This window comes from Nycticebus coucang, chromosome 4 (assembly GCF_027406575.1).
Source record: "Nycticebus coucang isolate mNycCou1 chromosome 4, mNycCou1.pri, whole genome shotgun sequence".
NCBI classification, from domain to species: domain Eukaryota; kingdom Metazoa; phylum Chordata; class Mammalia; order Primates; family Lorisidae; genus Nycticebus; species Nycticebus coucang.
This window is the reverse complement of record NC_069783.1, coordinates 98,500,817-98,572,905: the sequence shown is the minus strand read 5'-3', so window position 1 is coordinate 98,572,905 and position 72,089 is coordinate 98,500,817. Positions and strand designations below refer to the sequence as shown.

General features: G+C 37.0%; 1 pseudogene; it reads right to left on the bottom strand.

Annotated features, from left to right (window-relative positions):
* Positions 1 to 24,702: 24,702 nt before the first annotated feature.
* On the bottom strand, positions 24,703 to 50,078 carry LOC128584371 (thioredoxin reductase 1, cytoplasmic-like; annotated as a pseudogene).
* Positions 50,079 to 72,089: the final 22,011 nt, after the last annotated feature.

The following is a 72,089-nucleotide window of genomic DNA, read 5'->3' as shown; positions in this document are numbered from 1 at the left end:
CATGAGATTGCAGCAATTCAATCACATCTTTTGACTCTGCTTCTAATTCTAGCTTTTGCACTATTTTTACTACACCTGTAGTTACTTTCTACAGTGAAGTCTTCAAACTTCTCAAAGGAGGATTGGAATCAACTTCTTCCCAACTCCTGTTAATGTTGGTATTTTGACTTTTTCCCATGTATTATGTATGTCCTTAATAGCATCTGGACTGATGGATACTTTCCAGAAGGTTTTCAGTTTATTATGCTCAGATGCATCAGAGGAATCATTATCTATAAAAGCTTTGTCCCTATGTACTTATTAAATAACATTTGAAAGTTGAAATCACTCCTTGATCCATGCATTGCAGAATGTATTCATGAGCATAAAAACATTTATAGAATACTCATCTCCATCAGAAATCTTGTGTGACAACGTATATTGCCAACGAGCAGTGATATTTTGAAAATAATCTTTCTTTTCTGAGCAGTAGGTCTCAATGGTGGGTTTAAACTATTCAGTAAACCATGCTATACACAGATGCACTGTCATCCAGGCTTTTGTAGCTGCATTTAATAGAGTACAAGCAGAATAGATTAGCATAATTCCAAAGGCCCTAGGAATTCTGGAATGCTAAAGAAGCATTGACTTCAAATGAAGATCACCAACTGCATTACACCCTAACAAGAGAGTCAGCCTGCCCTTTGAAGCTTTAAAGCCAGGCATTGATTGACTTCTCCTCTCTAGCTATAAAGTCCTAAGTGGTATCTTCTTCCCATAGAAAGCTTTTTTGGCTACATTGAAATCTGTTGTTTTGTGTAGGCACCTTCATCAACTATGTTAGCCAGATCTTCTGGATAACTTTCTGCTTCACCTTGTGCTTTTATGTTGTGCAGACATATTCTTTCTGTAAACCTCATGAACCAACCTCTACTGGGGTAAAACTTTTCTTAATCTAATTCCTCACTTCTCTAAACCTTCATAGAATTAAAAAGAGTTAAGGGCTTGCTCTGGATTAGGCTTTGGCTTAAGTGCAACTTGTGGCTGGTTTGATCTTCTGTCCAAACTACTGACACTTTCTCCATCTCAGCAGTAAGGCTATTCTGCTTTCTAATCATTCATGTGTTTAATTTCCTTCAAGAATTTTTTTCTGTATTCACGACTTGACTAACTGTTTTGTGCAAGAGGTCTAGCTTTCAACTTAGCTTTCAATATGCCTTCCTCACTAAGGTTAGTGATTTCTAGCTTTTGATTTAAAAAGAGAGAAATGGGACTCTTCCTTTCACTTGAACACTTAAGAGACCATTGTAGGGTTATAAATTGGTCTAATTTCAATACTGTTGTGTCTATGTAGAAGGCCTGAGGAGAAGAAGAGTGATAGGAGAATGGCCAATTTGTGGAGCAGTCAGAACACACACATCGTTTATCAATTCAGTATGTTGTCTCCTATGGGTTCCCCCCACAAAAATAATAGGCACACCTGGCTTTATTGTGCCTCACTTTACGGATTTTGCCTTTTTTACAAATTGACGGTTTGCGGTAACCCTAGGTTGAGCAAGCCTGATGGCCCCATTTTTTCCACCAGCATGTGCTCATCTTGTGTCTCTATATCAGCATTATTAGCAGTGAAGTACTTTATAAATAAGTATTAGTATGTACTGGCTTGGCGCCTGTAGCTCAGCGACTAGAGCGCCACGTACACAGGAGCTGGCAGGTTCGAATTCAGCCTGGGCCTGCCAAACAACAATATCAACTACAACCAAAAAAAAAAAAAAAAAAAAAAACCCAGCTGTTGTGGCAGGCTCCTGTAGTCCCAGATCTTTGGGAGGCTGAGGCAAGAGAATTGCTGAAGCCCAAGAGTTTGAGGTTGCTGTGAGCTGTGTCGCCATAGCACTCTACCCAGGGTGACAGCTTGAGACTCCGTCTCAAAAAAAGAAAAAAGAAATAAATAAGGTATGTACTTTTATTAAATATAATGCAATTTCACATTTAATAGACTACACTATAGTGTAAGCATAACTTTTATGTGGCCTAGAAAACCGAAACATGTTTGTGACTTCCTTTAAAAACAATATTCACTTTATTGTGATTGTCTGGAACTGGTCTGCAGTGTCTTCAAGGTATGACGGTACAATGATACTATCAAAGATGAATGATAGGTCACTATGACAGATATGAAAATATTGAAAGGGGGTGGCGCCTGTAGCTCAGTGAGTAGGGCGCCGGCCCCATATACTGAGGGTGGCAGGTTCAAACCCAGCCCTGGCTGAACTGCAACCAAAAAATAGCCAGGCATTGTGGCGGGCGCCTGTAGTCCCAGCTGCTTGGGAGGCTGAGGCAGGAGAATCGTGGAAGCCCAAGAGCTGGAGGTTGCTGTGAGTCCTGTGACATCATGGCACTCTACCAAGGGCGGTACCGTGAGACTCTGTCTCTACAAAAAAAAAAAAAAAAAGAAAGAAAGAAAATACTGAAAGGCTTGAAATATTTCAAGAATTCTCAAAATGTGACGCAGAGATTCAAAGTGAACCACATGCTGGTAGAAAAATGGCACTGATAGACTTGCTCTATGCAAGGTTGCCAAAACCAATTTATAAAAAACATAGTATCTGGAAAGTTAAATAAAGCAAAGCACAATAAAACAAGACATGTTTGCTCTTTTTCTTTAAATGGATACGCACACACACAGCTATATCTGTTTTTCTTTAAACATAAGATTGTATAAAGGAATAATTATCACATTATGACGTTGGCTGTAACCTGTATTTATTATATAAGAATCTCACAAAAGACAGGTATAAAAAAACAGTATTATATTGCAACAAATTTGCTATATTTTATCAGTATTAAGCCAATATCAAGCTGAAGTCGATTTGGGAAATGTAAGATAGGTAAAGTAATCCTAAGAGTAATCACTAAGAAAATAAATTTATGAAATTGTTAAAAATAAAATAAAATAAATTTAAAATCAAAACGAGGCTGTCAAAGAGAAATAGAACAGCACAGAGATGAGGCAAATAGCAAACAATTAGCAAAAAGGCAGATGTCGATCCAAACTTATCAATGCTTATGTTAAATGTAAGTGGAATAAATGCTCTGATTAAAAAGCAGAGTTTAAACTGGCCACAAAGTAAAATGCAATTATATGCTGTATACAAGACAGGTTTTAGCTTCAAAGCAATGTGACATTCTCCAGGGAAACTTGTCTCATAAAACCACGGATTCTGAATTTATTTGCCATAGTTTTCCTTAGCTAGAAATATCCTTCTAAGGTTATTCTGAATATAAGATCTTTTTGTCCTTGCAAATGTTATTATTCCAATTGTCAAGATCAGACCAGTTCACTTACCTTCCTTTTTTGCCCCAGGAGAGTCCTTCAGTGAAAGAAATGAATGGATCAGATCACAGCCCAACTACTTTAACTCCTTCCTCACCAAGGAAAACATTTTTCTTTGGTATATATAAATAGTTAAGAGTGTACTCTCTTGAAGAAGAGGTTAAATTTGAAATAATGATTTCTTTTCAAATATTTACTTATTGATATTTTTTCATTTTTATTATTATTGTTTTTATTTCAGATTAATACAAGGGTAAAAATGTTTAGGTTACATTGTTTTCAATTCTAAGGTAAAGTTCAAACAGTGATTGAGCCCTTCACCCAGGAGGCGTCTTGAACACTGTCACATTGTGCACAGTAGGTTATATTGCCCCCCCCATCACCCTCCCACCTCTCCCCTCCCCTTTCGCTGCTCTTGCCTCCCCCTTGCTAGACTATACTTGGTTTGTTTTCTTTCCTGTGGGCATGTAGTTGTTTCTATATTGTTTTCATACTAGTCTTGAGTACATTGGATACTTTACTATGAAAAATGTGTCTCAACCCCATACAAGTAAACACAAAAGATGTAGTTTTCATCTTTTCTTATGGCTGAATAGTACTCCATGGAGTACATAGTCTGTTAATCCATTCATAATCCAGATCGCATTAAATCTGAGTTGATGGGCACTTAGGTTGATTCCATGTCTTGGCAATTGTGAACTGAGCTGCAATAAATATTCTAGTGCAAATGTCTTTGTGGTAAAATGATTTTTTTCTTCTGGATAGGAACCTAGTAATGGGATTGCAGAATCAAATGGAAGGTCGACTTTTAGTTCTTTGAGAATTCTCCATATTTCTTTCCATAGAGGTTTGTATTAGTTTGCAATCCCACCAGCAGTGCAAAAGTGTTCCCTTCTCTCCACACCAGCATCAGCAGATTCAGAACTTGGTGACATGAGTTAATTTCAATAGGATTAGGTAATATCCCAGAGTGGAATATTTTATTTGTATTTCTCTGATAATTAGGTGCGATAAGTTCATTTATTTGTTGGCCATTCATTTGTCATCTTTAAAGAAGTTTCTGTTCAAGCCTCTTGCCCACCTATAAATGAGGTTGTTCATTCTTCTTATTGATTAATTTGAGTTCTATGTAGATTCTAGTTATCACCCCTTTGTCAGATTCATAACATGCAAATACTTTCTCCCATTCTGAAGACTGTTTGGTTTAGTTGTGATCCCCTTAGCTGTGCAGAAGCTTTTTGGCTTGATCATGTCCCATTTATTTATTTTGGTATTGCTGCAATTGCCAAGTGGGTCTTCTTCATAAAACTTTCCCGGGCCAATTTTGTCAAGTTTTTCCCCTACACTCTCTTCTATAATTTGTATCATTTCATGTCTTAAACTTAAGTCTTTTATCTAGCAAGAGTCAATTTTTGTTAATGGTGAGAGGTGCAGGTCCAATTCCAGTCTTCTACATGTGATTAACCACATGTTCTCCCAGAACCATTTATAAATAGGGATTTTTTTCCCCCAGTGCATGCTTTTGTTTGGTTTATCAAAGATCAGATAGCGCTATGTGGCTGGGTTCATCTCGAAGTTCTCTATTCTATTCCATAGATCTATATCTCTATTTTTGTGCTAGTACCTGCTGTTTTGATCACTATAGACTTGTAGTATAACCTGAGGTCTGGTGATACCTCCAGATTTGTTTTTGTTTCTTAAAATTGTATTGGCTATTCAGGATTTTTCTGGTTCCATAAAAAACAAGTACTATTTTTTCAAGTTCTTCAAAGTATGTTAGTGCTTTGATGAAGATTGCATTAAATCTGTAACAAATGACGTGATCTTATACTTGGAAAACCCCAGGGAATCAATTACAAAGCTCTTAGATGTGATCAAGAAATATAGGAACATCTCGGGATGTAAAATCAGTGTGCTTATTAATATTTGTAAACTTTAGCTATGTTTTTCTTCTTTTTCAGAAAATTAATCTTTGTTCCTCATTTTCCATATTGGTCATCTTCTCCTGAATGATCACTATCTGTATTATTTTTTTCTGTATAACCTCTAGCTATTTGAGTAGAAATTTTGTTTCCATATACTGATATTTTTCTGGCTCAATGTTGTGATTTATTATTTACAACTATAATTTCAATTATTCTATTAAGAAATAATTTTTGTGTGTTCTTCTTCATGAAGGCTAATTTGTCTATTTTATCTTTTCTTGCCTCTGGTTTTGGTATCACATTCAAGAAATTTCTGCTAAATCTATTGTTTTGATGATATTTACCCATATTTTATTCTAAGAGATTTATAATTTTAGCTCTTACACTTAGGTTTTTTTTAAATCTATTTTTAGTGAATTTTTGTGTATAGCATAAGGTAAAGGTCAAACTTCACCCTTTTGGTTCTGGATATGCAGACATTATTTGTTGCAAACATAGGCCTTTTTTCCATTGAATAGTCTTGGTGCCCTTGTCAAAAATCATTTGTTCAGGTAGGTAACGGTTTATTTCTGGACTCTTTACTCTATGCTGTCAGTCTATATATATTTCTTTATGGTAACTACCACAATTTTTGTTTTTATAATTCTACCTGCCCCCTCCTTTGTGGTTTGTACTGTAGACTTTTTAAAGGTCTTTGCAATTTTTATGTTTTTTTTCTTTTTGGGAAAAATAGTAGTCCATCAGGAGATGATCAATTTGAGATGCACATTTGTTCATTTATTTTTACTACATTAACCAATTTTCAATTGACACATAATAAGTATATGCATTTATGGGTACATGGGGATATATAATGTATAGTGATTAGATCAGGGTAATTAGCACTTGGTAAAGAACACGAAGTTACAGCTAGATAGGAGGAATGAGTTCTGATATTCTATAGCACTGTATGGTTAACAATAATATATGATCATCTCAAAAGTTGCTCCTAAAGTTACGATGCATAGGGAAAATGGGAAATTACAGCTAAATGTATCTTTATTTACAGAACATTTGTTACAAAATTTTACAAAATATTCTGTGTTGGCCACCCCTTTGTGAAATCTTCATCACATCTTTATCACTTTGATAAACTGATTTCAGATCTTCTGGGTATATACCCAGTGGGGTTGCTAGATCATAAGTAATTCTATTTTTTGTTTTTTGAGGAAATGTCATACTGTTTTCCTTAATGGCTGTACTAATTTATATTCTCACCAACTGTATGCAAGAGTTCTTGTTCCTACACTTCCTCTTCATCATTTATTATGGTCTTTTAGATAAAAGCCATTCTGACAGGCATGAAAATATTTCTTGTTGCTTTAATTTGCATTTCCCTAATAATTGGTAATGTTGAATATTTTTTCACCTATTGGCCATTTGTGTGCCTTCTTTGAGATGCCTATTCAGGTACTTTATTTATTTTTTAAAACTGGGGTTGTTTTCTGCTATTGATTTGTTTGAGCTTTTTAGTAACTATTTAAAAATTGCACATGAACTTTATGGACACCCTATATATTTGTGATATTAACTATTTATCAGATATATCCCTTGTAAATGTTTTTTCCCAATATTTAGGTTGTCTTCATTCAGGCAATTGTTTTCTTTCTGTACAGAAGCTTTTAGTCTGATGTAATCACATTTATGTATTTTTTCATTTGTTTTCTGCACTTTTGATAAAAACAAACAAACAAAAATATTTGCCCAGATTAGTATCATGTAGTTTTTCTTCTCTGCTTTCTTCAAGTAGATTTAGCGTTTCTGAACTTATGTTTAAGTTTTTAATCCATTTTGAATTGATTTTTGTATGTGGTGGGAGATAAGGGTCTAATTTTATTCATCTCTCTATGGAAATCCAATTTTCCCAGTACCATCTATTGAAGAGACTGTATTTTTTCCATTGTGTATTCTTGGAACCTTGATCAAAAAAATCCCTTGTTCATATTTGTTTGTATTTATTTCTGGGCTCAGAATTAAATAACAAGTCTATCTGTTGTTTAATATATCTATTTTCTTTCACCAACACCATGCTGATTTAAATACCATAGTTTTGTAGTATAATTTGAAATTCAGTTTTGTTTTTTAATTGAACCAAACTCAGTTATAGTGAGCTCACTATAATACAATGTTGAGTTATCTCCTTCTCTGCGCTATCATAATTCCCAGTCAATAAAGAAATGATTGCACTTTCCACATTGAAATGTAGATCAGGAATTTCTTAATACCTTAACCTTAGTCTTATTTTTGTAAATCAAAAGTATTTAATATGCAACAGATGAAAAACAAATGTACATTATTGGTAATTCAACTGTTTTCTATAAAACATGCATGGAGATAGATATATTTTGAAGACAAAATATATGGTATCTGTATTCCTCAAGCACATATTTTAAATGGGAGATATATTTTTTAAAATAATCACCAAATAAGAACAACACTGGAAGTCATACCATAGTGAAAAATAAGAAGATGCTTGAAGAGCAGATAATAAGGACTTAATTTTGTCTAAATGAAGAATGAGTGAATAAATAGAGTGAAACATTTGTAATGTAATTATAAAGATTCATATGGATCATTGGAAATAGCTTTTTTAAAAAAACAAAATATGAACCAGCCAGGATTAGTTCAATTGCTGAAAGTGAGAACACAGTAAATGAGAAAGAAGGCTTGTAAGCATGATTAATTGGCAAAAGGTGTAAAATTAATGGAAGTCATTTAAGCAAGTTGGACGATCTACTTAAGAGTTCTATTCTGCTAAATTGGTCACCCACTGCAGAGTGTGATTATTCTGGTTGTTCTTTGGTTGATTGGACACAGACCTCAGAGAGGTCTGTGATGAAGTACACTCTCCTAGGACGTTCTCAGTAATGAGCATGTATTATATACATGTATTTTACAGCGAGCTCTTGCTGTAACTTTGTTTTTCCCGGCAGGTGGAAATGTGCTTCATTAGGGCCAGCACAGATTTTTTTTTTTTTCTCAAAGCACTATAGATGGCTCTCCAGACCTTCTCAGATAGATATGAACAGCTCTAGGACCACATCTTTTTCATCTTTGCTTCTCTAATATTTATCAAGTGATCAAGATCAGTGGGTAGTCCACAAATGTTAATTTAACAAATGAATATTTACATTCCTTAATACACATGAATATTAATAAACAACTTGATAAATTATTATATTAAATATAGACTGCTTTTGTCAATAGTTTATATTTTAGTCTATGGTCATTTTCAATATTACCACATATAACTACAAAGCAAGTAATGGTAGGATATATGTTTGTATGCAGAAGTTTATGTGTCAAAGCAGAATTATGCTTATAACATGTGCAAACATTTCAACATTTTCCCCATATGTGTGTGTACACACGAACACACACTCACAGACGTGTATAGTGTCATTTTAAAATAAGGAAGCTTCTCCATAAGGCGTGCAGCATTGCCATGGACATATAGTACACGGATAATCTCTTGCTGGTAAACAGACACCCACGCCAGTCATTTCCTGGAAAATCATATTCAAAGAATTCTAAAAACTATTGAAGTTCACAATGTTTTTGCTAAAAAATGAAGAATAATTTGTCAGAGTAGAAAGTTTACATTTCTAAAATGGTTAATTTGATTAGAGCTTCTTGTGCTCCTATCGAGAGTTGATTATAAAAGTGACAAGGTTTTTTCTAATTTTTCCAATGTCATTATAAATAAATGATCTATTTAACATATATATTTATAGATACTACATATGTTATTTATGTTATAAAAATCTAAATATATGTACATAATGACATATATAATATAAAATAATTTTCAATGCTCATACACGCGCACACACACACACACTCTCTCTGTCTCTCTCTTTCTCTCTTTATAAAAACCCAGATGCCCTTCTTTTTATTTTACCATCATGTCTATCTGCCAGTAATTCTGGGCTGCTGCTAGGAACCTGTGCCATTTTATTCACCGATCTTAGTGTTGATGGCTTGGAATAAGATACACTGAGAAAGCAGACTAATTTCACTCATCACTACAATTTTTTTTTACTCCTCTTTCTATATATTCTATATATTTTTTTCTGTTTTCACAACTTCTATTTTCAAACTCCAAGACTCGTTTTGATATTTTAAAATGTATCAAATGTGAACATGATAATGAGATTTCACGAGAAAGCCAAGTAAACATTACAACATTTAATACAATCGAATATTTATCCACATACAGCACATAGCCTATAATTTATTTTCAAAACAATATGTTTTTAAAATAGATTTCAGCTTTCGTTTATACTTACTTTCTAATTTATATCCATGAGGATAGTTTCAAGATTGACTTAGAACTTAATATTTATGGCCAAACTATAACTTAGGTGAAACTTATTAGGAGGTGAAATTACATTAGGATATTTAATAAAACTAGTACCAGGTTCCATACTCCCCTATGGATAGCCCTTTCCAATATAAAGTAGGCATGAAAACACCATGCTTTAAATCAATGAAACTTTATTACCATCAAAAGTTATTTATCAGTGTCTGGTAGGGTTAGTTGATATGTGTGTATTATACAGAGAAATTATGTTAAGATCATTGCTCTTTAAAACAAATATTAGCAGATAGATGTAGCAGATAGATGAACTTGCCTCTGATAAAGCCCTTTTTGCTTCAGTTCTTGTTTTATGGATAATTAAATCTCCTTATGAGGTTAAGACCCAATCCTTTTGCTTGTTATCCTGTATTTCTAGTTATCTTTGTTCAGCCTGTATTCTGCACAGCATCCAGGAAGTTTTCTGAATCCTAGGTACTTAATCGCGGAAGCTGACTTATGCATTATTGACATGGAAAGGCCATAGAAAGAAAGGAAGCTCTTGTAGTGGATAGAAAGAATACAAATTGATTTTTAGGGCGGCACCTGTGGCTCAAAGGGGTAGGATGCTGGTCCCATATGCCAGAGGTGGCAGGTTCAAACCCAGCCCCGGGCAAAAACCACACACACACACAAAAATAAATTAATTAAAAAAAATTGATTTTTAAAGAGCTAAAATATTTAAGCGTACTATTTCCTCCTATGCTTCCTTCTTTTAGATTCTAAATTATCTGTTTGGGGATCTTTCTTTCACCATTGGGTATCTTCAGGGAGCAACCTGCCCTACTGCCTCAGAATACAAGAGGGGGAAATGAGAATTCTCTTGTAGACCCCGTGGTAGAGAACAATAAAACTTTATCATGTCCTCCCCAAATTCCCTCCTCTCCTTTTTTCAACTCAAACTTAAACAGTTAAGACTGGCACTTTTCTGCCCGGGGTAGAATCCCTGCTTACTTGTAAAGATGGGGGTGCAAAGACATTTAGTCTTCCATTTTAAAAGGCAGGTGCAAAAGCCAATTTCAGCAGCAAATTAGCATTTAGAGACAATAAGAAACCTATGAATGCTGCAAAAAGAGAAATGAAAAGCACTGTTGGGATAAAAACATGTAAAATTTCTTTGACTTTGGAAATGAAACCTTTAATGAAGATGTCTGTGAAGAGAGTGAAGAAGATAGCTGAGTAAGCCACCCCAGGTTGGAAATGTGGGTCCACCTGATAGATGGCCACAGAATAAATTCAGTCTTCACATCCTCCATCTCCATTATCTTTGAAATGATATTCTTTTCCTGGATTAGCCTTCTAAAGGCACTTTCATCTGCATTTTTCCACTCAACTTTGCAGTTGAATCGATTAAGCTGTTACTCAGTTATCGATAACCAAACTGTAATGAGATAGAAGTGTCACATTGTCCAGTCCCTTGTAGGCTAACAGGATTGCTAAATAGATTCCTTCTTTCTTTCTTTTTTTCCTTCCTTTCCAAAAGTAAGTTCTGACAACATACTTTACATTAGCTGCCCTCTAAGCTGTGGAGATAAGAATAGTGAATGAAACCCTGTAGTCCCAGCTACTCGGGAGGCTGAGGCAAGAGAATCACTTAAGCCCAGGAGTTGGAGGTTGCTGTGAGCTGTGTGATGCCATGGCACTCTACCGAGGGCCATAAAGTGAGACTCTGTCTCTCCAAAAAAAAAGAAACCCTTAATGTGCCTCCTCATGAAACTTCCATTCCAGGGGTGGAAGATAGTCAAAAAGAAAACTGGCAAGTGTGCATTGAATTTCTTCAATTCTAAAATGCATATTATTTTATGTTATAAATTTTTATATTGAAATGCATTTCACAATTGAGTGTATCTTAGATTCACCATTTGCTAGGCGTCGTTTGTGATATGTGAGCTTAATTATATGTTTTCGTATTTTCTGATACTTTAGTCATGTGAGCTATGTCCATTGCACTGCACATGTTGAGTTTATTTCCCATGTCAAAATGTCTTTTAATAAACTATGTTATGACATGCCATTAACATCAAAGTTATTTGTATGAAGAAAGGTGCACTTATAGAGCAAGTGTGCACAAATTTGGTATTTGTTAGACCAATATTCATCATTGGATGGATACCTGAGCTCAATACTTTCTTGCAGAGTGATAAGCTATAACACTCTTCGTGTGACTGGAAAAAGGAGGATACTTACATATAAATAAAGCTTATGATTTGTTTTTCCAACTGAGATGTGTGCCAAAGGCACTGGACAAATAACAGAACAAGTAATCCAACAGAAGGCAGTGTCAGGACTACAAGGCGAGGCCAGGCAAAGTTAAATCTGATTCAGCCACTTCTAGATTCAAACAGTTTTTTACTTACATCGACAGCAAATGGCACACGCATCCCAGGGTCCTTTCGTACATACCCAAAATGATACCATCAAAACCACAAGGGCCAGAAGACAATCCAATGTGATATGTGGGACACACTGAGCGCAAGCCAGACTTTAGCACAACACTTCTATGCTCTGCAACCATGCTTTGGGGTGCTGGAGCAGAACTCTGAGGGGCAATGAGAAACGCTCATGGCAGCTTCCCCGGGAGGTGGGGGGCCAATACAAGATGCATTAGCAGCAGCTCCTCATTGCCTCTCAACCTCTCTTTTTCCAGAGGGATTATAAGGTGCTCTGCTCAGACTCAGGTACGTGCAGTAAAAGCCTTTGGGTGTGTGGCCAGTGTGAGTTTCGCCACATCACCAGGGCACTATGGCACAGCAATGTCCCTACACGCAGAAACTATGGCGAAATCCATTGGAGAAGATACAAAGTTCCCAAAATAATAAGAGGCTGGTGTGACAGATTCATGTACTTGACTTTAGTCAAAAAAAAAAAATTATCAACACTTGTACAATAAATACTGATAGCAGAGAAAAAAAACAAAAGTCAATTATAGAGTATCATTTTGAGAAACACAGAATTATCTAACCTCTTGAATGTACAAAAGATGATTTCATGTAGAAAAACATGGATATGACAATTCACTGTTTCTTAATGTGAAGGAGTTTTAGGAACAACTTAACTTCTTTTATTTGACCTGTTCATTTTCTTGTACGTATAAAGGGGCTAGGTGATAGAAATCCTTGCTTAAGCGTCTTCAAGAGCTCTTTTAGTAAGATTAAAATAAAAATCCTAAGCAAGGAAAGTATTGTTTCATGGTTTAATTAGCAGCGTATTTTCTTTCTTAGTGATGCATAAAATAACCACACATCTTACAATCACTGCAACTTATATTCAATTAAATAGTTCATGTAAGGGAATAATAAATACTATGGAGAATAATAAAGTGGGGTAAGATAGCAGAGACTGTTTCATAAAGGCATCAGAGGAAACCTCTAAATCAAGGTGCTATTTGAATGAGCACCTGCAGGAAGATTCTAGACAAAGGTTATGATACTTACAAAGGTCTTAAGACCAGAACTGGCTTGATGCTTGTGAGGAAAGACAAGGAGCCCTGAGTGCCTCCAGGATTGTCAGAAGAGGAGCGCTGGGTGCTGAGCTCAAAGAATCATCAAGGGCCTAGGCTCATGGTCACTGTCAGTTCTTCAGCTCTTCCTTTGAGTGAGAGGGGGGGCTATCTGAGACCTTTGAGGATAAGAGTAATGTGCTCTGACTTGTGCCTCAAAAACATCATCATGGTTACTATTTTGAAAATAGACAGTAGTAGAAAAAGGTAGTCAGTGGAAAGGTCTGTTAGCAAGTCTGAACTTTGGTAAGAGTGAAGGCAGACAGAAACAGTTGGATGCCAATTATATTTAAAAAGTTAGAGCTAATCACATTTTCTGGGAGATTGCATGTGGGGTATGGAGAAAGAATTAATAACTGACACCTGCTTGTTTGACCAGAGCCACCGGGAGGACACGTGAGCCACTTGTTTAGGTCAGAAGGACTATGGGGAAAAGATGAGAAGGCAGGGATCAAGAATTCAATTTTACAATCAAAGTGTTAAGTTAGAAATGCCTTTGATTAGCTAGGCAAGGAGCAATGTCAAATTGAAAATTGGACATTCATATTTGGCAATCAAAGAAAGGGTCTGCAGGCACAATATTAATTTGGAGTTTATTAGTATATAAATTTTGCTAGGAAGGTCTCCTGTATCTCCATCTACTATAGATTCTGCCCATGAAATTCTTACCCATCTCTCCAAATGCAGAGAGAAGAGGTCTATGTGTCACCCAGCTAAGTAGTCACAGATCTTCAATTTTGAAGAATCTGTGCTTCTCAGGCAGAAGCCGTTCTCTGGGCCTGTTTTCTCTTCTTTCCCTGCCTCTAAGGCTCCCTGTTCTAAGATTGATTCAGTCCCTCAGTGCCTAGCTATCATCTGGCCCTTTGAGATTCACACCGGAACTGTAATTTTGAAAAATACTGCAAAAAAAAAAAAAAATCTGTTCCCTTCCCATTGATGATTCAAAATAGAACACCGAGAGAAACTCATTGTCTAGGTTTCTGAATAAGCAGCACCAAATAGCAGGTGCCAGCACTGCCAGTTCTGAGTTGTCTATGAAAATTCAAGATACTCATCAAACCTTAGATTTCTTATGAAATCTCAGAATGAAACATGGTGGCATGGCACGAGTGAAATAAACATGTGATTTTCATTATTGCCAGCAATGTCCATAATATAAAAGTGACTAGCAGAAATACTTCTTGTAAACATGATAGAAAATTTTCTTTCAGATTATGTATGAAGAACACCCTGGTGAAGGCGCAGTTATGCTTTTGGTTTTCATTTGTTTGGAATGAGTACTTGTGTTTCTAGTTAAAACCATACCTTAATTCAGCGTTTCTTAAAATTCCCTGGAGTAAGGATGAAAATATGAAAAGTCATTTCATTATGCAGTGTCCTCTACTTATATCATCAGGTAACATTGATACAAATGTTTGTTTGGAAGATTAGAGAACAAAAGCAACATATTCAAATGAATTCTTATAATATTAAAAACAGATACAAACTAATGTACCAGGAATTTTACTCTTGCTATTCATCTGAAGTTCTATTCTGCTCTCGTAAATTAAAAACTCACCCCAATGATATTTTCAGTATGTGCAAATGTGAATGTGAGTGCTGTTGCTTGTCAGCTGTGAAGATTTTTTAAGAACCCACTGCCACAATTGGTGCATTATTTTATGTTGGTAATAGAGTAGATGACTGGAAATCATGAAGTTTTTCTAGACATTAATTGTAACAGTTTTAATGAAAAAAATTATGAACTACAGGTCCCTTTTCTGCTTAGGTTTATTTATTTCAATAAGACAACCTGCAATCTCTTACTTTCCAGAAAATTTCAGGAAAATCATTAAGCTAGAGGCCTGGTTAAAAAAGTAAAAATTTTCATTTCCCTGAAACAAAAGAATTGGCAACACTTAATTTCTTAGGATTTGTGATGGTATGTGGAGATTTATTATATTGATCCCTGTACATTTTTGGAGGCTGGAATATTTCATAATTAGAAAAATATATACTAGTAGTTGAGCCATTCAAAGAAAAGTGAATACAAAAATAAATATAGTTTTTTACTTACGATCATGTCCACAAATTGTCCACATATAGCATGCTGCATCCACACTTACAACTTATTTTGTAATTCACTGTATTTTAGGTTATGACTGGCAAAACCAAGGAAAACCAACTATTGTACCATTGAAAGATGTTAGGTTTTCCAAAGTTGGTTGGGAATGCTTAAACCACTATTTTCCTGTATTGAATTGCCTTACTTTATCTACAATGAGTGAGTAATAGCAAAATAAAAGTTAGGGGAAATTTTGAAATGGTGCAGTAAAGACTTTTGTAAATCCGCACCTCCATTAAAGGGCTGAAAATGTTGGCAAAAATTGTCAAAATAAAACTTTTCCCTTCTCTGGAAATTAACCAAAGTTTTATAATGATCTGAAAAACATTAATTCAAGACAAGATACTGAATCATATTAAGACTATCAGAGGCCAGGTGCGGTGGCTCACCCCTGTAATCCCAGCCCTCTGGGATTCCCAGGCAGGTGGATTGCTTAAGCTCAAGAATTTGAGACCAGCCTGAGCAAGAGCGAGACCCCATCTCTTAAAAAAAACTAGCTGGGTGTTTGACGAGCACCTGCAGTAGGCGGAGGCAAGAGGGTCTCTATAGCCCAAGAGTTTGAGATTGCTATGACAATGCCAAGGCAGTCTTTTGAGGATGTTTGAGATTGCTGTGACAATGCCAAGGCAGTCTTTTGAGTCTCTGTCTCAAGAAAAAAAAAAAAAAAAAGGAATAACAGAGTCTCAGAGTCAGTGGCTTTTCATTTGGCCTATTCCTACCCTCCTCTCTCAGCCCTGCAACAACCTTGAAAACCAAAGGCCTCACAACAACAGTAGCTGTAAAAGGCAGAAGCTTTGAAGCTGCTGAACTGGAAAGGAAGTTTTCCTAAAAGACCCCACCTCCAAGAGCACTGTTGCTATTTGACCAGTCTTGTAGGTCCCTGGAAAAGCCCCATTTGGGGTCATTGTCGTATTTGACCTGATTCAGAGCTGGCTCTGCAAAAAAACAAAAACAAAAAACTATTTTCAGGGTGTTTCTCAACAAATCAATCATCAACAATTATTTAATATTGCAGCAGCCTGAGCTGCAATACCAGCTGGGACAAACAAGAATCTGACTCAGGAAAAAAATAGAAAATATTAATGGACTTGTAACAAGTAAAGAGATTAAATTAGTAATTCAAAAACTTAGCACAAAGAAAAGACCAGGCCCAGATGGCTTTACTGCCAATCATTTAGGAAATATTAATACAAACTCTTTGCAAAACTCTACTAAAAAATAGAATAGGAAGAAGTACTCCTCAATTCATTCCATGAAGCCACCATTACCCTAATACCAAAACCAGATACAGACATCAAAAGAAAACAAAACAAAACATAAAGACTAAATGCTTCATGATTATAAACACAAAAATTTTCAACAAAATTCTTGCCAACTGAGTCTATCACATTAAGAAAAATTATAGAGAAAAGAGAAAGAAAGGGAAAAATTGATGTATTGTGCTTCGTCAAAATTAAATTTTTTTTTCTTGGTTAAAGACCCTAATAAGAGGATGAAAAGGCAGTCTACAGAGTGGGCAAAAATATTTACAAATTACACATTCAGCAGAGGATTCATATGTACAACATATAAAGAACTCCAAAATTTTAACAATAAAATCCCCAAATCCCCAATTATAGTATGGATGAAAGACATGAAGAGACATTGTGTCAAAGAGGATATACAGATAGAAAATACAAAAGATGCCCCACATCCTTAGCTATTAGAGAAATGCAACTTAAAACCATAATTAGTTACCTTCCATGCCTACCAGAAAATTCAAATAAAAATAGTGACACTATCAAATGTAGAAAGAATTTCTGAGAAACTAGTTTATATATTGTTTATGATAATTTAAAATAGTAGGATCTGTACAAAAAAACATTTCGAAAGACTTTTTTTTTTTTTTATTGTTGGGGATTCATTGAGGGTACAATAAGCCAGGTTACACTGATTGCAATTGTTAGGTAAAGTCCCTCTTGCAATCATGTCTTGCCCCATAAAGTGTGACACACACCAAGGCCCCACCCCCCTCCCTCCTTCCCTCTTTCTGTTCCCCCCCATAACCATAATTGTCATTAATTGTCCTCATATCAAAATTGAGTACATAGGATTCATGCTTCTCCATTCTTGTGATGCTTTACTAAGAGTAATGTCTTCCACGTCCATACAGGTTAATACAAAGGTTGTAAAGTCTCCATTTTTTTTAATGGCTGAATAGTATTCCATGGTATACATATACCACAGCTTATTAATCCATTCCTGGGTCGGTGGGCATTTATGCTGTTTCCACATTTTGGCGATTGTAAATTGAGCTGCAATAAACAGTCTAGTACAAGTGTCCTTATGATAAAAGGATTTTTTCCCTTCTGGGTAGATGCCCAGTAATGGGATTGCAGGATCAAATGGGAGGTCTACCTTGAGTGCTTTGAGGTTTCTCCATACTTCCTTCCAGAAGGGTTGTACTAGTTTGCAGTCCCACCAGCAGTGTAAAAGTGTTCCCTTCTCTCCACATCCATGCCAGCATCTGCAGTTTTGAGATTTTGTGATGTGGGCCATTCTCACTGGGGTTAGATGATATCTCAGGGTTGTTTTGATTTGCATTTCTCTAATATATAGAGATGATGAACATTTTTTCATGTGTTTGTTAGCCATTCGTCTGTCGTCTTTAGAGAAAGTTCTATTCATGTCTCTTGCCCATTGATATATGGGATTGTTGGCTTTTTTCATGTGGATTAATTTGAGTTCTCTATAGATCCCAGTTATCAAGCTTTTGTCTGATTGAAAATATGCAAATATCCTTTCCCATTGTGTAGGTTGTCTCTTTGCTTTGGTTATTGTCTCCTTAGCTGTACAGAAGCTTTTCAGTTTAATGAAGTCCCATTTGTTTATTTTTGTTGTTGTTGCAATTGCCATGGCAGCCTTCTTCATGAAGTCTTTCCCCAGGCCAATATCTTCCAGTGTTTTTCCTATGCTTTCTTGGAGGATTTTTATTGTTTCATGCCTTAAATTTAAGTCCTTTATCCATCTTGAATCAATTTTTGTGAGTGGGGAAAGGTGTGGGTCCAGTTTCAGTCTTTTACATGTAGACAACCAGTTCTCCCAACACCATTTGTTGAATAGGGAGTCTTTCCCCCAAGGTATGTTCTTGTTTGGTTTATCAAAGATTAGGTGGTTGTAAAATGTTAGTTTCATTTCTTGGTTTTCAATTTGATTCCAAGTGTCTATGTCTCTGTTTTTGTGCCAGTACAATGCTGTCTTGAGCACTATGGCTTTGTAATACAGATTAAAATCTGGTATGCTGATGCCCCCAGCTTTATTTTTGTTACTAAGAATTGCCTTAGCTATACGGGGTTTTTTCCGGTTCCATACAAATCGCAGAATCATTTTCTCCAAACCTTGAAAGTACGATGTTGGTATTTTGATAGGAATGGCATTGAATAGGTAGATTGCTTTGGGAAGTATAGACATTTTAACAATGTTGATTCTTCCCATCCATGAGCATGGTATGTTCTTCCATTTGTTAATATCCTCTGCTATTTCCTTTCTGAGGAGTTCATAGTTTTCTTTGTAGAGGTCCTTCACCTCCTTCGTTAGGTATATTCCTAGGTATTTCATTTTCTTTGAGGCTATGGTGAAGGGAGTTGTGTCCTTAATTAGCTTCTCATCTTGACTGTTATTGGTGTATACAAAGGCTACTGACTTGTGGACATTGATTTTATATCCTGAAACATTACTGTATTTTTTGATGACTTCTAGGAGTCTTGTGGTTGAGTCTTTGGGGTTCTCTAAGTATAAGATCATGTCGTCAGCAAAGAGGGAGAGTTTGACCTCCTCTGTTTATTTCCTTGTCTTGCCTAATTGTATTGGCTAGAACTTCCAGCACTATGTTGAATAGTAAAGGTGACAGAGGACAACCTTGTCTGGTTCCAGTTCTAAGAGGAAAAGCTTTCAGTTTTACTCCATTCAGTAAAATATTGGCTGTGGGTTTGTCATAGATAGCTTCAATCAGTTTTAGAAATGTGCCACCTATGCCTATACTCTTCAGCGTTCCAATTAGAAAAGGATGCTGGGTTTTATCAAATGCTTTTTCTGCATCTATTGAGAAGATCATGTGATCTTTATTTTTGCCTCTGTTAATATGGTGGATAACGTTTATAGACTTGCATATGTTAAACCAGCCTTGCATCCCTGGGATGAAGCCTACTTGATCATGATGAATGACTTTTTTGATGATAAGCTGTAATCTATTGGCTAGAATTTTGTTGAGAATTTTCGCATCTATATTCATGAGTGAGATTGGTCTGAAATTCTCCTTTTTGTTTGGGTCTTTTCCTGGTTTTGGTATCAGGGTGATGTTTGCTTTATAGAATGTGTTGGGAAAGATTCCTTCTTCCTCAATTTTTTGGAATAATTTCTGCAGTACAGGAATAAGCTCTTCCTTGAAGGTTTGATACAATTATGGAGTGAAGCCATCTGGGCCAGGACATTTTTTGGTTGGAAGATTTTTTATTATTTCTTTGATCTCAGTGCTTGAAATTGGTCTGTTAAGGAGCTCTATTTCTTCCTGGCTGAGTCTAGGGAAAGGGTGTGATTCCAAATATTGATCTATTTCTTTCACATTGTCAAATTTCTGGGCATAGAGTTTCTGGTAGTATTCAGAGATGATCTCTTGTATCTCTGTGGGATCAGTTGTTATTTCCCCTTTATCATTTCTGATTGAGGTTACTAGAGATTTTACTTTTCTATTTCTAGTTAGTCTGGCCAATGGTTTATCTATTTTATTTATTTTTTCAAAAAACCAACTCCTTGTTTCATTAATTTTCTGAATGATTCTTTTGTTTTCAATTTCATTGATCTCTGATTTGATTTTGGATATTTCTTTTCTTCTACTGAGTTTAGGCTTAGATTGTTCTTCTTTTTCCAATTCCATAAGATCTCTTGTGAGATTGTTGATGTGCTCTCTTTCTGTTTTTCGAATGTAGGCATCTAAAGTGATGAATTTTCCTCTCAAAAGTGCTTTTGCAGTATCCCACAGGTTTTGGTAGCTTGTGTCTTCATTGTTGTTATGCTCAAGGAAGTTAATGATTTCCTGTTTTATTTCTTCCTGCGCCCATCTGTTATTCAACAGAAGATTGTTTAGTTTCCATGCCTTTGTGTGGGGTCGAGCATTTTTGTTAGAGTTGAGTTCCACCTTTAGTGCCTTATGGTCTGAGAAGATACAAGGTAAAATTTCAATTCTTTTGATTCTGTTGATATTTGTTTTGTTTCCCGGGTATGATAAATTTTGGAGAATGTTCCATGGGGTGATGAGAAGAATGTATATTCTTTGTCTTTGGGATGGAGTGTTCTATATGCGTCTATCAAGCACAGTTGTTCTAGGGTCTCATTTAAATCTCTTATATCCTTGTTTAATTTCTGTTTAGAGGATCTGTCCAGCTCTGTAAGAGGAGTGTTAAGGTCCCCTGTTATTATGGTATTATCAGATATCATATTGCTCAGACTGAGTAAGGTCTGTTTCAAGAATCTGGGAGCATTTAAATTGGGTGCATAAATATTTAGAATGGAAATGTCTTCTCGTTGTATTTTTCCCTTGACCAATATAAAGTGACCATCTTTGTCTTTTTTGACTTTAGTTGCTTTAAATCCACATGTATCTGAAAATAAGATTGCAACTCCTCATTTCTTCTGAATTCCATTTGCCTGAAAAATGGTCTTCCAACCCTTGACTCAGAGCTTTAATTTGTCTTTTGAAGCCAGGTGTGTTTCTTGCAGACAGCAAATGGATGGCTTGTGCTTTTTAATCCAGTCAACCAATCTATGTCTCTTCAGTGGGCAATTCAAGCCATTAACATTTATTGAGATAATTGATAAGTGTGGTAGTATTCTACTCGTCTTATTTTGTGAGAGTCCATTGCTTAGTTTTATCTTTTGCATCAGTGTGGAGGTTAGGTTCTGTCCTTTAATTTCTGAGTTCTTACTTTGCTGCTGATCCATTGTGGTGGTCAGTGTGCAGAACAGGTTGAAGTATTTCCTATAGAGCTTGTCTTGTTGTGGCGAATTTCCTCAATGTTTGTATATCCGTAAATGATTTGATTTCTCCGTCAATTTTGAAGCTTAGCTTAGCAGGGTACAGAATTCTGGGCTGAAAATTGTTCTGTTTAAGTAGATTAAAGGTAGATGACCATTGTCTTCTTGCTTGGAAAGTTTCATTAGAGAAGTCTGTGGTCACTCTGATGGATTTGCCCCTGTAGGTCAACTGGCGCTTACTCCTGGCAGCTTGCAGAATCTTTTCTTTTGTCTTGACTTTGGACAGGTTCATCACAATGTGTCTTGGAGAAGCTCGGTTAGAGTTGAGGCGACCTGGGGTCCGATAGCCCTCTGAAAGCAGTGTGTCAGAATCTTTGGTGATGTTTGGGAAATTTTCTTTTATAATATTCTCTAGTATGGCTTCCATTCCTCTGGGGCATTCTTTTTCCCCTTCTGGGATTCCTATAACTCGTACGTTGGAACGCTTCATAAAGTCCCATAATTCTGACAGTGAACGTTCTGCTTTCTCTCTCTTCTTTTCTGCCTCTTTTACTATCTGAGTTATCTCAAAAACTTTGTCTTCTACCTCTGAAATTCTTTCTTCTGCATGGTCTAACCTGTTGCTGATACTTTCCATTGCATCTTTAAGTTCCCTCATTGACTGTTTCAGATCCTTAAACTCTGCTTTATCCTTTTTATATTCTTCATATCGTTCATCTCTTATTTGATTCTGTTTTTGGATTTCCTTTTGGTTATTTTCCACTTTATTAGCAGTTTCCTTCATTGTTTCCATCATTTCTTTCATTGTTTTCAACATGTGTATTCTAAATTCCCTTTCTGTCATTCCTAACATTTCTTTATGGGTAGAATCCTCTGCAGTAGCTACCTCATGGTCCCTTGGCGGGGTTGTTCTGGACTGGTTCTTCATGTTGCCTGGAGTTTTCTGCTGATTCTTCCTCATGAGTGATTTCTTTTATCTGTTTCCTTGCCCTAATTTTCCTTTCACTTCCTCTTGCTCTTGTGCCTGTGGACTAAGGGTTACAGGACCTAAAGGGTGAGAAGGTTGAAGAGCAAAAAAGGGATGAAAGAAAGGAGGACCATGTGATAAGAAAAAAAAAAAAGAAAAATAGAGAAAGGAGAGAGGGTGGGTAAAAGGAATATTGACAAAAAGAAGAGAGGCACAGAAAGAGGGAGACAGAGCAATATAGGTGTACAGTAGAGTACTTTGATACAACCTTAAAAAAAAAAAAACTACTTTCTGGGGGTGCCCAGTTGGGTGGTTCCCTTGAGGTCAGCAGCTCTTTGCTAACCTGATCAGACACAGTACCCCACCTCCACCAAGTAGAGAGGAAAGACAAAAATTGTATAAATCAAACCAAAACAAGCATACAGAAAACTTTACAGGGATAAAATTGGGTCGAAAACCAAATAATAGCGGTAGAAACACTAACAAATATGAAGTTCTAAGTATTGAAATAGGCAGCAATGCAAAATTATAATTAAACTAGATAAATTGAGAAAGAATAAGGATCTGTATGGAAAAGGTTGAACTTAAAAAACAAAACAACAATCAACAACATCAAAATAAACAAAAAAAAACAACCAAACCAAAAAAAAAAAAAAAAAAACACAACCAAAAACAAAGCAGTATGTATATGTTATTGTATATTGTCTGGGCAACACGTCTTCTGGGGTATGAGATGTTAATCACAGTTCTGATATGACTGGAGGCTGCTAGTTTCTCATACCCCAGCAGGTAGACACCCTAAATCTCTCTTCAGCCCACTTAAAAGGCACTTTGAACTTGTTCACTGGCTGAGCAGAAGCTTTCCCAGAGAATTGCTTGTCGCTGGAATCACTGCTGAAGTGGCTATCCACTTACCCTGTGTGCCAAAACTGGTCTCCCTCTGCCCCCAAGGGTTAGGGCTGCAAGGCGGCTCAGACCCCGCCCTTAGGCTACTTGGTCACTGGGTTACTGGCTTCCACCCAATTCTAGCTCTGCGACCCTGAAGGCGGAGCTTGCCAGGGCAGATCGCTCACAATGGCTGCCTGTGACCCAGAGCCAAACACTCTTAGCTCCGTCTGTCTCAGCGGCTCAGACTGGGGCCCTAGACAAAGGCCAAAGATCTCCGCACTCCCGCTCAGGCTCTCCCCAAGGCAGTTCAACTGAGTGCCAAGTCCAAAGACACCAAAACAGTTCACAGGTAAGGCCTTTCTGGTTTGCAGTCTCCCACTGCTACTGAACTTACAGTTGTGGGCGGGTTTAGACGGATTGAACACACGCGACCACTTGCTGGTTTTCCACTGTTTTAGTCCTCCTCTTGGGGTCCAGAAGTCTCTTGCTGACTTCCTGTATCCTCTCAGGGCTGATGATAGGCAGATCCCACCAGCCAGAGATGCCTGGAGTCCTATCTCCCCAGACTCACGGTGCCCAGATGCAAGGAAGCTGTTACTCGGCTGCCATCTTGCTCCCGGCTGCTCGACTTTTTTTTTTTTTTAACTAAACATGCAACCATCTTACAACCCACTAATTCCAGTCCTGAGCATTTATCCCAGAGAAATGAAACTGATGTTCACATAAAAATCTGTACATGGGGCAGTGCCTGTTGCTCAGTGGGTAGGGCACTGGCCCCATATATCGAGGGTGGCTGGTTCGAACAGCAGTGGCAACTGCAACAAAAATAGCCAGTGTTGTGGCAGGCTCCTGTAGTCCCAGCTACTCCGGAGGCTGAGATAAGAGAATCGCTTAAGCCCAGGAGTTGGAAGTGGTTGTGAGCTGTGATGCCAGGGCACTCTACTGAAGGCAAAAGAGTAAGTAAGACTCTGTCTCCAAAACAAACAAACAAACAAAAAAATCAAAACCTGTACATGAATCTCTGTAGCAGTTTTATTTATAATAATACTCTTGAACTGGAAATACTCAGATGTTCCTCAAAAATCAAATGTGAAAACAAACTCATGATATCTCTATATTAGCTCCTACGTTCGTATTTGAATATGCAGTCATCTTGAAATTTAGAAAAAATGTTTAATTAAAAAATCTACAAATCACAAGCAAGTAATCCCAGGAACACAAAGCTTAACATTTAAAAATTACTCAATGTAATGCATCATGTATAGTAGGTAGGCAGAATAATGCTTCTCACAGATGTTTGGTTACCAAGAGGAAATCACGGTTGCAGATGAAATTAAATTTGCTAGTCAGCAGACATTGAGAAGAAGAGACTATTCTGAATTATCAGCAAGAGCCCACTGTAATTATAGTAGGACCTGTGTAATTTGACCACTCATGGGACTGTAATAATCTAGTATACAGAAGTGGTCAACATAAGGAACGAGGCCTACTGTTACTTACATGTGATGCATGTCTGGTCTATGAAAATGGAGGTCTTGATAAGAAATTTCAAAAGAAGAACAAACTTAGAAAACTTCCTGATTTCAAAACTACTACAATACTCAGGAAACAAGATAAAGTAATTCTGGGACAAAATGAGACAGGGTAAATACAGTTGTTAGAACATTTTCATAGCCTCACCTAATAGTGGAATTTGCCTTAAGCCTCTGAGCCAGAAGTTCTCCTGCCTGGATAGCTACTGGGGTGACTTCCGTCTTACCCTCCAATATGTTGCTAGTGGCATAGATGTAAGGTGCACTGTTCTGCTCTTCACCCATGACAGGTATTTTCCCACTTTTTTCATTTATCTTCACTCCCACAGTTTCTAAGCCAATTTCTTGTGCAAGCGTCTCTTCCTATTGCCAGCAACACCGTATTATATTCTCCTTTGATGATTTCCTCACTATAGGTGGACTGAGCTATCACCCCGAGTCTTCCTGGTCTTCCTGCTTCAATTTGGTCAACTTTGATTGGTACAAATAGTTTTATAAACTTGACACCATGTTCTTCCATGTGCTCCCCAATTTTGTTGGCCATGTCCTGATCAAATCCTCTAAGAAGAATGGACCATACCATAACAGGGACGTCTAAACCAACACCAGAAGAAATCCAGCACATTCCCAAGCAACATAGGATGCTCCAACCACCAGGTCATACCAGGGCAGTAAGGTCAGGAGAAAAGATCATCACTGCTGATACAGAATTCTTTGTCACCAAGATGCCCAAGTAACGAGTGGCAGTAAGAAATCTCTCTGCTGAATAAATGTTTTCTTTGCCTTTATTATTATTGTCTTAATCCTATGAGGACCAATAAATTGCCCATGGGCATTTTCATAGACCACCTTTATCCCCTGCAAAGCAACTCAGTATCCCTGGTTCAAAGAGCTAATGTGATTCTGTACAGCTTCTTTCATTTTTCCCCAGTCATGTTTAACCATCTTGTTAACTTTCCAGCCATAGTTTCGAGAGTCTTGCCGGGCTTGCCCTAATAAAGTTGCTTGGTGCGTTAATTTTCTTTCTTTCTTTTTTTTTTTTTTTTTTGCAGTTTTTGGCCGGGGCTGGGTTTGAACCCGCCACCTCCAGCATATGTGGCCGGCGCCCTACTCCTTTGAGCCACAGGCGCCACCTGGTGCATTAATTTTTTAGGTATGCAGCCCAACATTCACACATGTTCCTCCAAAACCCCATCTAGTCCCAAGAGAGGTGGGAGTGATGGAATCCAGAATCACGCCCTTCTTGCCATAGTTGCCTGTCTGCCTCCTTAGCAGCTGCCAGGTCTCCTGAGTCACCTCCTATGATAGTAAGGTCATAGTCACAGGACACAGGAAGATCCTCAGAGCCATCTTTTTTTTTTATTTTATTATTATTTTTTATTAAATCATAGCTGTGTACATTGATATGATCATGGGGCATCATTCACTAGCTTCACAGACCGTTTGACACACTTTCATCACGCTGGTTAACATAGTCTTCCTGGCATTTGTAGCTTTTGAAGTCTGCCCTCCTGATAAGCCTTCAAAATCCGACCAGGGCCACCATCTTTCTCTGTTTCACCAACACAACCCGCACGTCAGTCTCTGGGGTCAAGTCCAACAGGGCGGCTTCCAGGCCCTAGCGGTCCTATGAACGTGACAATGATGAAGACATCAGGATCTTCTGCAGAGGACAGGTCACATTCCGCTCCACTGCAGGAAACTGAGGTGAAAGGGTTGCTGATTCTGAATGGCTGTGAAAAGCCACGCCCTCTTAGTGTATATCCTTAACAATTGTACATTCATTTTCAGTAAAATATAAGAGGTGAAAGTATAAAGAAATATTATTAGAAGTTTTATACAGTAAATAACTATTAATTTATCTCTTATGCAAATCCATCATACCGAGTAGCATTAAAGGAATGATGCATTATAGCTTATGTTTCTTTATATTATGGAAAACATCCATTTTTCTAAAATCACTCTTAATCCATTGGACCTCTGCCTCTGTCTCCCTTCCTGGTACAGTCTTCTTTTTTACTTATTCAGTTTTATCCTCGAGTTAACTTGCTCTTTTTTACATTCTTTTATTATGCTGGGAACCTTCCTGCCAATTTTCAAGGAAGCAATATTCTTTGTTGATTTCCCTTTGAAAGAGGAAAGCAAGCTTCTAAACTGAGAAAGATCAAATCAGCATAAAATATTAGTATGGTATTATATTCTAAAGCAATGAACGTATCTGTAACTAAGGATTACAGTCAAAAAAACACCTGGAACTATTTCATCTTCAATAGCATGCCAAGGCTATATTTAACCACAACACTTAAAATAATAAATGTTGTGTTTCCCTTTGATTGTTGCAAGAATTAAAAATATTAAATAAACTGTAAGATGACCTAAAATTCACAGATAGAGAAGAAAGTGAGTGAAAGAGATATTCTACAATTAGACTTATTAGTAAATTTAAGCATATGGATACCTTAAATATTAATGATAACTTCAGACATTAATCAATATATTTTTTAAGGGACAAAAATAATAAACAAGAACTTGTTCTTGTTTCTCCATTTTCACATGTCAGAGTGATATCAGCTGAAAGTAATTTATTAGCTATGAGATAAAGCACTGATTTCATACATTCCAAGTTAGCATACAATATATGCTTTGAATGTTTTCAACTATAATCTTTAAAAGGAAAAATAAAGATACCAATGAATTTATAATTCCCTAATTTGAATGTCAAAAATCTTTTATTCACATTCTAAATTTCCAATTATTTTAAATCCTTGACTTTTTCCCCCTAAGGGCCGAGAGTAATTCTTCTATCAGAGCACAAAGATGGGTACTCTTAATTGCTCAGTTACTCTATCCAGTGATCCAACTTTGGCTTCAGGTCGCTATGGCAATTAAAATGGGAAAACTGGCAACAAAGCCTAATAAAACTTCCATTCAATCCTTTATATATAGTTACAGCATACCAAAAAGCTTCCTACAGACTCTGAAACGGATGCCTCACCTCTGCAGATAATTAAGTGTTTTGGTGGGAATTTGTTCGAAAACCTGATACACAATTAGACAAATATGTTCACATACCATGTTTCACTGAAGTCTGTGTGAGCCTACATGCCTGTCAATGGGGCTTGATCCTAAATACTTTTATGCCTGATTAATTGTCAATATCAGGCAGGAGCTTGCTCATTAGCTCCTTGCAGGGCCCATTTTATGACGGCAATGAGCTTCATTTAAAGATGATATGCTAACTGTTAATAAACTCGACTGAATTCTTTTCCTTGTGTTTCGAATTCTATGGAAAAAATATATGAAAATATCCCAAAGAAACGGAATAAATTCAGATTAGTGTCTGTTATAAAACTGCTATTATATTACCTATGTTGCTTTAGTTAAATGTAAATTTTGCATTTGTTCTTTATGTTATGTTTTCAGTACGTCTTGGTATGTTCCACAGATAGACCAGTGCATTGAACCAATATCACTTCTCTACATAATGTAGTAAATTTATTTTAAGAGTCACTGGATCTTAGTAACTAATGTTTTGGGCTGAAATTATAAACAAATGTATGTTTCAAGTCTTCAGGGAAAACCTTACGAGGCCAACTCACTCAATATTTTCCCTTTGAATTCACTAAAATTATTAGAAAACCCAATAGAAGACCTACTTTATTAATATATGTTGAAATCACTTATGGGGTTAGGAAAATTTCCTTCAAAGCACAGAAGATCATGTTAAGGGGCATAGGTAAATTGTCTCAAGAAAGTCAACTTAGAAATTAGTTGTGGCTACAATTATTTTCAATTCCTTATTTCAGATCATAATTCTTTGTTTTGTTTTGCTCTTTAAAGATTTTTTGCATTAAGCGAGACACAGACTAAATTTTGATATAAAGAATAATATCCTCAGAAGAATCACAAGTTAAAATAAAGCTTAAATGTCTTAAATGGCCCAAGCATGGTTTTTTTATTAAACATACCTATATACCATACATTAAATTAGATTAAGTTCATAACTAAATTAGTTGTTTTTCTTATTATATCTAAACTAGAAGAATTCAAATTTTTTTAAATGTGATAAAATACATTCAGTTGAAAGCCCTCCATAAAAGAGAAATAAATTGTGAAAAGGTACAGAATTTTGTTTAGTCAAGATTTGCTAATATATGAATTGAAAAGTCAACATTACGAATAATTATATTAATATAGAGGGTACCAAAACTGCATACATATTTTAAGAAAGGAAAAAATTGTATTAAAATTGTAATACTTAAGTTACCCTTGACTTCTGTAATTGTAAGAGATAGAAGATATAACATACAAGATGACAAACGTTATCGGTATACATTCAGTATTACAATTTTAATACAGTTGTTTCCTTTCTTAAGATATGTATATATTTTTGGTACCCTCTGTATATGGTTAAGGATATAACATTCTAAACATCGATCTGTAATCAATAATCTAATCATAAAATATCCAAATCATAATATATCTAATCATAAAAAATAAATATAACAGTTACAAAGTACTGTATATAACAAACAGTATCTTTTCCTGTTTTATTTTAATCTTTGATACATTGGAGATTCTACTGAAATATATGATAAAGAAGTTATAATTATCATAAATGTACAATAAAAGATATATTGAGTAGATAGAATGATACATTCCTGGTGGTACTTAGCAGACAATTAAGGATCTTTACACCTCAAATCATTCATGTACACAGAGAAAAAAAGACTTTTTTTTTTTTTAAATGGAGTCTCTCTATGGTGCCCCCATAGAATACTGTGGAGTCATAGCTCACAGCAACCTCAAACTCTTGGGCTTAAGCAATTCTCTTCCCTCAGCTTCCCAAGTAGTGGGACTAGAGGCGCCTGCCACAACACCTGGCTATTTTTTTGTTGCAGTTGTCATTCATGTTAAGCAGACTGGGGCCAGGTTCCAACATGCCAGCCTCTGTAGCCTGTGCTGTAACCACTGTGCTATGGGCGCCCAGCCAAAAAAAGGCTCTTGTTTAGAAATATTTTATAGTTCTGACAAAGATACAGAAAAAGTAACAATGGTATTTTGAAATTTTATTAAAATTCTCTAAAATTATACAGATCCCTTTTTGAAAGGAAAGTCTACTACTTCATTGATATGTTATTTTCAGATGACCCATAGACTCTATCACTTTAGCTCTCTCTTTAGAAACAAGTTCAGAAGACAAAGACTTTTCTCTTAAATTATTACAAAAGGCAGGAATCTAGGGCTGCTATGCATTTCTTTTTTTTCTCTAATATCTCAGTATTTAATGAATAGCTCAGTAGTTAATGATTTCATTTAAGGAGTTCTGTGTCTTTACCTTCACCCATGACCAAGGTGAAATTCATTATATATTAATTTTTATCAAATTCTAAAATGAATGTATATGAAAATATTGCATTGTGCCTATTTCCAAATGTATGCTATACCAGTAATTTAATATCTTTTGTGAAAGTAAAAATGAGAACTCGCAACAGAATCCAAAGGTACTTATTAGAAAATAGAGCTTCTGAACTCAACATCTCTTCAAATGGAATATAAATTCCCTACTCAAAAATAAGGTAACTTTGATTCCTCAACTAATGAGATCCTTTCATCCATTCAAGAGATTCTCTTGAGAGGTATGGTGCATTCCCATCTATTGGAGTTCAAGGTCTCAATTCACCTGTTCAAACTATCACAAGTCTTCTTTCAGAGTCTTACTCATTAGAAATGGCAGTAATAGCTGTTTTCTAAAAAAAAAAAAAAAAAAAAAAAACTGGGATTTTATTATAAATATGCATTTTCTTATAAATATGTAGAATGTCTACTATCCACCTCAAACTTGGAGGACCGTATCTGCCTATTTTGTTTGATCCCTTTCAATCTCACATGTAATGCTTTTCTGAGCATCCCTATGAATATGCTTCCTTCCATGAAATTCTTACAGCATTTTTATTATGACTTTCTTATTTTACTTACCTTGAAGTAAAGTTATTGGCTTGAGTCTACTTAATCATAGAGTGTTATGATATTGGAATATATATTTATTATTAACAAGGAGGAAGCAAACACAATATTAGCAAACTCCATAATAAGACATGAAAATAACATTTTGTCCAGTGAGGGAGAAATAGGGAAAATAATTTTAATGAGAAGTTATACTACATATAAAGAGGTCTCGGTATATGGGGTGTATGTGTATTTTAATTGGGAGTAAATTTATAGAGTTATATAATTATCATCACAGCCCAGGATTAGAACATTTCGATCATCTTCTAACTCTACATCCCTTCCCTTGGCAGTCAATCACCACCTCTATGCTTAGCTTCAAGCAACAACTAATCTACCTTCTGTGTTTATATTTTAACCTTTACTGAGCTTTTCATGCATAGAAAATCATAAAAAAAAATGTGGCCTTTTGCATCTAACTGTGTTTACTTGGCAAAATGTCTTGAGGTTCATTCATGACTTAGCATTTATCAATAGCTTGTCCTTTTTTATTAATAGATAGTATTTTATTATTATATGGACAGAACATGTTTTGCCTGTCTATTGACTCTTGAGGGAAATAGCATCATTTACAGTTTGGGGCTGCTATGGATAGTGTTGATATAAACACAAACATTCAACTCTCTGTGTGAGTGTATGTTTTTTTTTTCTCCTAAATACCTATGCGTAAAATTACAGTAGAAGCTCTATAGTTGACCACTCCTACCTCAAGTTGAACTAATTTTCACAGACCAGGCATCGTCACATTTATCTATCAGTACAGTAGCCTAGTCCCTTACATTGACCACCTCTGTATGTTGACCAGTTTGTTACAGTCCCTTGGTTGGTCAACTTACACAGAGTTTACACATTGCCCACAGAAATATATGAAAGTTCCTGTTTCACCACATCTTTTTCCACATTTGGTGTTGTCTTTTTTTTTTTTTTTAATAATAACCCTTTTAGTGGGTATAAAGTGGTATTGCATTGTTGTTTTAATTCCTTAATAACTAATAATGTTTACTAGCCTTAAATTATCTTTGGTAAATTCTCTAGCCAATTATTTTACACATTTTTAAACTATTATATTTAATTATTGAATTCAAATACTTTTCTATATAGTCTTGCAATAACTCCTTTATCAGATATATAATTTACAAATATTTTCTCTCAGTTTCATCTTGTCTTAACTTTTTTGATAGTGTCCTTTAAAGCTTAAAGGATAATTATATTGAGTTTAAGTTCATATTTATTTTTTGTTTTAGGAATTGTGTTTTTGGAATCTTTTCCCCTAAAGTAAGTTAACATGTATTTCCTTATATGTTTTCTTCTATATGTCTTATTAGTTTAGCTTTTGTATTAGGTCTATGACTCATTTTTGAATTAGTTTTTACAGTGGAACATAAGGGTCTACATTAATTAATTAATTAATTTTTTTTTTTGAGACAGAGTCTCACTATGTCACCCTCAGTAGAGTGCGATGGCATCACAACTCACAGCAACCTCAAACTCTTGGGCTTAAGTAATTCTCTTGCCTCAGCCTCTCAAGTATTTGGGACTATAGGCTCCCGCCACAATGCCCAGCCATTTTTTGGTTTTAGTTGCCATTGTTGTTTGGCAGGCCCAGACCGGATTCAAACCCGCCAGCCCCAGGGTATGTGGCTGGAGTCCTAACCACTGATCTACAGGCACCAAGCCTATCTACATTAATTTTTTTGCCATGTGAGCATCCAATTGTTCCTGTGTTACTTATATAAAAGATTACTTTTTCCTCATTGAATTGCCTGATACCTGTGTTGAAAATCATTTGACCATAAATTTAAGTGTGTATTCCAGGAATTTCACCTATGTAGCATTGATCCATATGTGCTCTTTTTGCTTACTGTAGATTTACAGTGATTTTGAAATCTGAAAGTCTAAGTTTTACAAATTTATTCTTCTCTTTCAAAGATAATATTTTGGCTATCCTAGCTTATTTGCAATACTTTTTGAATTTTATAATCACTTTGTGAATTTTTGCAAAAAAAATAACTGCTAAAAATTTGATAGGGGGTGTGTTAAATTATGTCAATTTAGGGCAGAATTGCTATCATAAAAGTATTACATTTTCAATACAAAAATATGGACTGTCTCTCCGTATAATTAAATCTTTAAATTTTCCATAACAATGTCTTATAGTTATCATGTATATAAGTTGCGCCCTTTTTGGTAAATTTATTTCTAAGCAATTTATTCTTTTTGATAATTTTGTGAGTGGAATTGCATTCTTATTTTCATTTATGGATTGTTTATTACTAGTATATGGAAACACAATCATTTTTTGTATATTGATTTTATGGGGACAAACTTGCTGACACCCATTGTTAGGTTTGGTAGTTTCATTGCAGATACCTTAAGATTCTTTACATGGATTTTGTTAAATCTTTCCTTCATCTATTACAGTGATTGTGGGCTGAATCATTATTTTTAGGTATTAAAATAATTTTGAATATCAATGTTTAATAAAATCACCTTTTTTCCAGTATGTATCTAGAGCCATTTGGTCACCTATATGCTCTTTAAATCAATGTATACAGGTGAATCTTTTTTTGTGTGTGTGTTTTTTTTTTTTTTTTTGGCCAGGGCTAGGTTTGAACCCGCCACCTCCGGCATATGGGACCGGCGCTCCACTCCTTGAGCCACAGGCGCCGCCCAGTACCCAGTTTTATTTATTTATTTTTTTAATTTTATTTATTTATTTTTTTTATTCTTTTTTTTATTAAATCATAACTGTATACATTGATATGATCATGGGGCATTGTACACTCGCTTCATAAACCATTTGACACATTTTTATCACAGTGGTTAAGATAGCCTTTCTGGCGTTATCTCAGTTACTGTGCCAAAACATTTACATTCTACATTTACCAAGTTTCGCAAATACCCCTGTAAGATGCACCACAGTTTTAAAGCCACTTCTGGCTCAAGGAAATGTTATACCTATATTAATTCTAGAAGAATTTGGATAGTTTTGTAAACAAGCTCCTTTAGTGGCCTAGAATTACTTTGTTAAAGAGTGGGAAGGGCTTCTTTTTAAAAAATTTTTAAAATTGTGGTAAAGTATACATAACATAAAATACCTTTAAAGCATTTTTAAATGTGCAATTCAGTGACAGTAAGTACATTCACAATGTTGTGCAATAATTACCACTATCCATTTCCAGAACATTTTCATGATCCAAAACTAAACCTAGGTACCCATTAAACATTAACCTCACATTATGCACTCCTATTCCCAGCCCCTGACACTTCTTTTTTTTCTTTTTTTGAGACACAGTCTCACTATGTCACCTTTGGTACAGTGCCCTGGTGTCACATCTCACAGCAACCTCAAACTCTTGGGCTTAAGCGAATCTCTTGTCACAGCCTCCCAAGCAGCTGGGACTACAGGCACCCATCACAACACATGGCTATTTTGGGATTGCCGTTGTCATTGTTGTTTGGCAGGCCCTGGCCGGGTTCAGACCCACCAGTTCCAGTGTCTGTGGTTGGTGCCCTGGTTGCTGCGCTAGAGGCCGTAGCCGCCCCTGGCAACTTCTATTTTACTTTCTGTTTTTAGTAAACTATTCCTGGTGCCTATTCATATAAGTAAAATCATACTACCATTTCCTTTTATAACTGGCTTCTTTAACTTAGCATTATGTTTTTAAGGGTCATCCACATTATAGGATGTACCACAGGAATTTCATCCCTTTTTAAGATTGACTAATCTATTTTTTATCTATTGTGCATTTTATATATCCACTCGCCTGTTGATGATTGATGGACATTTGTGTTGTTTTGGTTGTTATGAATAATGCTGTTATGAACATCAGTGTATAAGTTTCTCTTTGAGTCCTAGCTTTCTGTTGTTTTTTTTGAGTACTTACCTAGAAATGGAGTTGCTGGATCATATGTTTCTTCTAAATTTTACTTTTTGAAGAATTGTCATAGTATTTTCTACAGCGACTGCACTATTTTACATTACTACCACCATTAAGGCAGGGCTCCAATTGTTTCATATTCTAACACTTCTGTTTGGTGTTTTTTTTTATCTTTTCCATCTTAGTGGGTGTGAAGTTGTAGAACACTGGTTTTGATCAGCATTTTGCTAATGAGTAATGATGCTGAACATCTCCTCAAGTGTTTTTTGCCCACTTGTGTAACTTCTTTGGAGGAATGTTTTTTTTTTTTATTTATTTATTTATTTATTTATTTTTATTAAATCATAACTGTATACAATGATATGATTATGGGGCATCATACACTCACTTCATAAACCATTTGACACATTTTTATCACAGTGGTTAACATAGCCTTTCCGGCGTTATCTCAGTTACTGTGCCAAAACATTTACATTCTACATTTACCAAGTTTCGCAAATACCCCTGTAATATGCACCACAAGTGTGATCCCACCGATCCCCCTCCCTCTACCCATCCCCCCCTCTCCCACTTCCCCCTATTGTTAAGTTGTAGCTGGGTTATAGCTTTCATGTGAGAGTCCCAAATTAGTTTCATAGTAGGGCTGTGTACATTGGGTATTTTTTCTTCCATTCTTGGGATACTTTACTAAGAAGAATATGTTCCAGCTCCATCCATGTAAACATGAAAGAGGTAAAGTCTCCATCTTTCTTTAAGGCTGCATAGTATTCCAGGGTATACATATACCACAATTTATTAATCCATTCGTGGATCGATGGGCACTTGGGCTTTTTCCATGACTTAGCTATTATGAATTGGGCTGCAATAAACATTCTGGTACAAATATCTTTGTTATGTTGTGATTTTTGGTCTTCTGGGTATATGCCCAGCAGAGGAATTACAGGATTGAATGGCAGATCTATTTTTAGATCTCTGAGTGTTCTCCATATATCTTTCCAAAAGGAATGAATTAATTTGCATTCCCACCAGCAGTGCAGAAGTGTTCCCTTTTCTCCGCATCCACGCCAACATCTCTGGTCTAGAGATTTTGTGATATAGGCTAGTCTCATTGGAGTTAGATGATATCTCAAAGTAGTTTTGATTTGCATTTCTCTGATGATTAAAGATGATGAGCATTTTTTCATATGTCTGAAGGCCGTGCGCCTGTCTTCTTCAGAGAAGTTTCTCTTCAAATCCCTTGCCCAGCCTGCGATGGGATCCCTTGTTTTTTTCTTGCTGATGCGTTTGAGTTCTCTGTGGATTCTGGTTATTAAACCTTTGTCAGAGATATACCCTGCAAATATCTTCTCCCATTCTGAGGGCTGTCTGCTTGCTCTGCTTACTGTGTTCTTAGCTGTGCAGAAGCTTTTTAGTTTGATCAAGTCCCAGTAGTGTATTTTTGAAGCTGCTTCAATTGCCCGGGGGGTTCTCCTCATGAAATACTCACCCAGACCAATTTCTTCAAGGGTTTTCCCTGCATTCTCCTCTAGTATTTTTATAGTTTCATGTCTTAAGTTTAAATCTTTAATCCAATGAGAGTCTATCTTAGTTAATGGTGAAAGGTGTGGGTCCAATTTCAGTCTTCTGCAGGTTGCCAGCCAGTTCACCCAGCACCATTTGTTAAATAGGGAATCTTTTCCCCACTGAATGTTTTTAATTGGCTTGTCAAAAATCAAATAGCGGTAAGTAGCTGGATTCATCTCTTGGTTCTCTATTCTGTTCCAGATATCTACTTCTCTGTTTTTGTGCCAATACCATGCTGTTTTGATCACTATCGATTTGTAGTAAAGTCTGAGGTCTGGTAGTGTGATTCCTCCTGTTTTGTTTTTATTTCTGAGTAATGTCTTGGCTATTCGAGGTTTTTTCTGATTCCATATAAAACGAAGTAATGTTTTTTCAAGATCTTTAAAATATGACAGTGGAGCTTTAATAGGGAGTGCGTTGAAATTATATATTGCTTTGGGTAGTATGGACATTTTGATAATGTTGATTCTTCCTAGCCATGAGCATGGTTTGTTTTTCCATTTGTTAACATTTTCAGCTATTTCTTTTCTTAGAGTTTCATAGTTCTCTTTATAGAGATCTTTCACGTCTTTTGTTAGGTAAATTCCCAAATATTTCATCTTCTTTGGCACTACTGTGAATGGGATAGAGTCCTTAACTGCTTTTTCAATTTGACTGTTGTTGGTGTATATAAAGGCTACCGATTTATGAATGTTGATTTTGTAACCTGAGACGCTGCTGTATTCCTTGATCACTTCTAGGAGTTTTGTAGTAGAGTCCCTAGTGTTTTCCAGATACACAATCATATCATCTGCAAAGAGCGAGAGTTTGATCTCTTCTGACCCTATATGGATACCCTTGATCGCCTTTTCTTCCCTAATTGCGGTGGCTAAAACTTCCATTACAATGTTGAAAAGCAATGGAGACAATGGGCAGCCTTGTCTGGTTCCTGATCTGAGTGGAAATGATTCCAATTTAACTCCATTCAATATGATATTGGCTGTGGGTTTGCTGTAGATAGCCTCTATCAGTTTAAGAAAAGTCCCTTCTAGACCAATTTTCTTGAGTGTTCTGATCATGAAGGGATGCTGGATATTATCAAAAGCTTTTTCTGCATCAATTGAGAGAATCATATGGTCTTTGTTTTTTAATTTGTTTATGTGCTGAATTACATTTATAGATTTACGTATATTGAACCAGCCTTGAGACCCTGGGATAAAACAGACTTGGTCATGATGTATAATTTGTTTGATGTGTTGCTGGATTCTGTTTGTTAGGATCTTGTTGAATATTTTTGCATCTATATTCATTAGTGATATTGGTCTATAATTTTCTTTTCTTGTTGGGTCTTTTCCTGGTTTGGGGATCAGGGTGATGTTTGCTTCATAGAACGTGTTGGGTAGTCTTCCTTCTTTTTCTACATTTTGGAACAGGTTGAGTAATATAGGTACTAATTCCTCTTTAAAGGTTTGGTAGAATTCTGACGTGAAACCATCTGGTCCCGGGCTTTTCTTTTTAGGGAGGTTTTGTATAGTTGATGCTATTTCTGAACTTGATATGGGTCTGTTCAACATTTCCACTTGATTCTGGTTAAGTCTTGGAAGGTGGCGTGCTTCCAAGTATCAGTCTATTTCCTTCAGATTTTCATATTTCTGAGAATAAAGTTTCTTGTAATATTCATTAAGGATTTTTTGGATTTCTGATGAGTCTGTGGTTATTTCGTCTTTGTTGATTCTGATTGATGATATTAGGGATTTTACTCTTTTTTTCCTGATTAGGTTGGCCAGAGGTTTATCTATTTTATTGACCTTTTCAAAAAACCAGCTTTTTGATTTATTGATCTGTTGTATTATTCTTTTGTTTTCAATTTCATTTAATTCTGCTCTAATTTTGGTTATTTCTTTTCTTCTACTGGGTTTGGGGTTGGAATGTTCTTCCTTTTCCAGTTGCGTGAGATGTCCCATTAAGTTGTTAACTTCCTCTCTTTCCGTTCTCTTGAGGAAGGCTTGCAGTGCTATAAATTTCCCTCTTAGAACTGCCTTTGCAGTGTCCCAGAGGTTCTGATAGTTTGTGTCTTCATTGTCATTTTGTTCCAAAAAATTGGTGATTTCTTTCTTAATCTCATCTCTGACCCAGCTATCATTCAGCATAAGGTTATTTAACTTCCATGTTTTTGTATGGGTATGCAGATTCCTGTTGTTACTCAATTCAAGTTTTATTCCATGATGGTCTGAGAAGATGCATGGAATAATTTCTATTCCTTTAAATTTACTGAGGTTAGACTTGTGACCTAAAATGTGATCAATTTTGGAGTAAGTTCCGTGGGCTGATGAGAAGTATGTGTATTCAGTTTTGTTGGGATGAAATGTTCTGTAGATGTCTGCTAAATCTAAATATTGGATGGTTAGGTTTAAATCTAAGATTTCTTTGCTCAGCTTCTTTCCGGAAGATCGATCCAACACTGCCAAGGGAGTGTTGAAATCTCCAATGATTATGGAGCTGGAGGAAATCAAGTTACTCATGTCTGTTAGAGTTTCTCTTATAAATTGAGGTGCATTCTGGTTGGGTGCATAGATATTAATAATTGAGATCTCGTCATATTGAGTATTATACCCTTAACAAATATGAAGTGACCATTCTTGTCCTTCCTTACTTTTGATGGTTTAAAGCCTACTGTATCTGCAAATAAAATTGCAACACCTGCTTTTTTCTGATTCCCATTTGCCTGAAATATGGATGACCATCCTTTCACCCTGAGTCTGTATTTGTCTTTTAAGTTGAGATGTGACTCTTGTATGCAACAAATATCTGGCTTGAGTTTTTGTATCCAGTCAGCTAACCTATGCCTCTTTAGAGGACAGTTTAAGCCATTCACATTGATGGAGAGTATTGATAAGTCTGGTGGAATTTTGGGTGTCGAGTTTTTCAAAGGTCCAGTGGACATTTTTAATCCTTTCGCCAGTGTGGAAGTTGGAGTTTGATCCGAAGTTTCTGGGTGATTTTACTTTTGTGGTATAGGATTGGGTTGGTCATTGTGGAGGATAGGTCTGAGAACATCCTGAAGAGCTGGTTTACTTATGGCAAATTTTTTCAACATATGAATGTCATTGAAGTATTTAATTTCTCCATCATAGATGAAACTCAATTTAGCTGGATACAAGATCCTGGGTTGAAAGTTTTTTTGCTTTAGGAGATTAAAAGTTGATGACCAGCCTCTTCTTGCTTGAAAAGTTTCAGCAGAGAGATCTGCAGTTATTCTAATATTCTTACCTTTGTACGTTATAGTTTTCTTTCGCCGGGTTGCTTTGAGAATCTTCTCTTTCATGTTAACTTTAGTGAAGCTAATTATGATGTGTCTGGGAGATGGCTTATTGGGGTTGAATCATGCTGGGGTTCTGAAGCTGTCTGCTATCTGAATTTCAGATTCTCTGGGCATGTCTGGAAAATTTTCTTTCATAATTTCATGTAGAAGGGCCTCTGTGCCTTTGGCAGCCACTTCATCGTTCTCCGGAATTCCTATAACCCTTACGTTGTTTTTTTTTCGAATTATCTGAGAGTTCTCTGAGTGAGTGATCCGTTTTTGCTCTCCATTTCTCTTCCTCTTTGAGAGATTGGGAGCGTTCAAAGACTTTATCTTCAATGTCAGAAATCCTTTCTTCTGCTTGCTCCATTCTGTTACTGAGGGATTCTACTGTATTTTTCATATATTTGAGGGCTGTAAGTTCTTGTTTCAGTGTGTCTAAGTCTTTGGTGGTTTTGTCTTTAAATTCGTTAAATTCTTGAGACAATTTTTGAATTTCTCCTCGAATTCCTAATTCCATTTTATTGATCTTGTCTGCAAACCAAATTCTGAATTTGACTTCTGACATCTCAGCCAGTTGATTATGAATGGGATCTTCAATCACATCTGCCGTATCTTTTCTTGGGGGGGGTTGATCTATTCTGGTTATTCATGTTACCAGAGTTTTTCCGCTGATTCCACCCCATGTTTTACTCCCTTTGGTTTTTCCCCTGGGGTTTTATCGAGGGCTCGTACAGTGTTGTGGCCTGAGAAACTGGGGCCCTGTCTGGTGTGGTGGAGCAAAGTGGTTCTGTCTTGTTTTCAGCTGGTTTCTGTTCGATCCTATTGCAACTTCTACTCTGGCTTGAAGTCTCAGCTGTGTGGAAAAATCAGCAATTAAGTCACCCCGCCTGCCCACCTCTGGCCCCAGTTGGAAAAGGAGAATCAAACCTTCCTACAATCGCACACCCAGGGCACCGCCTGAAAAGTCCTCAGTCTATTAGCCCAGTTCAAAAGGTCCGAATCAACTGTCTCAATCGGCACTTGTCTCGGGTGGAAGGGTTCAAGAGGTCTCTGGGAACTGGATCACAGGGGCCTGGTTACTCCTCTGGCACAGTTCACCCCAGTGCAGCGTGGAGTCAGGAGGAGCCACCCAGCAAACAGAGCAGTCTGGGAAGGTTGACGTCTCCTTCCCCACTTTGCCCCTCCGTCGGACCCAGTCACTGGTATCTCTGCAGATGGCTAACCCAGTTGCCTGCAGTGAACAGACACTCCAGGGATTTGCACCTGCCTGAATCGCAAGGAAGTCTGCCAGGCCCCCGCAGACTGCCGCTATCTAGCAGGAGGAGATGGGGCCTGACATCTTTGAGTGTTTGATGCAGGTGATGGGAAGGAGGTGTTCACTCAGGCTTAGCCCCGTCCCTGATGCATGCTGCTAACAGAACAGAACAGAACAGACAACTTTGTGAGGTTCTGTCTCTGTTCCTGTCGTCGCCTACAGAAGACGGGCTGTTTTGAGTTCAAACGTCTTTGCTGCTGGAGAATTGCGTCTGAACACCTCTCTGGGTTGGCCCCGCCCTGGAAGCTTCCCGGGTTTGTGAGCCGCGTCACCCGGTGGCCTCCTCTGGTTGCCCAGGGAGACAGGGGGTGTGGCCTCAGAATATCCAGAAGTGAGCGTTCTGCCGTTAAAGAAAAAACGGCTGTTGATCTACCTCCAGGGAACTGCTGCTCTGGTGTGGGCAGTCAGGCGACCCTTTTCTCCTCTGTCCCGCGCCCCAGAGTCAGCACTGAGCGGCTGCAGTTTGTGCTGGGTTCACACCCCTTAAGAGATCCCCCAAGAATCAGAACTCTTGGGGGATGGGCCCCCAGACCCCGATTGGGAGTGGGGGGGGGAAGCTAGAGTTTCCTTCAGTTTTACCCAATACTACGGTCCGGGGAGGGCTCCTGCACTGCACTGCAGGGAAGTGCCGCCAAGGCTTGATTTCCCCTCAGCAGAGTGCCCTCTCCTCGCTCACGTATCCCAGAGTCAGTGCTGACCTGACGCAGCTCAGGCACTGTGCACTCCCCTCGAGAAATCACCCAAGGAGCCGAACTCCTGAGGGATAGGCCCTCAGACCCTGAGTGAGAGTAGGGGTTCTCAGCTCTCAGCGGGGAGGCCAGAGTCTGATTCAGTCTTGGGCCCGTATGCCCGGGGAGGGTTGCTGCACTGCACCGCAGGGAAGTGCCGCGAGGCATGACTCCCCCTCAGCCCGGTGCCCTCTCCTCACTCGCGCGCCTCAGAGTCAATGCTGACCAGTAGCAACTCGGGGACTGTCCACTCCCCTTGAGAAATCACCCAAGGATTCGAACTCCTGGGGGATAGTCCCTCAGACCCCGAGTGAGAGTAGGGGCTCTCAGCTCTCAGCGGGGAGGCTAGAGTCTTATTCAGTCTTGTGCCCGGGGAGGGTTGGTGCACTGCACCGCAGGGAAGTGCCGCGAGGCGTGACTCCCCCTCAGCCCGGTGCCCTCTCCTCACTCGCGCGCCTCAGAGTCAATGCTGACCAGTCGCAACTTGGGGACTGTCCACTCCCCTTGAGAAATCACCCAAGGATCCGAAGTCCTAGGGGACAGGCCTCCAGACCTCAGTGGGCGGGAGGGGAGCGCCGGGGATTCAGGGTTGCCGGCAAAGGATTCCCAAAGTTTTATTCAGCCCTATGTCCGGCAGGAGAACGCCACGGCACCCCAGTAGGGGAGGTAGGTCCAGTTTTTAGAAGGTCTCTCCTGTGGAGTGTAGTGGGAGGGCCTTTAATTTCTGCCCGCTTGTTCAATTTTGGGGCTCTTGAGCCGGTCTCATGGGGGAGGGGGACTCCCGTCCGCTTGGTGGTGGATTTTGTACCTTTTGTTTGCGTCCTTGTGATCACAGCTTGCCTCAGCGGTGTTGATGTGCATTCTTCAGCCTTCTCTCTTGGTGAGGCTCAAGTCCACCAGGATACTTACTAAATTCCTGTCCCTTAACTCTCCTTCTGGACCGGAGCTTTTGTTGAAAGCTGGCTTCAGTCCGCCATCTTGTCTCCCCAACATCTGGAGGAATGTTTATTCAAGTCTTTTACCCATTGTTTAATTGTTTGTTTTTCTTGTTACATTTTAGAAGCTTTTTATGTATTTTAGGTACTAATCCATAACCACATATATGATTTACAAATACTTTTTCCCATTCTGTGAGTTGAATTTCATTCCTCATAGTATCCTTTGATGCAAACCATTTAAAATTTTGATGAAGTCTGGTTTACCTATTATTTCTTTTGTTATATATGATTATGGTATGATACCCAAGCAATTAGTCAAATCCATCGTCATGAATCTTTGTATGTTTCATCTAAGAGTTTTAGAATTACCTACGTTGAGGCCTTTGATCCAATTTGAGTTTATTTTTGTATGTGGTAAAAGGTACAGGTGGTACCAGCTCAACATCATTCTTTTGCATGTAGATGTCAAATTTTCCTAGTACCATTTGCTGAAAAGAATGACCTTTCCTCCCTTAAATGGTCTTCACGCTGTTGTCAAAAATCGATTGTATAGTGAAGGGTTTATTTTGGGATTCTCTTTCTCTCATGCATTGGTCAATTTCTGTCTTTAGGTGAATATCATCCTGTTATGATTACTATAGCTTTGTATTATGTTTTGAAACCAGGAAGTGTGATTTCTCTAACATTGTTCTTCCTTCTTGAAATTTTTTGGCTATGTGAGGTCCCTTGCAATTTCACATAAATTTTAGAGTGAATATTCCTATTTTTGCAAAAAAAAAAGAGATCCTGGTGATTTTTGACAGAAATTGCATTAAATATTTATATTGTATTGGGTATTTTGATCATCTTAACAATATTAATTCTTCTAAACCATGAACATGAAGTGACTTTTCATTTATTGGTATCTAATCTTTCAGCAATGTATTATAGCTTTCAATGCACAAATTTTTTACTAAGTTAAGTTTATTCCTAATCATTTTCTTCTTTTTGATGTGATGTAAATGAAACTTCTTTCATAATTTGATTTTTACATCGTTCATTGTTAGTGTATAACAAAGCAACTGATTTTTCCATGTTAATATTCCATTCTGTAATTTTACTGAATTTGTTTATTAAATTCTAACCATTTTGTTGACACCTTTACACTTATCTATATATAAGATTTTGCAATTTGTGAATAGAGATCAATGATTTATTCCTTTCCAATTAGTATTTTGTTATTTCTCTTACTTTTTTATTGCTCTGGTTAAAATTTCCAATAATATGTTGATAGAAATAATACTTCACAAAAGTACATATTCTTGGTTTATTGACGATCTTAGAGAAAAAGTCATTCATATTTAACCAATGAATATAATGTTATCTGTAGGTTTTTTCATATACAATGTAGAAAAATTTATCTTCCATGGCTACCATATTCAGTGCTTTTACGAAAAAGGAATGTTGAATTTTGCAATTTTTTTTTTTGTTGCATCAGAGATCATTGAGTACTTGCCCCTTCATTCCATTATTACTTTTTCTAGTTGTGTAATGATTTAAATTTTTTTCTTTTTTAATGTATGCATTTATAGATACAAAGACAGACAATTAAGTTCACAAAGTTGTCCCAGGAAAAGTGCTAGAGACTTCATTGCTGAAAATCACTATTCTCACCTTTGAAGTACTCTCCTCAGGAACTTATGCAGGATTCCAAAGGTGCTAATCCACCTTTCAAAACAATTTTGGAGTTCTTTTTTTTTTTTTTTTTTTTAGTTTAGATAATTTATTTTTATTTTTCTTTGTATTTTACTTCTTTTATTATTATTTTTCATAGTTAAATCATAGCTGTGAACATTTGTGCAATCAAGGGGTACAATGTGCTGGTTTCATATACAATCTGAAATATTCTCATCAAACTGTTCAACATAACCTTCATGGCATTTTCTTAGTTATTGTATGTAGACATTTGTATTCTGCATTTAGTGGGTTTTGCCTGTACCCATTCTAAGATGCACCGTAGGTGTGGCCCCACCCATTACCCTCCCTCTACCCTGACTTCCCCCCTCTCTTCCCCTCCCTTGGCTTTTTCCCCATAATCTTGCGCTACAGTTGGGTTATAGCCTTCATATGAAAGCTATAAATTAGCTTCACAGTAGGGCTGAGTACATTGGATACTTTTTCTTCCATTCTTGAGATACTTTGCTAAGAAGAATATGTTCCAGCTCCATCCATGTAAACATGAAAGAGGTAAAGTCTCCATCTTTCTTTAAGGCTGCATAATATTCCATGATATACATGTACCACAATTTGCTAGTCCATTCGTGGGTTGATGGGCACTTGGGCTTCTTCCATGGGTTAGCAATTATGAATTGGGCTGCAATAAACATTCTGGTACAGATGTCTTTGTTATATTGTGATTTTTGGTCTTCTGGGTATATACCTAGTAAAGGAATTATAGGATCAAATGGCAGGTCTATTTTTAGGTCTCTAAGTATTCTCCAAACATTTTTCCAAAAGGAACGTATTAGTGTACATCTGCCACGTGTGCCCTTTTCTCCACATCCACGCCAAAATCTCTGGTTTTGGGATTTTGCTATGTGGGCTACTCGTACTCAGGTTAGGTGATATCTCAAAGTAGTTTTGATTTGCATTTCTCTGATGATTAAGGATGATGAGCTTTTTTTCATGTGTTTGTAGATCATGCATCTTTCTTCTTTAGAGAAGTTTTTCTTCAAGTCCTTTGCCCATCCTGAGATGGGATCACTTGCTCTTTTCTTGCTAATACATTTGAGTTCTCTGTGGATTCTGGTTATTAGACCTTTATCGGAGGTATAACCTGCAAATATTTTCTCCCATTCTGAGGGCTGTCTGCTTGCTTTACTTACTATGTTCTTGGCTGTGCAGAAGCTTTTTAGTTTGATCAGGTCTCAGTAATGTATTTTTGATACTGCTTCAATTGCTTGAGGTGTCCTCCTCATAAAATATTTACCCAGGCCGATTCCTTCAAGATTTTTCCCTGCACTTTCTTCAAGTATTTTTATAGTTTCATGTCTTAGGTTTAAATCTTTTATCCAGTGAGAGTCTATCTTAGTTAATGGTGAAAGGTGTGGGTCCAGTTTCAGTCTTTTACAGATCACCAGCCAGTTCACCCAGCACCATTGGTTAAATAGGGAATCTTTTCCCCACTGAATGTTTTTAATTGGCTTGTCAAAGATCAAATAACGGTAAGTAGCTGGATTCATCTCTTGGTTCTCTATTCTGTTCCAGACATCTACTTCTCTATTTTTGTGCCAGTACCATGCTGTTTCGATCACTATCGATTTATAGTATAGTCTCAGGTCTGGTAGCGTGATTTCTCCTGCTTTGTTTTTATTGCTGAGTAATGTTTTGGCTATTCGAGGTTTTTTCTGATTCCATATAAAACGAAGTATTATTTTTTCAAGATCTTTAAAATATAACAATGGAGCTTTAATAGGAATTGCATTAAAATTATATATTGCCTTGGGTAGTATGGACATTTTAACAATGTTGATTCTTCCCAGCCATGAGCATGGTATGTTTTTCCATTTGTTAACATCTTCAGCTATTTCTTTTCTTAAAGTTTCACAGTTCTCTTTATAGAGATCTTTCACGTCCTTTGTTAGATAAACTCCCAAATATTCCATCTTTTTTGGCACAACTGTGAAAGGAACAGAGTCCTTGACTGTTTTTTTGGCTTGGATATTATTGGTATATATAAAGACTACAGATTTATGGGTGTTGATTTTGTAGCCTGAGACATTGCTGTATTCCTTGATCACTTCTAAAAGTTTTATAGTAGAATCCCTAGTGTTTTCCAGATATACAATCATGTCATCTGTGAAGAGTGAAAGTTTGATACCTTCTGACCCTATCTGGATACCCTTGATCGCCTTTTGTTCCCTAATTGCAATGGCTAAAACTTCCATTACAATGTTAAAGAGCCATGGAGACAATGGGCAACCTTGCCTGGTTCCTGATCTAAGTGGAAATGATTTCAATTGAACTCCATTCAATACGATATTGGCTGTGGGTTTGCTGTAGATGGCCTCTATTAGTTTAAGAAATGTCCCTTTTATACCAATTTTCTTAAGTGTTATGATCATGAAGTGATGCTGGATATTATCAAAAGCTTTTTCTGCATCAATTGAGAGAATCATATGGTCTTTATTTTTTAGTTGGTTTATGTGTTGAATTACATTTATAGATTTACGTATATTGAACCAGCCTTGAGAGCCTGTGATAAATCCCATTTGGTCATGGTGTATAATTTTTTTAATGTGTTGTTGGATTCTGTTTGTTAGGATCTTATTGAGTATTTTAGCATCAATATTAATTAGTGATATTGGTCTATAATTTTCTTTTCTTGTTGGGTCTTTCCTTGGTTTAGGGATCAAAGTGATGTTTGCTTCATGGAATGTGTTAGGTAGTATTCCTTCTCTTTCTATATTTTGGAAGTGGTTTAATAATATAGGTACTAGTTCTTCTTTAAAGGTTTGGTAGAATTCTGACGTAAAGCCATCTGGTCCTGGGCTTTTCTTTTTAGGGGGATTTTGTATAGTTGATGCTGTTTCAGAACATGATATGGGCCTGTTCAACATTTCCACTTCTTTCTGGTTAAGTCTTGGTAGGCGGCATACTTCCAAGTATTGGTCAATTTCTTTCAGAATTTCATATTTCTGAGAGTAAATTTACTTGTACTATTCGTTAAGGATTTTTTGAATTTCTAAGGGGCATGTTGTTTTTTCATCTTTACCATTTCTGATTGATGAAATTAGAGATTTTACTCTTTTTTTTCCAGGTTAGGTTGGCCAAAGGTTTATCTATTTTATTGATCTTTTCAAAAAACCAACTTTTGGATTTATTGATCTGTTATATAATTCTTCTGTTTTCAATTTCATTTAATTCTGCTCTGAGTTTCGTTATTTTTTTTCTTCTGCTGGGTTTTGGGTTGGAATGTTCTTCCTTCTCCAGTTGCTTGAGATGTCCCATTAAGTTATTAACTTCCTTTCTTTCCATTTTCTTGAGGAAGGCTTGCAGTGCTATAAATTTCCCTCTTAGGACTGACTGCCTTTGCAGCATCCCAGAGGTTCTGATAATTCGTGTCTTCAATATTGTTTTCTTCCAAAAATTTGGTGATTTTCTTTTTAATCTCATCTATAACCCTTCTATCCTTCAGTATAAGGTTATTTAGCTTCCATATTCTTGTATGGGTATGCAGATTCCTGTTGTTATTGAGTTCAACTTTTAGTCCATGATGGTCTGAGAAGATGCAAGGAATAATTTCTATTTTTTTTAATTTGCTGAGGTTAGATTTGTGACCCAGGATGTGGTTGATTTTGGAGTATGTTCTGTGGGCTGATGAGAATAAAGTGTATTCAGTTTTGTTTGGATGAAATGTTCTGTAGATGTCTGTTAAGTCCAGATGTTGAATGGTTACGTTTAAATCTAAAATTTCTTTGCTTAGCTTCTTTTTAGAGGATCTATCCTGCACTGCTAAAGGGGTGTTAAAGTCTCCAACTACTATGGGACTGGAGGAAATCAAGTTGCTCTTGTCTGTTAGAGTTTCTCTTATAAATTGAGGTGCCTTGTGGTTGTGTGCATAAATATTAATAATTTAAATTTCATCATATTGTGTATTACCTTTAACAAATATGAAGTGACCATCCTTATACTTGCTTATTTTGGTTGGTTTAAAGCCTATTGCGTCTGCGAATAGGATTGCAATGCCTACTTTTTTCTGCTTTTCATTTCCCTGGAGTATAGATGACCATTCCTTCACCTTGAGTCTATATTTGTCTTTTAATGTAAGGCGAGAATCTTGTATGCAGCAGATATCTGCTTGAGTTTTTGTATCCAGTCAGCCAACCTGTTCCTCTTTAGAGGACAATTTAAACCATTCACATTTATTAAGAATATTGATAAGCCTTTCGAGAGTCCAGTGGACATTTTTAATCCTTTTGTGACTGTGGAAGTTGGAATTTGATCAAAAATTTCTGGGTGGGTTTACTTTTGTGGTGGAGGGTTATGCTGGTCTTTATGGATGATAGGTCTGAGAATATCCTGGAGAACTGGTTTAGTTATGGCAAATTTCTTCAACATTTGAATGTCATTGAAGTATATAATTTCTCCATCATAAATGAAACTCAGTTTAGCTGGGTACAGGATCCTTGATTGAAAGTTATTTTGTGTTAGGAGATTAAAAGTCAACGACCATCCTCTTCTAGCTTGAAAGTTTTCAGCAGAGAGATCTGCAGTTATTCTAATATTCTTCCCCTTGTAAGTGATGGTTTTCTTTCATCTGGCTGCTTTCAGAATTTTCTCCTTCATATTAACTTTAGTGAAATTGATTATGATGTGTCTGGAGGATGTCTTATTCAGGTTGAGTCATGCTGGCATTCTGAAACTGTCTGCTATCTGAATTTCAGAATCTCTTGGCATGTCTGGGAAGTTCTCTTTCATAAGCTCAGGGAGAAGAGAGTCTCTGCGTTGTGAAGCCACTTCATCAGTTTCGGGGATCCCTATAAGATGAATATTAGTTTTCTTAGAATTATCCCAGAGCTCTCTCAGAGAGTGATCTGTTTTTTCCCTCCATTTCTCTTCCTCTCTTAGAATTTGGGAGTGTTTGAAAGCTTTGTCTTCAATGTCAGAAATCCTTTATTCTGCTTGTTCCATTCTGTTACTGAGGGATTCTACTGTGTTTCTCAGATCTTTGAGGGCTGTAAGTTCTTGTCTCAATGTGTCAAAATCTTTGGTCATTTGGTCTTTGAATTCATTGAATTCTTGAGACATCTTTTGGGTAACTGCTTGGAATTCTAATTCGATCCTATTTGCTATCCAGATTCTGAGTTCTATTTCTGACATCTCAGCTATTTGTTTGTGCATGGTATCTTGTTCTGTGTCTGCCCCATTGACACTTGGGGGAGTTGATCTACTCTGATTATTCATATTGCCAGAGTATTTCCTTTGATTTCATCTCATGATTTTTTTTCACCGTTGCCTCTGGCTGTCCTCAGAGTTGGCATGGTGTCTCTCCGAGATTAGACCCAGGCAGATCACTCTATTGTTGCTGGATCTTTGTAGGGAGTGACCCTGTTTAGCTCTTCTGGGGCTGCCCCAGCCAGGAAGTTCAGGTTGTGGGAGTAGCTCTGGAGGGTGACATCCCCAGATCCAGCAACAGTGCAGGGGGTTGTGCACACGGTTCTTGGAGTGCCTGGTGCCCAGCGACTTTGGCACATGGGCTCCAAAGCTCCAGCAGTCTCTGGCCAGGAGAAGGGCTCTGCGCAGAGGCAGTGAGGGCTCCAGCGGGCACATAGCTACCAGAGTCCCTGGCCAGATGAACAGGCCATGTGGAGGCAGGGAGGGTAAGGAGGAAGGATGCAGGTTTGTGCAGCTCCCAGAGTTCCTGGTCAGGGCGTGGTGAGGCCCAGCAGGCTAGGTAGCGTGTCCCTGTGCAACTCTTACTGGGGTCCAGGAGGGCGCAGTTCTTCCAGAGGTCTGAGAATGTTCCTGCACAGCTCTTACTGGGGTCCTGGAGGGTGCCAATCATGGGTCCCAGCGCAGCTCTTCTGGAGGTCCAGGTGGGTGCTGATCGCCGTTCCCAGTGCAGCTCTTCCAGGGGTCCAGGAGGATCTCGCCTTAGATGTCTCCCTGTGTAGTTACCTGTTCCTGCATGCCAGTTCCTCCCGGTGTTTGACTCCTTGTAGACTCACTGACAGGGTCCTTTCTCATCCCAGTCGAGGCATCCACACAGGGAGGCCAACTGCCTGCCCCGGAATTCTTTGTCTAGATTGGCCATCAAAGCTGTAATCATATTACCTTTGATGTCTTGAATGTCATCAAAATATCTTCCTTTCTGTGGAGGGGCAAGATGGCCAACTGGAGGCAGCTATTGACAGAAGTTCCTTGTGGGGGAGGGAAGGATAATGACCAGAAAGTACCCAATAAATCTGAAGCCTAGGAGCCATCTTGAGAGAGAAGAGTGATAACTGCATGTCACCTTTGCTGAGGCAAACTGTGACTCCACAAAAGCAAATTTCAGGTTTTCTATAGGCGAGGGTGAACTGGAGACATCTTGTCTCACCCCAAAGGAAAGAGTTGCAGGAAGTGGGGACTTATACAGAGGGATCCTGCTGTGACCCTGAGCTCACTCTTGCCAGGCATGAAAGTTGAACTAACGTTTTCCCCGCCATTTTGAACTTCCAGTCCACATTTCTCCCCTCGCCTGATGGTCAAGAACCCTAACCCCTGTAGAGTCTGTAATGTCTGAAGCAGACAAAGTAGTGCAGACAAAGGGGCAGATGCTGTCAGGCTTGGCTCTGAGAATGTGCAAACCACCTGCAGGTGGAAGCTTACCAGCCTCACACCCTGCCCTGCCAGAGCTGAGCACCCCATGTTCCACACTGCTAGAGCCATGTGCTCCGTGCTCTGCCCTACTGCTGGAGCTGTGAGCCCTGCACTCCCAGAACGGCCACTACCGTTGCCTCTCTTGCTGTGGGAGCCACCTGCGAGCTGCGCAGGGACACCTCACACAAAGATTCAGCAACAGCAGAGCGATCCTCCTGGGGTCTAATCTTGAGAGAAACTTCCCCAAATCTGAGGACTGCCAGAGGAAGCCAGACTCACCTCATAGGGATACCAGTGCTGCAGAGCAGCTGGGGCAAGGCACGGTGGATAAGATAGATAATCATTTGCTGACTTGTTTTCCTCAGGTTCAGAATGAGCTCAGGTGGAACACTCCCCAGTTGCCATTGAGTACCCAAGGCAGGCATGCCTCAGCTCCCCCAACTTACTGTCACAGAGGGTGGTGGACAGGCTGAGGGGCCATTGACTTTCCTTTGACTTTGGCTGATGCAAATCCCTGGCACATATGTTTAATGGAGGGAGCAGGACTGCAGTCCCGTGGGGTTACCAGTGACTGGGCATGAAAGAGGTGCAAGGTGGGGAAAGTGATCCCAGCACCCTAGTCCCACTCTGCTACTGAGCGGCCTTTCTTACTCTGCAGAGCACCAGAGTGAGCTACATATGAGCAGCCAGTGTCCTCTGCTATCTAGTTTCTGGAGAACGTTTGAACTCTCCCACTTGAGAGTTGGTACTGACTGGGTCAATTGGTTTGGAGCTCCTAACCTGGATCAATCACCCAAGGACCCTCTCAGATGGTACCCTGGTTATGTGGCAATGGGCAGGGTTGATTTTCCTCTTTCAGTTGTTGCCCATGGAGGGTGGGGTGTCTTAGTTGCTTGTATTTATCCACAGCTGAGACTTCAACCCAGAGTCATCGATTCACTAGGATTGGAGAAAAACAACTGAATACAAGACAGAGCCACCTAACCCCACCACACCAAGCAGGTCCCTGGAGCTTCAGACTGTAATACTGTATGCGTACTTTGCAAAGCTACGCATAAAAGGGCAAAAAGCTACAGTCACAAGTCCTAGATCCTTGGCAAAGGGCTGGTTAACTACAACTCCAAGAGCCCTCAATACAATTTTAACTTACGTGCCCATCTAGCCGAATGGTGGAAAACAATCATGGGGAAGAATCAGTGGAAAACCTCTGGCAACATGAATAATAGAGTAGATCAACTCCCCCAAGAAATGACAAAATAGACACAATAGATGATAACATTCATAAACAAATGTCTGAGATGTCAGAAATCTAGTTCAGAATTTGGATGTCATATAAGATCAACAGAATGGAGGTAAAGATGGAATTAGAATTTCTAGGAATAATTCAAAAGTTGTGCCAAGAATTCAATGAATTCAAAGACAAAATCACCAAAGATTTTGACACATTGAGGCAAGAACTTGTAGCCCTCCAAGATCTCAGAAATACAGTAGAATCCCTCAGTAACAGAATGGATCAAACAGAAGAAAGGATCTATCACATTGAAGACAAAGCTTTTGAATGCTCCCAAATGCTCAAAGAGGAAGAGAAGTGGACAGCAAAAATGGACCATTCCCTGATAGAATTGTGGGAACTCTCCAAAAGAACAAACATTTGCCTTATAGGAATCCCTGAAGGAGAAGCGGTTGCTTCGAAAGGCCTAGATGCTCTACCCCAAGAAATAATAGAGGAGAACCTCCCAAACATGGCAAAAGATTCTGAAAGCCAGATAGCCAGCAGTTTCAGAACCCCAGCATGACTCAATCCTAATGGAACATCTCCTAGACACATTATAATTAACTTCGCCAAAGTTAATATGAAGGAGAAAATTCTGCAAGCAGCCAGATGTAAGAAAAGCATAACCTACAAGGGGAAGAACATTAGAATGACTGTAGATCTCTTTGCTGAAACTTTCCAAGCTAGAAGAGGATGGTCATCAACCTTTAACCTCCAGGATATTCTCAGACCAATTCTCCATAATGACAAGCACAATCTCTACCACCAAAGTAAACTCACTCAGAAACTTTTGATCAAACTCCAACTTCCATAGTGGCAAAAGGATTAAAAATTTCCACTGGACTTTTGAAAAACTCAATACCCAAAATACTACCAGGCTTGTCAATACTTTAAATTAATGTGAATGGCTTAAATTGTCCTCTAAAGAGGCACAGGTTGGCTGACTGGATACAAAAACTCAGGCCAAATATCTGCTGCATACAAGAATCTCATTTTCCTTAAAAGATAAATATAGATTCAGGGCGAAGGGATGGTCATCTATAATTCAGGCAAATGGAAATGGAAATCAGAAAAAAGCAGATGTTGCAATTTTATTGACCGGTACAATAGGCTTTAAACCACCAAAGTAAGGAAAGATAAGGATGGTCACTTCATATTAGTTAAGGGCAACACTTAACACAATGAGATTTCACTTATTAACATTTATGCACCTAACCAGAATGCCCCTCAATTTGTAAAAGAAACTCTAACAGACAAGAGCAACTTGATTTACTCCAGCACCATAATAGTTGGAGATTTTAACACCCCTTTGGTGGTGTTGGATAGATCTTGCAAAAAGAAACTAAGCAAAGAAATTTTAGACTTAAACTTAACAATTCAACAATTGGATTTAACAGTTGTCTACAGAACATTTCATCCTAACAAAACTGAATACACATTTTTCTCATCAGCCCATGGAATGTCCTCCAAAATTGATCACATTTTAGGTTACAAGTCTAACTTCAGCAAATTTAAAAGAATAGAAATTATTCCTTATATTTTCTTGGACCATCATGGAATAAAAGTTGAACTCAGTAATGACAGGAATCTGCATACTCATACAAAATTATGGGAACTAAATAACCTCATGCTGAATGATAGGTGGGTCATAGATGAGAATAAGAAGGAAGTTACCAAATTTTTGGAACAAAATGATAATGAAGACACAAATTATCAGAACCTCTGGGATACCACAAAGGCAGTCCTAAGAGAGAAATTTATAGCATTGCAAGCCTTCCTCAAAAGAACAGAAAGAGAGGAAGTCAACAATGTAATGGGACATCTTGAGCAACTGCGAGAGGAAAAACATTCCAATTCCAAACACAGCAGAAGAAAAGAAATAACTAAAATTAGAGCAGAATTAAATAAAATTGAAAATAAAAAAATATACAACAAATAAATAAATCAAAAAGTTGGTTTTTTGAAAATGTCAATAAAATAGGTAAACCAAATCCCTAATTTTATCAATCAGAAATGATAAAGGCCAAATAACAACAGACTCCTCAGATATTCAAAAAAATACTTAAGGAATATTATAAAAAAACTCGATTCTCAGAAGTATGAAAAACGGAAGGAAATAGAGCAATACTTGGAAATGCGTCACCTTCCTAAACTTAGTCAGAAAGAAGTGAAAATGTTGAACAAGCCTATATCAAGTTATGAAATAGCATTAACTATAAGAAATCTCCCCAAAAAGAAAAGCCTGGGACCAGATGGCTTTACATCAGAATTCTACCAAACCTTTAAAAAGGAACTAGTACCTATATCACTTATCCTTTCCCAAAACATAGAAAAATAAGGAATACTTCCCAACACATTCTATGAAGCGAATATCACCCTGATCCCCAAACCAGGAAAAGACCCAACAATAAGAGAAAATTATAGACAAATATCTTTAAGGTATATTGATGCAAAAATATTCAATAAGGTCTTAGCAAACAGAATCCAGCAGCACATCAAACAGATTATACATCATGACCAGGTGGGTTTCATCCTGGGTCCCAAGGATGGTTCAATATATGTAAATCTACAAATATAATATATCACATAAACAAAATAAAAAACAAAGACCATATGATTCTCTCAATTGATGCATAAAAGCTTTTGACAATATCCAGCATTCTTTCTTGATCAGAATGCTTAAGAAAATAGGTATAGAAGGAACATTTCTTAAACTGATACAGGCCATCTACAGCAAACCCACAGCCAATATCATATTGAATGGAGTAAAACTGAAATCCATTCTGCTCAGATCAGGAGCCAGGCAATGATGCCCAGTGTCCCCATTGCTTTTTAACATTGTAATGGAAGTCTTAGCCATCACGATCAGGCAAGAGAAGGCGATCAAGGATATCCAAATAGGATCAGAGGAGTTCAAACTGTCACTCTTCACAGATGATATGATTGTGTATCTGGATAACCCCACAGACTCAAATACAAAACTCATAGAAGTGATCAAGGAATACAGCAGCATCTCAGGATACAAAATCAATACTCACAAATCTGTACCATATATATATATATATGCATATATATATATATATATCAACAATAGTCAAGTTGAAAAAACAATCAAAAACTCTATTCCCTTTACAATAGTGCCAGGGAAGATGAAATATCTGGGAGTATACCTAACAAAGGGCATGAAAGATCTCCATAAAGAGAACTATGAAACTCTGAGAAAAGAAATAGCTAAAGATGTTAACAAATGGAAAAATAGACCATGCTCATGGCTAGGAAGAATCAACATTGTTAAAATGTATATATTACCCAAAGCAATCTACAGATTTAATGCAATCCCTTTTAAAGCACCTATGTCATACTTTAAAGATCTGGAAAAAGTAGCCCTTTGTTTTATATGGAAACAGAAAAAAACCTCAAATAGCCAAGACATTACTCAGATATAAAAACAAATCAGGAGGAATCATGCTACCAGACTTCAGAGTATACTATAAATCTATAGGGATCAAAATAGCATGGTACTGGCCAAAAAATAGAGAGGTAGATGTATGGAACAGAATTGAAAACCAAGAGATGAACCCCGACATTTATTGTCATTTGATCTTTGATAAACCTGTCAAAAATATAAATTGGGGGAAAGGTTCCCTATTTAACAAATGGTGCTGGGTGAATTGGCAGGTGAGTTGTAGAAGACTGAATCTGGACCTACATCTTTCTCCTCTAACAAAAATTGACTCTCACTGGTTAAAGGACTTAAACTTAAGACATTAAATATAAAAATTTTTGGGAGAGAGTGAAGGGGAAACACTTAAAAAAATTGGCCTGAGAGAATACTTTATGAGGAGGACCCCCCTCCCCCAGGCAATTGAAGCAACATCAAAAATACATTACTGAGATCTGATCAAACTAAAAAGCTTCTGTACTGCCAAAAACACAGTAAGTAAAGAAAGTAGACAGCCCTCAGAATGGGAGAGGATTTTTGCAGGTTATATTTCCAACAAAGAAACCACACAGAACTCAAACTTATTAATAAAAAAAAAAAAAAGTGGGTGGCGCCTGTGGCTCAGTTGGTAGGGCGCCGGCCCCATATACCGAGGGTAGTGGGTTCAAACCCAGCCCCGGCCAAACTGCAACCAAAAAATAGCCGGGCGTTGTGGCCGGCGCCTGTAGTCCCAGCTACTCGGGAGGCTGAGGCAGGAGAATCACCTAGGCCCTGGAGTTGGAGGTTGCTGTGAGTCGTGTGATGCCATAGCACTCTACTGAGGGCAATAAAGTGAGACTCTGTCTCTACAAAAAAAAAAAGAAAAAAATAGAAAATAATATTAAAAAAAAAGTGATCCCATTTCACTGTGGGCAAGAGACATGAACAGAAGCTTCTCTGAAGAAGATAGGCGCATGATCTACAGAAACATGAAAAAATGCTCATCATCTTCAATCATCAGAGAAATGCAAACCAAAACCACATGTGATATCATCTAACTCCAGTAAGAGTAGCCCATATAACAAAATTCCAAAACTATAAAAGTTGGCATGGACATGGAAGAAGGGAACACTTCTGCACTGCTGGTGGCAATGCAAGCTAGTACTTTCCTTTAGGAAAGAAGTTTGGAGAACACTCAAAGATCTAAACATAGACCTGCCATTTGATCCTGCAATTCCTCTACCAGGTGTATATCCAAAAGACCAAAAATCACATGGCAACAAAGGTATTTGCACCGGATTGTTCATTGCAGCTCAATTCATAATTGCCAGGTCATGGAAGAAGCCCAAGTACCCATCGACCCATGAATGAATTAATAGTGTTATATGTATACCATGGAATACTGTGCAGCATTAAAAAAAGATGGAATCTTTACCCATTTTTTCTTTACATGAATGAGCTGGAAAATATTCTTCTTAGTAAAATATCTCAGGAATGGAAAAAAAATATCCAATGTCCTCAGTCCTACTATGAAACCAATTTATAATCACTCACACTTTCATATGAGAGATGAATCACAGCTATAGCCCAGGATGAAGGAGGGATGGGGAGGGCATTGGAAGGGAGGAGGGTGGTTCGATAGAGGGAGGTTAATGGTGGGACCACACATCTGGAGCATATTTTAAGGGTACAAGTCAAATATATCAAGTATAGAACACAAATGTCTTAACACTGTGATTAAGTAAATGAGATGAAAGCTATGTTAATTAGTAGGATGTAAGCACTCAAATTTGTACAAATGATCAACACATTGAATCCCACAATGTCATAAATGTATTCATGATCTATGTATATACAACTTAATAAAAAAGAAATAGCTGGGCATTTTGGTCAGGCCTGTAGTCTTAGCTACTTGGGAGGCTGTGACAAGAGGATTGGTTGAGCACAAGAGCTTCAGGTTTCTGTGAGCCATGATACCATGTCATTCTACTAAGGGGAAGAAAGTGAACATCTTTCAAAATTATGATGATGATAATAATACTAACAATGAATAAAAATAAGTTATAAACTAAACCTAAAGAATATCTTCCTTTCAATATGACCTTTATCTTTGGATAAAGAAAAGAAAAATCATTGAGGCCAGATCAGGTGAGTTGTGAGAGTGTTCCAATGTAGTTATTTGTTTACTGGCTAAAATCTCTCTCACAGATAGTGCCATCTGAGCTGGTGCATTGTCATAATGCAAGAGCCATAGTTGTTGGCCAAAATTTTCATTTATTTATTTATTTATTTATTTAATTAAATCGTAGCTGTGTACATTAATGCAATCATGGGGTACAATGTGCTGGTTTTACATACAATTTGAAATGCTTTCATCAAACTGGTCAACATTTTCAATTAAGATTTCCCTGTTTCTCGATTGATGTTTATCTGGTATGGTTCTCAAAGTTGGTTGACAATTTTGGTGAGCAGTTAGAGGAACTTTTGCAGCATTTCTGTTTAGCCACCCTGAATGCTTTTCATCAGTGACACTTTCCCTCCCCTCAGTAAACTATTTACTCCATTTATACACTGCCATTTTCTTCATGGCATTATCCCACAAGCTCAGACTAACATGTCCCTGATTTCACTTCTACTCTTACCAAAGTTAATGAGAAATTTGTGATTGTTTGTTCATTGCTCTAATTCAAGTTCTGACATTCTTTCAATGGCACACAACAGCACACAACAATAATAATGAAGATCACGCAAAAAGACACTACCACATGTTCACATGAAGACAACTATGAGATTCTGAAACTTTACTGAGTTGCTGGCATAATACTGCCAGTGTAAGAGTACAGTGGAAAGTTTATGAACTTAATTGTCAAATCTTCATAAATTTTCCTTTTATCACTGCTTTGCTGCATCCTGTAAGGTTTTGTATGTTTTCATTGGTTTCAAGGTGTTTTCTAATTTTTCTTATTGTTCTTGAAAGAGTTAGTTTTTGTAAGATGTTTTGTTTAATTTCCATTTATTTTTGCATTTACACTTTTTTTTAATTGATTACAAGTTTCTTTTCACTGTGCTCAGAAAGGGTATTTTGTATGATTTCCATCTGTTTAAATTTTTAAGATTTTCTTGTGCTTAAAATTGTGAACTATACCAGAGATTGTTTCTTGTGCACCTGGGGAAAATGGATATCCTGCTGTTATTGGGTGCAAAGATCTGTATGTGTCTGTTAGTCCAATTGGCTTAAACTATTGCTCAAATTCTCTAAATATCTTTTGAACTTCTGTTTCATTTTTCTACCCATTATTGAAGTTGGGAGCATTGAGTTTCTAGGTATTATTTCCATTTGTATGTTTATCTCTTCAAATCTTTCTTCAAAACGTTATAAGTATTATATAGCGAATCCAATATTTGATGCATATATGCTTATATTTGTTAAATACACTTGGTAAATTGAACTTTTACTAAAATATAATGACCCTCCTTTGCTTGTTGTAACAATTTTTGAATTGCAATCTATTTTGTCTAATATTAGTGTATTACCCAGCTATCTTTTAGTTACTATTTGCATTTAATATCTTTTTGTATACTTTTACTTTCAAATTATTTATATCTTAAATCTAAAGTGAGTTTCTTGAAGAGAGCATATAGTTGGATAAAGCTTTCTGTCTCTTCTGCCAAGCCATGACCATTTATTAGATAGCTTAGTATAATTACATTAAAAATAAGTATTGACAAGAAAGGAGCACTCTGCCATTACTGTATGTATACATCTTATAGCTCTTTTGTCCCTCATTTCCTCCTTCACAGCCTTTTTCTATGTTTAGTGGTCTTTTGTAGTGACATGCTTGATTTTCCTGACCTTTCTTTTTGTGTACATTCTATAGACATTACCATGGACATTGCATCTAACATCTCAAAATTATAAGTAATATGAGTTACTTATAATTAATGAATTAATTCCATTTTAACCTCAACTGCATGTATGAAACATACTCCTGTGAAGTTACATCTTTTTTATGATGTTCATAATAAAAAATGTTACCTTGTGCTAAAATAACTATGTCCAATTATGCATTTATGTATTGAGCACCTAATGACATTGATTTAAAATTCCTTTTATATTTTTGTCTGATAAATTATGTTTAAAAAAGTGGAATTATAAGCTAAAATTACAGTAACAGTAGTTTTTATATTTTCCCATATTTTTACCTTTATAGGAGAATTTTACATTTTCCTATGGCTCCAAGTTACCACATGGTCTCTTTATTTCAGCCTACAGGAGTCTCTTTAGTATTTCTTATGGGGCAAGTACAGTGATAAAAAAATTCCTTCAGATTTCGTTTATCTTGAAATGACAATTTCTCCTTCATTTTTAAAGATTCTATTTCTTTTGCCAAATACAGAATTATTCATTAACAGTTTGTTTTATCTTTCAACAGTTAAATATATTATCCTGCAACCTTCCTGCCCCCAGGTTTCTGATAAGAAATTTGCTGATGATCCTATATTGAGGCTCCTTTGTTCTTACTGAATCCCTTCTCTATTGCTGCTTTTAAGATATTGTCATTGTCTTTAGCTTTCAACGCTTTGATTATAATGTGTTTTGGTGTTAGTTCTCCTTGGGTTTATACAACTTGGAATTCATTAAGCTCATTTACTCTGAAAATTAATGTCTGTTTCATATTTGAAATGTGTTTGGCCATTATGCCTCTTTATTCCCTTTTTTTCTCTCTCTTCTCCTTCTCCCATATATCTATGTTGGTCTGCTTTATGATGTCTCTCAATTTCCTTAGGTTCTGTACACTTTTATTCATTCTTTTTTCTTTTTTGTTTCTTACACTTAATAATTTCAGTTGTTCTACCTTCCAGTTTGCCAATTCTTCTGAAAATTTGCTGTTGATCTCCACAGGTGAATTTTTAAATATTTCAATTATAATTTTCAGCTTCAAAATTTCTGTGTGGCTCATTTTTATGATTTTATCTGTTTGATGATATTCTCTCTTCGATCAAATATAATGTATCAGAATTAGCCGTTAGCTCTTTGTCAATGTTTTCCCTTATTTAGTTGAGCACATTTAAGATAGTTCTTTTAAGATCTTTGTCTAGTAGGTACAGTGTCTGGGTTTTATCAGCAACAGTTCATGCCAAAATAGTAATGTCTCCATAGTTGACCACCTCTCTATATTGCCCACCTCCTTAAGTTTACCTAATTTTCATAGCCTGAATATGCACCAAATGTATTGGGTGGAAGTTCCTTATGTTGACCACCTCTGTATGTTGACCAGTTTGTTACAGTTCCTTGGGTAGTCAACTTACAGAGATTTACTGTAATTATTTTGTTCTTTGCATGAGCCATTTTCCTGTTTCTTTGGATAACTCAGGAATTTTGTTATTGTTGAAAATTAACATTTGATTTTTATAACATGGAAACTCTGGGAATTAGATTCTATCCATTTCCTAGGGTTTTCCATTTTCTTGTTGTTTTGATTATTGAAGCCTATTGCAGTTCATTTGTTTTCAGACTTTTTCCAAATTACCTTTACAAGGACTATTCCTTGGCAGGTATACTTACATACTTACGACTTCTTTACCTTTAGCTTGCATTCAACTAATATTCTGACAGAGATATCCTTGAATATCAGAATCTGAAACAGAAATAAAAACACACCAAAACAAACAAACAAAAGATAACCACCTCTCTCAGTCTTTAAAGAATGCCTGATGGCCGATGTACTCTTTTATCAATTATCTAGGCCTTCTGTGAGTCTAGGGATCAAGGTTTTGCAAGGATGTTTGCCAAGGCATACTCATGACTTTTTAAATTCCTCCATATATGCAGTTGCTTTGAATGCCCTAATTTCTCAAAGTGTCTCACCCAGTTGCTTTTCTGGGCTAGGATTGTCTATTGTATATCTCCATCCAGAATCTTTTGTCCCAGTTGTCTTTTGGCTTACTGTCTTCTGATAGATTTTATGAACAGTTTCCTTTGCTTTTCCTGCTGTGTTGTGATTTATCAAGACAGACAAGAGCAAGCCAGTCCTTCAAGTAACCCTCTAGTCAAGTTAGAATGAACAAACACAATAATTTGCAAATAATGTCTGTTCTAACTCTCCCCCTACACCCCCCCCGCCCCCCGCTTTGAGGACGTGAAATGTTGCTCTGTCTGGCCTTGCTAAAGCCCACACCATCATGTGTTAGGTAGGGGCTGGGGGTTTAGAGAATAAAATCAACAAAAAACATCTTTCCATTTTGAAGATGACTTTTTCTTGATTATTTGCTGGGTTGCTGTAAATCTTTTATTATTTTATAGTTAGCTTATACAGATAATTTTACTTTTTTTGGTTCCAATTTGAGGAATAACGTTTGGAGCTTCTTAGTCTGCCATTGTGCTGACCTCACTCCTCAAAGGTTCCCATTTTTGACGTATCTAAAAACCTTTTACTTATTCCTTTCTTATTTTATGGGACCTGTAAAAAAGGGCCAATATATCCTTTATAAATTCAACAATTCATGGTCACTTCTCTTTTCTTTTCATTGTTACTGATTGTTTTCAGTTATTACTTAATGTTATTTATAGGTTGTCATTCTCTAAATCCCACCAATTATGTTAAATGTAGTAAATTCACTAGGTAATCTTTCTAGGAACACAAACAGGATAGACATTTCATGGAGCTAAACATGTAAATACTATTTTTCTGTTTATTAATTGAGTACAGGTACTATTGTGTCAAGATTCTTTGTGGTTTGCTATAATTGGAATGTGTCCGCATAGTTTGTATGTTGGAAACTAAATCCCCAGTGTAATGGGTGTTGAGAGACGGGATGTTTAAGAGGTGATTAGATCACGAGGAGTGTTAACACTATGATCATATAAGTGTACTAGTTATTCAGAGAGTGTGCACCTAATAAAAGGATGAGTTCAGCCCACTTTCCCTGTCTTTCACACATGTGCTCTCTTGCACTTTCACTTTCTCCCATGAGATGATACATAAGAAGGCCATCCAGATACAGGTCTCTTGACCTTGTACTTTCCAGCCTCTATAACTGTAAAAAATGAAGCTCTGTTTTTTATAAATTACTTAGTCTGTTATAGTGCCACAAAATGGACTAAATATGTCCAAATTCTACTGTTTTATCCCAACTTGTTATTCTATCATTGTGATTTCCATTACACATTTTCTTTCACTAGTGATTTTAAACATATTTTATTCTACAGTCATTTTTATATTATTCTACCAAATTTGGCATAGCAACTCTCCTTTTTGTTGTGTCTTCTGTTTCTCCTTATGCTAGTATATTTCCTTATATGGTTATACTTTTAATTCATGAGATAAACTTTAGCAGCATTATTTTTTCTTTTTTTTTTTTCAAATTAATATGAGGGCACAAATTTTAAGGTTACATTGTTCTCCCTTCCAGGGTAAAGTTCTAGTTGTAAATCATTCCCTCATCCAGGGAGTGTGTTATATGCCTCAAATGTGCACATTAGGTGAGATCTCACCTCATGCCTTCCCCCTTTCTGTCAATTGTACTCCCCTCTCCCCACTCTCTTCTCCTTCCACCTCCATACTAGACTATATTTGTGTTTTATTGTTCATATGAGCATGTAATTATTGATATGTTCATTTCATATTAGTATGGAATGCATTGGATATTTATTTTTCCATTCTTGTGATACTTTACTAAGAAGAATGTATTTAAACTCCATCCAGGTAAATTTAAAAGATATAAAGTCTCTATCTTTTTAATGGATGAATAGTATTTCATTATGTATATATACACACACACACACACACACACACACACACACACCACAGTTTGTTATTTTTTCCATAGGTGTGCAGTGGATGCCCTGTATTATGGAATTATCCTATTGATGGTTTGGTCTTTTCTTATGCTAGAGCTTTTGGAATATGTATCTTGAAATTTCCACATTCGGGTGGTGCCTGTGGCTCAAGGAGTAGGGCGCCGGTCCCATATGCCCTAGGTGGCAGGTTCAAACCCAGCCCTGGTCAAAAACCACAAAAAAAAAAAAAAAAAAGAAATTTCCACATTCAAAATATACCAAGGTAGGATTTTAAAATAATAAATATGTGTTATCTGAAGTAAGAAACAATAAAATAAAATAAATTCCAGCCTTAACACCCAAGTATGATATAGATTTATATATCCATTTCTCATAAAAACTTTTCAACACTAGGACCTTGAAAAAGTGAAAGCTTATTTTCTTCTGCTACACTATGGTGGAGTGAATTTATTTTTGCCCATCTTATGAAATGGCATAACTAGATCCTGATTCTATGCAAGGGATCCCATTTGCAACTCTTCATAATTTTTTTTTGGCTAAAATAAGCTTCAATTTTTTCTTTGCTGTTTTTCTTTTTATTTCTTATGCTTAATCTCTATTCTGTACAATGAAAGGTCATTTACCATGTGAAGGCCTTTTTTTCAAATTGATTGGTTGTATCTTACAAAAAGCAAAAATTTTATGCATACTACAGATGAAGTCAAAGTCTCAAAATAAAACCATTAATAAATATTCACTTTGTGATATTCCAGAGACATTATCAAATGCTGATGCATAAATATAATTCACTTAAAATATATAAGAAAAATTTGTTAAGTAAATCTATATATTTCTCTCCATATAGATATATCTTAGCTAAACACACAAATTATGATCATATTTAATACTGCCACTTTATGTTATTTTTATTGGCCAGGTATCCTATACTGGGAATGTTAGAAAAGGTTAAAAACAACATATTTCTTTCTTTCTTTCTTTCTTTTTTTTGTAGAGACAGAGTCTCACTGTACCGTCCTCGGATAGAGGGCCATGACATCACATGGCTCACAGCAACCTCTAACTCTTGGGCTTACGTTATTCTCTTGCCTCAGCCTCCCAAGTAGCTGGGACTACAGGTGCCCGCCACAATGCCCGGCTATTTTTTTGTTGCAGTTTGGCAACATATTTCTTATTTCTATTATTCCCACTAAAGTGATAACAATATGCTTCTTAAAATTTGAACCTCCTTTCCATGGATGAAACTATAAATTTCATAATAATATTTAATGATAGCACATAATATCTGATATTTTAAGCAAGTGTGAGGATGTGCATACATGAGTATATGATGGTGTATATACATATGTGTGTGCTTGTGTGTATGTAGGTCTCGCCATTTCTCCCACTACATAAATGGAGAACATAAGTGATAAATACTGAGCATCATATCTGAACTTAAATATCCTAAATTAAATAGTTCTCTTTACTCTAGGATAATTTTATTATTATTTTGTGGCCAATACCACTGTCAAAGGTGCAAATTACAGGTTGATGAAATGGTACAGAAGTAGATTCCTAGGAAATGTTATCTAACTATGCATGAATTTATCTCATAAAACCTGCATGTTCTGTTAGAACTCTACCTTGATTCTTCCATTTGGTGATTATATCTCTGGTAAGCTCAATGGCAGAAAAGAGTTTAATTATACCTTTTATAATTTCCACCCTACCAAATTTAATTAAAATCTCTATTTGGTTGATATCTATGATTGCTAACCCCCTAATTGAATACTATATAAAGAAATTACAGTTATAAGTTTTTGATTGTAAGGAGACTATAACACCAACTAGATGTATTAAATCATTCATTGTAGGTACCCAATAAGGGAGTGTGTGTGTGTATACAGATTCCTCTTTCTTATTCACTAGCCCAGTATAAATGGCTCATGGGGTAATTTTTTCATAACTCTATATTGCCAGTGCTAAATGGTTTTTAGCTTAACACTATATAAGGCTTTTACTGAGGGGAGATATTCTTCACCAGTTCCTTTGGTGAAGGAAGAAATGAACACAAAGGTAAGTTAAGCAAGTACAGAAGAATACTTCAGTTTAACCCTAGGGCCTGGATGGCAGAGTTTTCATGCAAACTTGACCTGTATTACTGTTTATTTTGTTGATTCAGAGTTTTATCACACTTGTACATAGTATAGTCACATATCACCAACTTTCATCACACTTAGACCATGTGTGTTTGTGTGCTCAATTTAAAGCTTTAATGAGTTTTGAGTATAGTTAAACCCTCCATGCTCTGGGTCACAATTCTTAAAATAAAGAATTATTTGGAACTCTAGCTTCTTATTTTCTACCTATCCTCCCACCCCCCACTCTGGCTCCAAGGAATATGACAGGGTTTAATTTTTTAATGTAGAGGCCCAGTAAGGAATTTTGAGTTTATGTCATTATAAATATTTCTATAAACATGCTAAGGTAGTGTATCTCTTGACCACTCTTTGCTAGTATATTGTGATGAGCGTAACTGATTTTTGGTTTCATCTTATGGTCTATGGCATCTCTTGCTGAGTTTGAAACAGGATTTTGCCACTATACACCAATGGGCAGGGAGAATTTGTTTTTTAACATTTAGCATAAATATTAATTTGCCCTCAGTTCATTTTTTTTTACTACCTTTTGTAGTCTGGAGACTGAAGCCAAAAACTAGGCTGTCCAATATGTGGGATCTAGATGTGCGGATAGCAAAATCGTTTTCCTTCCAAAGAATTCTTTATGTAAACTGTAGCTTTGTAGATTTGGTTCTAGCTGGGAACAATAGCCAAGGAAAGATAATTCAGCCTTTCTAGCCAGTGTGAAAAGCTGAATCGGTCTCGCTCTTCCCATTAGGCAATATATGAAACCCACCTGGGGATCTTGGGAAAGTCTGTTCAACACTCCCACTATGCTGTTTTGTTTTTCTCTTCCCACAGCCCAACCTCTGTGAACTCCAAGGGACATTCAATCTTTCCAGTCTCCCCCTGCCCCGTAATGAAATATACAAGTGTAAGAGCTCCATTAAGGATTCCAAATACAATTGGTCTTCTACCATTAAGTTGGAAACAGTTGAGAATCCTGTTAAAAAAAAAAACCCTCAGAGCTCATCCCTGAACCACAAATCTCAGAAGCAATTATTTTTTTTTATCATATATGCCATTTCATAGATAAGCTATTGGATGTTGTCAAATATAAATTGTCAAAGGAAACAAGGTAATGACATGTGCTTGACTGTGAATGTTCCATTGACTCATTTTTTACGCCCACGTCTCCATAAGAGAGCCCTTTGTAGCAGTGTTTACAAGGCTGGTCACAGCCCATTCTTTTCCTAGCTGCCCAGCACTTGCTTCCTCTTCAACGGATAAGGCCTCATAATTATTGGAAGATAACGCTAACTGCATTGCTTTTTATATACTTAAGGAAATTCAGAAATCGGAAATACAACCTGTGAGGCCAGGTTCATGTTCATACAGACTTTTAAAAGTGTTAAGATTTCCAGAATGGTTTTATAGGAATCATTAACGTTTTAAAAGGCACCAGTTTCCTTCTATCATTAGTGATATGTATAACAGTTTAATGTAATGCTACTTTTAATTATCACAGTCCTTTCTTTTAAATATTAAATTTCCCTCTCTAAACTGTCCTGAGTTCTCTTTAGAGTCTCATCTGTCACTGTAAATGCCATCACTTTATTCCTCCTTTAGATGCAGTGACAAGCCCACTCTTATCCCAAGCTTTATCTCTTTTTCCATCCTTTATTGTACTACAAAGATCCCTTTTTCATAGTTTACAGCTGTATCCGCTTTCCACACGTGGCAAATGATTGCCTCGGTAAAGGTATTTTCTGTTTCAATCTTGCATTTTCCCAAGGGAGAACAAAAGGGACAAGCTTTCTGGAGTTGGTTTCACTGAGAAAATTGTTTAGAATTGCCTCATTCCTCAGCAGATTAACGAATGCATACAATCCCAGCTTAAGTGCTATTGTACTACACAATTTGTCCATTATACTTTGTCCTTTCCATTTAGAAAACCCCTCACCAATTAAAGTAATACAGCCTTCCAATACCTGCTCCCAATTAAATCCGAGCTGTATTACCTGCCCCAATGCAGCTGGTCACAGATTCCTACCACTTACTGGCATTCATTAGGCTTGTTCATTACCAAGGGCATGGTGGCAGGAATTCAAGCCACTGCCTTCCTTTTTGGGCTCACCAAAATTATCAGCTTTCCACCCTAGGCCCCAATAAGGACAGGATTAAGTATAAGGAGAAGGAATTCATACAGTAGCAACTCTCATTGTTTCTGCTGTGCGCCTGTCCTCTCTTCCTCCATACATCAAAAGGATACAGGGCAGGTACAAAAGGACACTCATCTTAATTAAAGGATCACTTTCCCCTTTCTTTAGAGTCCTGAGCATACCCCCCAGCTTTGTTCTTCTGTCTTTACTTCCCTCCCCCTTCAGGCCCTTTCTCCAAGACCACAGTGAGAACAGTAAAGAAAGGCTCTGAAACTGACCAAGGAGCCCACTTACTGCGAGAGCTTTGTGTTGAAGAGCAGGGCTTTCCAGTTTCAGGATGAACTCATTTTGAGAAGTGTTGTTTTTCTATCTGAAGCTTACAGCATCACAGAGAAAGGATGCGGGTGTAAATGGAGGGAAGGCACAGGAAACTGCAACTTAATTACTAATGTGGCATGATTATGTTAGGGATTTCTTCCAGATAAATCTTAATCTACTAAGAACAATGAGCTAAATACATTTTGTATGCAGTAGAACCTCCATAGTTGACCACTTCTCCATATTGACCACTACCTTGAATTGACCTCATTTTCACAGACCAGACATGTGCCACATGTATGTATCAATACAGTAGTCCCAGTTCTTTATGTTGACCAGTTGGTTAGTCCCTTTGGCAGTCAACTTACAGAACTTCTCCTGTGTGTGTGTAACAACCAGCTTCTTTCTTCACATTCATTTTGAAGAAGGAATACAGAAGATGATTCTTTGGGAACAATGGTGGTTCTCTGTCAAGACTACAATCAGAAAATTAAAAAAAAAAAGGATGAAAGGGGGTCATTCCACAGATGGGAAAAGATCACAGATTAAAGAGGGGAGGTGTATCATAAAGGTGTATCATAAGACAATATAGAGAAAAATTTGGGTGGGAAGAAAATACATGTTACTACCAGGAATAGGAAATTCGAGATTCATGTACTGGGACTATTGGCAAAATAAAAAGTCATGATGTCTTGAATAAGAAGTGCTTCTCGAGCCCTGAAAAAACCCAGCTAGAGAACTGACTCAGGCAGGAGAGGTTCAGTTGAGTCTCAAAGTTCCTCTGATAGAAGGACCAGGAGCAAATTCCACCCATCTTGTCTGGAGAGAAGAGATGAGATCCTGCAGTAAAATATCCCTTTTAAAAATATTTGTTAAGAGATGGAGTTAACAATACTATTATGAAACCAATATATGAATGATGAAACACATCTGTAGTCCAGAAAGGAGGGGAGAGGTGAGGGAAGGGGGAAGGAGGGTATTTGGTGGGACATCACCTATTTTGCACAATGTAATGGTACATTTCAAAACTACTAAGAGTAGAATATAAATGACTTACCACAACAAATAAGTGAAGTGATGGTTATGTTAATCAGTTTGACATAAGCATTCCATATTGTATATCAAATCAGCACATTATACCTCATAAATGTATACAGTTATGATTTAATAAAAAAAGAGATGAAGTTAAAATATAACTTCTGAATCCCTGAATAATGACTTATTCTTGAGTCACTAACATTTTTAAAGGGACTTCAGTGAACTTGTGCCTCTAATGTGAAAGCACGGTGGGGAAATCCTGGTCTTAGAGAAACTCCTGACATTCTCAAAGGAACAGATACACGGTGGGTGGATAATCAGTGAAAACCCACCCTAAGCAACTTTACTATAAGTCTTTATTGTATACATACAAATCTTATCAATGAACAGCACCATATGCATATCTGTGGCTTTTTTTTTTTTTTCTTAAGGGGGGAGATTGTATATTAGTGTTTTCCTCTCAATTAACTTCTAGGCAATTTTCCCAGCTAAATGCATAACATCTCTGGCAAGATGCCAAACAAAACCTTAAGACCCAACACTAAATTCTGCACTTATACAGGCAGCTTAGATTTTCATGCGGTGAATTGGAAGCTTGCCAGCAACTCCCACTATAAACCCAGCAGTGGGAAAGCTATATATTTTTTTATCAAGAAACTCTACTTTAGATTTCCAAGACCACTTGAAAATGGCATTATTTTAATGTGCCTTTTAGACAAAATAAAAGAAAGATTTAACCTGCTATTAAATTAACCCAATTAGCTATTTATTCCATGTAACCTTACACTTTGGATGATGTTAAATCAAATAAACTGGCGGCGAATGAATTTTTTTTTTTAGTGAATTATGGAAATTACAAGATGCATTGTAGACAATAAGTTCCTATGTCTTTTTCCTTATGCTTTTTATTCTGACAAGATTATCAGAATACTCACTTAAAAAAAATTCCCCTTTTTGTATCAGAAATGGAATTACCCAGGATAAACTGCAGCTGAAGAGCCTCCAGGGGTGGGGAAGAGGTGGCTGGGGAATTAGCAAGTGCAGGAAATCAAATAGAATTTACACAACACTCATTCCCTGGAAGGCTTGCCATCAATCCCTCAAACTTTGCTGTCTGTGTGCTTTTATTTGTATGTTCCATTCAACACATGTGTTCTTTCAATAATGTAGTACTTTTCAAAGCCTAACAGCAGTCAGGCCACTTTGGATCCCAGTCAAGCTTTGTTGATGTTAAATTTAGAACCAAACTCTAGAAGTTTGAGTTCACGTCCACTGGGATCTACACGTCGAGGTTAAAAAACACTTTCAAGAACTTGTATAGTGTCTGATAAACCTCTTTTAGTACTAAAAAGCTTTTGGAAAACACCATTTTGACGATTTAAGGGGCAATGAACCAGAAACATATGGATTAAGTTTCCTCTGTAATACTCAGGGGTTTAAAAATTAAGGGGGAAAAGCTTGGTTAAACAAATTTTGCCCAACCAAAAAAATTTTCAAGACAGGCCAAGATAGTTCGCCAGACTCCAAATACTGATGAGCTCTTTTTCTTTACTATTAACTATTACTCTTACTTTTAAAAAACTTTTGTTTGATAAATCTGGAGTTTTAAACACATATGGAATGGTTTCAGAGAATAGCAGTTCACATCAAAGTGATTTTGCGATTTCAGAAACAAATCATAAATCACAACCTAACATCACTGTAAATTTGTCTACATATATTTGAAAGCCAGGATAGTTTAGCCATGTAGCAGCACCCAGTTGTACTCGTGGTGAGGGTGCTCATGTCCATCTGCCAGGTCAGGTCCTTACAAAAAAGGGAGGATTCTACTCGCCGGACGTGTAGGAAGGTGAAATGAAAACTTAGGCAATGGTCTTGGGCACTAGTTTCCACCAAATGGGCATAACATAGACCGAAGGCACTTGTGGGACTTTTCCTAAGCAAATATGCAGAAAGATGATACCTTAGGACACTTCAGTAAAAGAGAAAATTGAAACCCCAACAGAATTGTTAATGTGTACTTTTTTCATTTTCAACGACTTCTAACAGACCTGGCAGCTACTTCTGCCTGTTTGGTCCTCTGTAGGTTTGAGCAAAAACACAGCACTCTCACTGCACAAAATATCCACAAAATAGTGTGACATTATATGAGGGTGACATTAACTATCTCAACCATCTTTAGTCTGTTCCTTCACTTGTCATCTGTTTTTTTCAAATCATGGATAGAAGAAGGCAGATTGGATACTATGTCCTATGTATGTGCAGAACCCGTCTTTGAAGAACCAGAATGTACACAGACTATGAAGCTAAGGGCACAAAAAGCAAAATACTAGTAAAGAAGAAAGAAAATGAAAGAATAACAAAGGCAAAAAAGAAACCAAAAATGGAAGGAAGGAAAGCAGAACAAAAGGAAGGAAGAAAGGAAGGAAGGGAGGGAGGGAGGGAAGGAAGGAAGGGAGAGAGGGAGGGAAGGAAGGACGGAAGGGAAGGAAAGAGGATAGAAAGAAAAGAGATGTTCAACTTGATAAATACTTACCGTACATTTTGTTGCATAACATTTTTTTCCTTTGATTAATTTCAGCAGGTAATCGCCATTTTTCAAGCAAGTCAATTATAATTGCATGTGATGTGATGGTGGCAGTGGTGAAGGTAATTGTGGTGAGGGAACAGATCAGCATTTGGAACATTTAGAAACTTTAAAACTGTCTCTGAGAGAGAAGTGGCAGTTGGATGTTAAAAAGAAAATGAAAACAAAACCCGAAGACCTCCGTGTAAGTATTTTAGAAGAGCCATAACAGTCATTTGACATTTAAGGACACTGCAGCAGCAGTTAACTAGTTGACTATGGAGAGCTGATATTTAAGAAAAAGTTGTATTCATACTGGAAAAACATCTCAAAATCTCTGCACCACTCTGGACAAAGATATAAAATTAACTACGCTCTATATGGTCTATTTTACATAAGAGGCCAATGTGTCTACAGAATGGAGTGGCTATGACAAAAGATCTTACCCTTTTTGCAGATAGTAAATTAATTTTTTGTTTGGAACTCTTAAGTGAGTGGAAGATAGGTGATTTTATTAGTGGATGAATCTCTTACATATGTATTAATGAGTCAACTGGCAATTGAGAAATAGCTTAACATATCTTTTTTTTTCTGTCTCCTAACTAGAAAAAAAATGCTTTTTCTTCCATAAGGGCAGTCTAGAAGATTGGGCATGATTCATATTGCATCTTATTACCCCCCTGAATTTGTGTCTATTTATGTAAAAATTAGCATAATT